Genomic DNA, 53,004 nt, shown 5'->3' on the forward strand with positions numbered 1-53,004 from the left:
AAAAAGATCATGATCAAACCTTTTGAACATTTTTTCCCAACTCGTAAAATGCATGCTTTATGCTGGGAAGGAACTTCCCTTTGACGCAGTGTAACCATGGGAAGGAGGGATTGTTCTCACATTTCTGTTTCATGGAAAACACCCTGCTGTTTGATTTTTGAAGTTAAAGGATTAAGTTGCAGGGGTAAAAAATGCTGCTAAATGCAACACACTCTAAGTTAAATACAGCCTCAGTCGGATATGAAACTCTGACTTTAAAAATAGCTGTTCCTGTCCAAATACGCCAGTGAAAATAAATATGAATGTATTGTAGGCATTAAAAGATAAATGTGTCAAGAATAAGAACAAGTACTACTTTTAAGGTAATTCAGGAAAAAAAAAAAAGAAAACAAAAAAAACCAATATATGAAAGCAAAGAAACAGCCACAAATCTGAATTTATAGCAACAGATAGTAGGAAGGAAGTTCTGAAAATCCATGGGAATTCTCCTACCTTACCAGGCACTTGTACAGTTCTGTGGGCATTTTCTTTTTGTCTTTTGTTGTTCTTGATTCCTACCTTACAGTTCCAACTTCAGGGCATACAACAAGTAATCACAATCAAAACTATTAGGTCATCAAAATTGCCTTTACTGTTTAAAAACAAAACATATACACAAAATATTGCAACAGCTTGTGGAATCCCACTCAGAAAGCCCAACGTTTTTAGACCTCTTCTCATGTTTGCATCACCATAATTTTTGCAAAACAGCGAGAGGCAACCCAGGCCATTTTAGGAATGACATGTTATTCATTGCAATCCCTCAATTACAGCTGACCACAAAAAGGAACGAATAGAGTAGTACTGTAGGGACAGTACTGGTATATTTTTCAGCTTGCCTCTGATGTGCTCTGACTTCTGTTGGAGAGTGATGTGGTGATTTCTTAGACTTGCCTCCATTATTCCTCCCAAAACAATTCAGAGGGACATAAGGCTTTAAGCAGTTTAAACACTGATTTCAAATTGGATTCAATGGTTTCAATGACCTTTTCGTCAAAACCAAGCTCCAGAACTCTACCCCTTTACAGCCTGACAGGACCTGCCCCCTTGGAGATGTGCTGGGCTCCATCTTAATGGGTGGCAACTCATCTTCAGCCCAAAAAACTACAGGCAGATAAATACATGGAGAGTTTTTACTTCTAAAATACGAAGATCTTTGCTGTTACCAGGACAGAACTGAACACCAAAAACACCTACAAGCAATGCACTGAAATCAAGAAAACAAGAATTAAAAGTCCTTAAATTATAGACTATAAAGCTCCTGAGTGCCGGCTGCATGTATGCACATTTAAATGATCCAGAGAACTGCCTGGAAATACGCATTTACCACAAAATCTGTAAGCATAGTTGGGACCTGACTTCCAGTCAGGTTTGTAATTTCATTTAAGACTGAGATTACTTCATATAAATTGACTTATTTCTGTGTGTACAGTATAGTTTAACTCACAAATATATTTCCTTGAGGTTAACCATTAGAATTGAGTATTTGCTATTATAAAGTTCCTGAAGCATGAATTTTAAGTACAAGGATTCATAATCAGCTTCCATGTACCCATCTGGGATGATATGGAATAAACACATTTCTAGTAATGAAAATAAGGGTTAGTATGGTTAAAAAAAATCCCTAACAAACCCAATTAATAAACCTTTGAAGTGATACATCAGTTGAATTAGTTTAGCAAGACAGTGTAAAAACAATTTGGTAAGGTAGTTAATGTTTTTCATAGCTTTGTAGAGTTGAGCTTCAATATTTATCATTATCAGAAAGTTCAATAATTCCTTGTTTTGATGCCAAAGTAAAAATTGTCCATAAAGTGGAAGGGTCTTCACAATTATGATGACTCTGCCAATGATTACAAAGATCCTCTTTTCTTCCAAATAACTGTTGGCATAAAATGCAGCTATAGCCTGCTTTAGACCAAAATTCTACTTTTTCCCTTGGTGTACCAAACCCCACATTTTGCATCTCCTTAGAGGCTTCATTACTTCCTGACTGAGTCAGTTCACTTTTAGGTAGAATATTGACATTATTTTGATGGTGCAAGTATATCTGTCTCTTTGGTTTTGGAACAGTACACAGCTCCTCCTGACGGGCACTGCACTTCTCTAAATGTCTTCTCTCATTGTGCTGTTTCCACGTGTGGGTTGTATGTTTGACCAGTTCCCCCTTTGCTCCTCTGCTTCCTTGCAAAACCCCTTCCTTCACTCTTCCCTGAATTTCTTCTCCATGACAGCACAGTAAATGAAACTTCATTTCACCAAAAGACTCTGCAATAAACTGACATCGACCACATTTGACCTGTAATTTCACTCCTCCCGGGTTATGGAATAGGTCCTCAAAATTGCAGTTATTTCCCCTGTTAAAAAAAGGAAATACAAACTATTTAATTATTAGCCATGCAGAGAAGAGGGATGGCAATTTCTGTCCTTACAAGTTCCAAGAAGAGATGACAGTCATGAAACACTTTTAATTAAAAACGGGAATTGTTTTTACAGCATATAAATAATAGCAAGGCTGATTAGGAAAAAACTGAAACTGAATGACACTTCTGAGTTTCAGAATTGCCTCCAAAATTAGCCTTGGTAGAAATAACTTTTTAACAACACCAGCCTTTAATGAAAGGGTGATAACTTCCGTTAAAGTTCCTGATTCAGTGAGATCAATCCAAATACTTCTAGTGCTGTGCTAGAAAAGTGAAAGTGACTATTACCTGTAATATACAAGTAAGAGAAACCTATTTGTTTACAGTGAGCGATCTAGGTCAATTTGAGGCAAAACCACCTCCCTTTCCAAGATGGAAACTATGAAATTTCAGTTTCTTGCTTCCCCCCCCCCCCCCCCCCAGTAGGTAACATGGTTTAGAAAAGTTTAAACACCTAATTGGCAATTGGACAGTCCCTCTGCCTGATTCAGAACAGCTCTGCAGTATAAAGGATACACAGGCAGTCCCTGTTTAAGGCAATCAAAACAAGATCTCCTCAGACATCTTCTCATAACATCTACAAGAAGGACCTCATAATACTGTGTGTTTATACATATTAGACAAATTACCCAACAAAAGAGATAAACTGAATGATTCACTGTATGATAGCAGTAAGACTGACAGAAAAGAACTAATGTTTCTTAGTCCCAAGACCGTAAAAGTTTCTGACTGATGCTCCAGAGAGTGAAGCTATGAAAAGTAAAAGGAGTAAAATGGAACTGCAGTGTTGCAGTGAGGAGTTACATTGAAGCCCTGAGTGTTCTTCTGTGAAAATAAATGCACAGTGGAACAAACAAAAAAGGCAATATTTATACTGTGTCAAGAGGTTTCACCTCAAAATCATAATACAGAGGTAAAAGCATGTTCTATCCATCTTAGTACAATGCATGTTAACTTTTCTACTTGGGTGAGTGATCGCAAAAGCAGCAGGAAACTCGGGACAGGGTAGTTCACAGCACCTCCTAAAAGGAAGTGGGATGATAATTAACAGGGAAAACAAATTACAAGTTAATACTAAAATATTGTTTCTCGCTTACTGTAATTGGTTCCCTTATCTTCTAGGGAAAATCCCAAAGTGGGTAGGAGAGAAGACTAAAGCACTAACCATGACAAACCAACTGACTCAAAATATGGTAGTATATCTGGTGTTACTAGAATATATGCAAAATTATTTTGGATATTCAAGTGTCAATAATAATTTATAGTTAATAAATCAGCTAAAATATACTGATTGGCCTAATGGATTGACTAGTTTCAAATGGAATATTTAAACCATTAGAAATCTCACTTGAGGGAAAAAAGCAACAATTTTCATAATGATGACGTTTATAAATTTCCACTGACAACCTGAAATCCAGCTTTCATTAGCACTTAATTAGTGAAAACTCTCACCTCTCTGTAGCTTCTTCTGCCTCTTTCATATTCCTATCTCTCTTCTTCAAAGTATCTTGCATCTGTTGCTCGCTAGTGGAGGGCTCTGTGCTGATAACAACCCTGTGGACTTCTCTGAGGTGGCCAAAGTACACTTTCGCATGGCCAAAAACTTTAGCACAGAATTCACAGCACACCAGCTTTTTGGGTTTGCCTTCGCTGTGATGAAGCTTCATATGGGTGCTCAGCCTCCCAGAATAGATATATGCCTTCCTGCAGATCCTGCAGCTGTAGGGCCGCCTGCTCGTGTGCGTGTTCACGTGGTCCTGGAGATGGTGCTTGGACTGGAACGTATGGTTACAAACATGACATCTGTATACTGGCTTAGGGACGGCTGAACATGCATTTCTACTTGGATCAGTTGATTTAGCACTACTGTGCTTGGAACTTAAACATTTATTGGTGAGTGAACCATTTAAAAGTAAGTCTTGCTCATGAGACAGCGTCTCTACAATTGGTGCAGGAGCCAGCGGGGCGAGCCCCTGCACAACTACCACTGGTTTTGGTCTGATACTGCGGTATTTTTTCACTGCTTCTGCTTTATTGTCTTCAGGTGTCTGAGTATCAACCTTTGCCCTCTCTCTTCCTTCTCGAAACTTATTAATGATGCATTTCCTTCGCTTGGCCTGAAAAGCCAGTAAATCTTCTGTGGCTCTTTTTTTCCTGCCTCTTCTTTTAAAGGTTGCATTGTTCAATTTTTTAAGACTGTCACCATCATCCACTTTGCTGGATGGAGAGAAGGTATTTTCTTGAATGGTTTGTTTGGGAACTTGTGTAAATGATACACCTAATTGCTTATCTAAGGCTTTAGTTTTAATCAAAGATGGTATCTTTTCACATTCAGATTTTAGTGAATGACCAGGTATGTCCATAACATTAATATTCTGCTTAGATTTACAGAACACTGTGTTTTTCATTCTCAAGTAAGGCAAAATAGGGAGTTTTCCTTTTGGTGCTGATGGAGTCATCTGAATTGTACTGCCAAAAACCGCTGGTGACAAGACAGCAACAGGATTTGCAGAATTTGTGGGTTTTTCCTTTAGTTTCTCAGATGTCAGGAGTGACTCTTTTGTGGTTTCCGATGCTGTCTTCACAGAGTGTAGACTTAGGTTCATGGGATTAGTTGTACTTGCTGGCTTGGATAGAGAGTCTTCAACTACAGATGGTCCAGAAATATTATTGCTAGCAATTTCAGTTTTGTTCATTAAAAGAGATCCAGATTCCACACAATTGTTTTTATTTACTAATGTGGCAACTCCAATTTCAGCTGAGTCACAGTCTGCTATCATCCCTTGCTCAGCTGAATCTGAACTAGAATGAGCTTCAGGACAGTCTTCAGGAAGAGCAGTCATGGGGGAAATCCGTGATGCAATAAATGCTTTGGCAGGAATCTTGTTACATGCACTCAAACCAGGGATTTGTGCCAGTTTTTTGTCACTCAGTAATTTATTTCTTACAGATTGGTACCTGGGGATGGGCAGCTTTAGGTTTTCAGAGGGGGCCACAGTTGACTGCTGAACTTGCTGTGTTAGGGGAGGTGCAACACACGGCACAGCCAAGAGGGAAAACATGCCCTTGTGAGCAGGCACCTGCATGACAGCATAATTCTGAGCTGGCATCACCAGGGGCTTAGAACCTGAAGCTGAAATTGGTGTCATTGGCTCAGGCAAAGATGACTGAAGGCAAGAAACCACTCCAGATGTTAGAATTTTTGGCACCATTTTTGGAGCAATGGTCCTAAACTGACTTTTCTTCTGAAAACTTTGTATTATATCCGGAGGGGATTTCTGTTTATCTGTAAGAATAACATAGCAAAGATGTAATATGATACATAGTATTTTTTAAAAATTACTCTCCAAAAAATAAAACAGCTTATAAAGGATACTATTACACACAGGCTTATTAAAAATATTTAGGCATTTAAACGACCACCAAATTAAATCTAGAATTGCAAAAGTTTCATAGACAAAAGCACTGTCTGAAGCAACATGCTTGGACACAAATTTGCAAAAAAATCTCCTCTCAAAAAAATCTTAATTAGATGTTTCATTCTAGGTTAGGAACTAGATGACATTTCAGAACAAATAAACCCACAAGCCTCTTCAGCCTTGGAAAAGCTGCAAGAAGATGCTGGCAATATTCTGCTGGAAAAACAGGGACAGGATTTAAGCTCCATGACACAGAACTTCTCTGAGCACCAGCTCGGATCATGTATCTCAAACAGAATCATGCTGTCTTTCAGACATTCTCTATTTTTTAGAATTTGTGGGTTTTATCAGATACAGACCAAATTTTGCCTGATGAAGTCTTAGAAAAATTACTGCTACAAAACATGCAAATAATGTATAACAAAATCAAAGTGGACTTGAAAAAATATGTGAATATGAACTACTGTTAAATACTCAATCACAAAAATCACTCATGTACCACTAACACACAACAGAACTACTGTAGTAAGTTAACCATTTTCTTGAAAGATGCAATTTATCAAGGTTATAGAACAATTTCTTCCTGTTTCTATTTGTGTCTGTAAAAGTTGCAAATGTTTTTAGTAAAGGAGAATGTGAGGATAGTTAAAAGAAACAAAAGGAAAACAATAAAATTCATATGACATAATATGCATTAGGCAGCAAAGACACCTGCTGACCTTTCAGACTCCACAGAAAAGGAGTTGATACATAGTTAATTGTACCACTACAATTTCATCTATCAGTCTCATCACCCGCTCCCAAATTCAATTATTGATGCTTTCAGTTCTCAAAACCTGGAATAGGTTTCCTGGAAAAATGGAAATTGCAACCACTAAAAATTAAGCTACAAAGATCCCAGGCAGAAAGGCAATTTGGACATAAGCAAAAGTCATTTGAGAGAAGAAGCACATTTGACTAGAACACGTGAACGTAAACACTGCAACCTTGAAATACTGTAGTAAGATAATTCCATAGGAAAGTTTCCACTCCTTGCCACTTTAAAGCCTTGTATTACAAAGGCATTTATAGGTGATTCTGGACTTAAAAAGGTAACTGTGAATTACTACCAACACTGGAAACTCCAGTAAATTTATCTTAATCCTGGATGTTCTTCTCAGATCTCACACACTTTGCAACAAGCACTGCAAGCTACAGATTTATCACATTTCATGACCAGAACTCCTGGACAGATATATATGTATATCGATGGTATGCACATGTGCAGTAAAGCCACTGCCTTCAGGACATGCTGGATTCTCTGAGCAATCACATATAAACTGTACAGTTCATATTTAGTGGATCTGGTGTTTTCAAAACTCTCTGATCAGCAGATTCATAGAGCAATAACTATGCAGAGCATAAGCCTTTGATCCTTTTATTGCCATCTACTGCATCAAACCACAAGTCCATTATGCACTTTCTTATACTCCAGTTAAGTGGAAATACTGGGCATCACCATAACTTTCTTTTTGCTCAGTGTCTGTAGAGATGTTCTGAATTTCTAGACATTCTGTGCAGACTGGGTTACCGTACACCTGGAAGTCCTACACAAATAATGAGATCCCCACACACAGGGATAAGTCCAGGTTTGTGCAACCTGGAAAAAGCATGAAAATTGTTTCCCTACAGCACTTTTTAGTATCATTTTTTTTTTTTAATCTAGTCACTAAATATATAGAAATCTTTACATTTTCAGCTGCTAAGATTTCTGTTAGATGATGATTTGCTTCTTACAAGGTATCTTCCTGTTGCTTTTGAGTAAACAATATAAGTACTTCTGAGAAGAATAATAATTTATGTAAAATATTGTCACCACTAACCAAACTAGTCCTGAACTTCAATGATACTTACAGGTCAAACCATATAGCAGATGGTTATATACAGCAGATGACAGAATAAGGGTACTTACCTTTTAGGGGACAGAACCATCCAGATAATGCTTGTCATACACTGACAATAAAGACTTTCTCCAAATCAGCAGCTATTTACCTTGCCACAATATTCAACATTAAGCTGTTTACATTCTCTCTCATTTCTCTTGTTCCTGTCCCTTTTTATTTCAAAATTTCATTCACTGATTTGCATAAAACTTTAAGAAAACCAGCATTTCAGCAGACTACTATCTGTGCTATTCCAAGTTATAAGGCACTCACTCTTCAACCAATGGTAACAGGAAAAGGTAGAAGTTTTGCTGTTTGTACCTCTACAAATGGGAGCCATAAAAACAAGGTTAATTTGAAGTTAGGAGGAAATATTTGTAGAAATAACGTGTGGAATTAGCTTTAAAAAGAACCATATGTTTCTCAAATTCATTGACTTGCCTAACACAAAATTAAGCAGTAAAATCACTTTTCTATAAAGAAAGTATCTCCGCATTCCACAGAACAGTGTTGCTCTAAAAGCCAAGACCTTCATCAATATCAAACACAAGATGCTTTTTGAAACAAGATCTGTTTAGATCAATACCCTTATTACACAGGTAACACAATACTAAGAATCGATATACTGTTTGAGAAGGGATTTTTATACCAACACTTTTTCCAACTAGTGCAATTTTACTATAAGTTTTCCAGGCAAGCTATGTTTGGTACCAACCTTCAGAACATATCTTTTTTTTTTTTTTTCTTCCCCAAGTTTACATTAGACATTTTAGTGCACAAATATCCATTGCATTGCTTCTGGTAAGCAAAGGAATACTCAACTCTGCATTTCCCTCCCGTCCAACACAGCTACTGTAGTTAAGCTGCTTAGCCAGGGCCTAAATATAGAGAAGGTGCAGACTAGCTGCCTGATGATGCTTCAGGCTCTGTTAACATTTTGTGTGCAGACTGGGAAAGCTAATTGGAAGAATTGGTGGAAGACTACTTAGGGTCTTGGATCAGGAGAAAGCAGCCAGTCAATTCACAGACTGGAGGTTCTACTGACCCCACCCAGAGCATGCAAGTATCATCAGTGACCAAAATTCTATTTTCTATTTATACTTGGTGAAAAGTTTCAACAACTTCCTTTGCACCCAGACAGAGCTATAGTAATTCATGTCTTCACCACACTGAAGGACTTGGATTTGCTCTTGCTGTCTAGCTTGTGCAAAGGCAGCTTGGAAACCTCATATGCATCTCTCAGGGGCATTCCATTTCTTCCAAATTATTTCTCTCTGATTCAAAGGACTCATTTTGACTTGTCATCTGTGACCTGAGAAGTCTTTGTGCCTATGCAAACCCATTAAAATTTTCACCTAAGAAGGGGAAGTTCCAGTTAAGGGAGGCTCTGCGATGGCATTTGTGAGGATGGCCCTTTGTTTTAGACAACATTCTTTCTACAAGTAAGTCTGAAGATCTTTCACTGGAAGGCAACAATTTTTATACTTCCTTTAAAGTTTTCATTAATAACAAAGGAAATAAACGAAAATATTAGACGTAGTATCTGAAGGATGTGAAGCTCATTTTTAACTGCTGTGCCCTCAGTCTTTCAGATGAGAGTGGAGTTGGAGCAACAGGTAGACACTTTCAAGTAATTACACACAAAGCTAAACCAAATGCAGTTCAACGTATTTACTTTCAAAGTCTCTGTTAAAAGATTAATGGTTACCATGCTAGGACCTGCAAGTATCAAATCCCTCAAATACTTGCAGGATGTCATAAGCTTTCATCCCTTCTAAATAACCTCAAAATTGTATAGAAGTGGACAGTGACACACCTACACAAAAATCAATGATGCATTAAATTCTCTGATAGAGCCATGCTGGGAAGAGGCCTCTGGAGGAAACTGAGTTTTCACAGGTTGCTGCTTCTTCATGGTTCCCCTGCCTTCCCAAGTCATCCAAGTCTGGTCTGCTCCAGCCTGATGTGCCTTATTTTTGTATTTCCTTTAGTTTGTTCCCTATGTAAAGCACACAACATTGCTGAACTCAAGATGCCGTAGACAGAATCAGAAAAAAATTTATTTTCAGTACTATCTGGTCTATTTTGAAAATAACCACCAAAGGGCCACCACAGAAACCACTGAGTAATAGTGTTCATTTTTAAAATAATCCTTGTAGGTCCACCTCAGTTGTGCATGTATGTATTTCATTTGTGTATGAATTAACATATGAGAGAAAATAACACCAAAAAAAGAAACATCTTGTTTTGAAGGAAAAGACAGAATACAGAGGAAGATTAATGAATATTCAATGCAGATTAACACTACTGAGTTTTTTGCTGACTTTGAAAGGAAGAGTATCTGTTCTGTGAGAAAGAAAGAAAAAATGCACAACTGTCTAACACAGAACATTAGATCTTTTTCTGCTAATGATAGTTAATAATGCATTTTGCCAAATCTCCATACACACTAAATACCTGTGGATACTGTCTTTCCAGCACAAGTTTCTTGCTTTTGCTGACCCAGCATACTTTGTTGGACACAATGTTTCTCTGCAGGATTAGCATGCAAAAAAACACCACCTGCAAAAGTGCTTCAGTTATAAATAGATCCCAGGACAAAAAACCCAAAACAACCAAATGCCCAAAACCAACAAAACCCAGAAAAAGGCAATATAAAACATTAACTTCCAGTTAACGCATTAAGAAAACTACTACTTTTTGCTCTTTGCCATTTTTCTCTCCTCAAAATACACTTTCAAATCTAAAATATTACATGCCAAATGCAAGGTGATAGCATAATATAATTGAGTAAAGCCGGTTAATGTGGCAAACAGATGGGATGGTTTAGCTTCAGTGTCATGGCAGACAGTCAACAGCAGCAAAACAAAATGCTTCAAAAAACTGAAGATTCAGTAGCCTTATTGAGTAGTTTTAATACAGGGGCTAAATTCTATGCTCATTTACACTTTCCATAATACTCTGTATATAAACTGCAGATATTATATAAAACAGAATTTGGACTTTTTTATTCAAAACCAGTTTAGCCATACACCTATACAAAGTAAGATTAGTATTAAAGTCTACAAACTGTGAGTGTCCAGCTCTATACATTACAGCAATTAATTTGCAGTTGTTTCTACCTTGGCTAATAATAACTACCTGGGTGTAATGTTCTGTTCTGGGTATTTGCATCAGATAATTTTCTAAAATTAATTTCAACAGAAAATACCAGCTGTTATTAGTATGTCTGAATTAAAAAGAAAAAAAAATAATCTAGTGACACATCTGTGCATCTGTGTATCAGGTGAAGACCTTCATATGCGACATAGCAGTGTCTCTTTGATCTGTGAAAAGCTGCCCAAGTTAGGCAAAGCTGTAGACTCTAGGCATTTGTTCAGTAGATACTTCAATCAGCTAACTTTTCCAGTGATTACATTCTATTGAATGTTCTCCTGCTTCAGGCTGGGCCGGATTTTCCCGGAACTATGGCTTGAGGTCCAAGCACCCAAGCTGGAACAAGGACATGGCCTCTCCTTATCTCTGAACTGCAGAGCTGACAGTGTGGAAGAGAAACAGGAGAATACACAGGGCAAGCAGAAAAAGGACTAGAAATGAGACTTGAAAAGTGTCCAGGCCAAAGAGTCAGGGTGGGATATGGGAATTAAATGCAGACTTAAGACAGGTAACCAACATTACATGTGACGTGGAAAGGAGAAGCATTTAAGCCAAAAGCATCTCACAATTCTTACCTTTTTGGTACTTGATTTTTTAAAGAGTATTATAACTATGTTTACATAAGAGTTGCTTTTGTGCAATTTAAACTAGCTTAGAAAAATAAAAAATATAACAGAGTAGTTTAATGCAAGACTGGAAAATCTCTGTAGATCATTCACACAAACACTAAGATACAGAATGTGCAAATACACTTAGAAAATTTATTCTGGTATTCCATAGGAGGAATAAGATCAAAATAATTCCTTAAAATTCTAGAAGCTTGAAGCTGTATCTTTGAAGCTACATATAATTTAACCTGATTTGAGCATAAATGTGATTTGCTAGTTGTGCAATAAGCATTTTATAATTTAGAAGAGTCTTCTTTACAGTCTGTGCAAATTTATTATTTTAAGGGACTAGGATTATAGGGCATTTCAAGAAATTCTCTGAGCAGTGGTATGCTTTCTGAATTCCTTAAATGAATTCTCCAAAAGACTCTCCTTAGCAGAAGAGCACTTTAAATAACAAAGGTACACTTTTTTGTTTTTAACATTAATTGGACTCCATTAAAGATGATGTCCAACATTAAAATTTCTAGTGGCATTTTTCTGTTTGGGAATAAGCTAAAACTATTTCTAGTATAAACTGTCACCTTGCAGAAATAAGTCATACAGTAATCCAAGATCATGGGTATATAGTTTGTACTTAAGAAGTTCTCCAGTTTCCTCTCTAATTCAGCCTTTTGTTTTTGCCTGAAACATCCTTTCTGCACTATTAACCATATATTGATATACAGCAAAGTTTATACAGATCTAACATAACTTAAGAAAAAAACAAATTAGACGACGCCACTTTCTCAACTTCCAGAATTACTTTCCTCTGTTGTTTGAAAGTGTACATAGGAGAGGCCTTTCACGTGGTCTTCATCAACACCCTTTTCTCTAAATTGGAGGGCTACTGACTCGATTGATAGAGGGACTATTGGATGGATAAGGAATTGGCTGGATGGTAATGGTGAACAGCTCAATGCCCACATGGAGACGGGTGACAAGTGGCGTCCCTCGGGTCCGTACTGGAACCAGTGCTGTTTCATATCTCCATCAGTGACACAGACAATGGGATTGAATGCACCCTCAGCAAGTTTGCAGGCAAAACCAAGCTGAGAGGTGCAGCTGACACACCTGGAGGATGGGATGCCTGAGGGACCGGAACAACATCAAGAAGTGGTCCCATGGGAACCTCATGAGTTCCTGCACATGGGTCAGGACAGTCCCTGGCATCAACACAGGCAGGGCTAAAGTGATTCAGAGCAGCTCTGCCAAGAAGAACTTGGGGGTACTGATGGATGAAAAACTGACTGTGAGCTGCAAATGTGCACTTGCAGCCCAGAAACCCAAGTGTCCTGGGCTGCATCCAAAGCACCGTGGGCAGCAGGGGAGGGAGGGGATTCTGCCCCTCTGTTCTGCTCTGGTGAGACCCACCTGGAGCACTGAATCAGGTCTTGGCCCTCAGCAGAGGGAAGACATGGACCTGTTGGAGCAAGTCCAGAGTAGGGCCACAAAAATGATGAGAAGGATGGAATACTTCTTTTATGAGGAAAGGCTGAAAGAGAGATGGGGTAATATAGTCTGGGGAAGGCTCCAAGAAGACCTAATTGGGGCCTTACAATACCTGAAAGGAGCTAAAAGCATAATAGTTTTAAACTATAAGAAAGTAGATTTAGACTAGGATACAAGGAAGAATGTTCTACCTGCCCATCACTCTCACCAGCATCTTAGCTTCAGTATCTCTGTCTCCAGAGAACAGCATAACATAAAAATAATATCCACACTAAAGCAGACTTGTTAAACACAAGCTAACACATTGAGAAATTTAGTCACTATATTAGCAGCATTAGCAACAGTAATAATTAAGACATAATTTTTGATTTCTCATAGATTTAGATTTCATAGATTTCTGTATTTTCCCACCACAAATAACTTCTAAAATATGTATGAAATACTATTTCTGCAGGGAAAAACAAGTGGCCAACAGCTTTGAGGCAACCTTTTTGAGTCGCAACATGAAATGTATTAGCCACACACAGGTAAATCACTATTCAAAAGCAGCTTCCTATAAATAATGTGGGCAATCCATGGCTTAACACAACCTCCTATTATAAAAAGCCTTTTTTGTGCTACTGTATAAAGGAAGAAAGTCTTCAAAGTCCTTTCTAAGAGTCAGAATACATATACACAAGAGATTTTTAGACACTTTTGCAGTGAATTTAAAATTCATTTATTACCAGATCTACATGCTTTTTTAGCACCTCTCATACAGTGTTTGTGAACTTTAAAAGCTTTCCATTTTTTTTGAAGGCACAGTCTTTCAAGTTATAAGCTACTCATTTTGTATTAAGGTCAACAAAATTAATAGGTCTTAAGCAGATCAAAATATTTTCATATCAAGAAATGAAAACTGGCATCAAGAAAGCTAGACATAAAGCATCTGTAATTACTAATAACCTTTTCCACCTTTACAGCTGAAGAAATTACACACAGACTTTTCTCACTATGGCAGTATAAGAACTAAGGGCTCAAAATAGTGCCTGGCCTCTGCAACCACACAAATAGTGATTGAATTTAATTTCCATTTAAGCAGAGAACTTTTTGAGAAACACTTAGATACAACATCAAAGACTGTTTCAGCTTCTTTATGCCTCCGCTAGTTTCAGCAACCAACTGTGTCAGCCTGCAAGTGGGCATTATCTAGAAAACTTGGTGATCTGACAGGATGCAATTGAGTAGAATGGAAATTATTTTGCTACCCCTTCAAGTCCAGTGGTTATCTTTGTTGGTTTTGTCCAGTCATTCTGTTCCAGAGAGGACATCATCCCTGAAGATTTGCAAAGCAAGGCTGCAGTAATGCAGCCACTTGGGGGAACTAATTGTTCAGAAAATAGTTAAAGGAGGTGATGGAAGCATTGATCATAAACTAGTAATTCATAACCCCCAACAGCATTACAAATATAAATTAGATACTTTAGAAAGTGGAGAAAAACACCTGTAATTGGATTTTTAAAAAATCCTGGGAGAATTGCCAGTGGAAATTTCTTTCAGTGAGCTTCGGGAAAGATATGGACCAAAACAGTAATTCATCCACTGTAAAGCCAATGTAAAATTATTTTTAAAGAGGCTATCAAGATCAAATCAACATGACCAAAATTTCAACATGCCTAATGTAAGTAGTAATTAATGGACTTATTTTCTCTTAAGTACAGAAAACAGTAACTACCAAGATGCTAAAAAAATGAAGGCAAAACTCTTCAAAAACTATACAGCACCAACAGATCAAGTAGAATCATTTTATGAATAAAATCATAAAATAGTCTCCGGTGAGATTTTTGCTCTTCTTTCAAAAAAGAGAACATACCTACATCTTACTGAGAGTTCAACCCTCTTTGGGACAGAAAACATGTATGTCACACTTCAGTAAGGGAATTAGGCCTTTTACTCCCAAAATTTAATTTTTTTGCAAATACTGGTGTGCAAAAAGAGAACGCAACAAAAAAGCAAAAGTTTTATTCCTGCTAAAGAGTACTTTTTTTTTTTTTTTTTGAGAATCAGTGCACTTTTTTCTAAAGAAAGACTGTATGCAGAGAAAACAATTAATTTGCCACTTTGGCTCAATATAACAACCATATTTTACTTGAGGCATTGGAAACATCTGCGCGGGTGACTTCTATAATACAAACCTCAAAAATGTTCCCTCATGAACAGAGGGTCAAAAGACTGCCCGTCTTGGCTTGGCCTATTTTGAGTCTTCTGTTATAAACTATACACAAAATTTATCACTCCCCCAAAAAACAGCCAGAACAATTGTTAAAACATAGCGGATAGTTGGAGAGTATCTTCTGGGGGATTTTGTTAATAGGTAATTTCATTGAAAATTACCTAAGTGGTCTGAGTTTTAAATGGGGAATCCCTATCTAAGGCTTTTGTTTGCTCTAGTTTTGCTGCCTTTTCTTTCATAAGGCAGATTTTCTCCATCTCTTGCTGAGATTTGCAAAATGTTGGTACCTGTAGCTAATTCCACTAGAGATTAAAACAAAAACAAAGATTAACGGATCTCCGCAGCGCTTCAAATAGGTATGTCTATTTTTTCAAAGACAGACATGGATCTGTATAGCATAGGAAAAGTAAAACATCTTCTGAAATACTATGGTCCTGGCTAGGCAAATATTAGTTTTCATAACATAAAAAATTATCACTTGCTGCTGAACTTGAACACAGCTAGACCTTACTGGCAGTAGGATGCAGCAGAAAACAAATTACAGTATCTGACTGGTTTTCCTCCCCCAGTGCATAATTACAATCATTTGCAGTGCTTATTGGCATTGCTAGCTGGCCCGTGCTAGTCACCATGCAGTTTAAAGGCAGCGCTGGTTCTCAAGAGGTGCTGGATGTGCTGTAAAGGAACTGTGGAATACACTGCTGAGAGGTGATAATGGATCAGCAAAGCCTGGCAGCGGTGCCAGCAAACCAGGGGATGGAAACAGGAACGCAGCCACCAGGAATGCAGGCCAGAGATGATGCCCTTAGCCCGCCGTGCGCCGCAGCCCCAGCCCGGAGCTGATGAGCTGCCGTGTCCGTGGCGGTGCGGCGGACAAAGGGCCCGGAGCGGAGCCGGCAGAGGGAGTCGGTGCCCGTCCCGCCGCCCGGGCCCGCAGGACGCGCCGGCAGCGCCCGCTCCGCAGGTGCCCGCCCGGCTCAGAGCCGCGGCTCACGGCCACCGCCCCACTGTCAGCTTCAAACAACACACAGGCTGTTCGGTTTGCCTAATAATTCTGTAATGCTAAATACGGCGTGTCCTGAAAAATTCCCCCAAGTCGCAGAATCAGGTACAGCACCGCACCAAACCTCCGAACAACTTTGTGGTAAGTTAGTGTAGTATTTCAAAACATTGTAGTCCTGCAAACTCTTTGGTCAATTCAATGTTTTGTATAACTTGAGAACATCTTAAAGCAAAGCAGTTGAGCCTTCCCGTTTGAAAGTAATTTCTTCTATTAAACTATTTAACATCTTATATAACTGCAGTTACTGTGCCTGAGATTAAAAAAAAAAAAAAATTCATTACTGATCTTGTGTTAATCTAGGCAGTGCCCAAAATGGCACATCCACGTTAATAGAACCACCAGTATTTACACTAGATGTTCTTCTTTCAGTAGACATATGAAAACAAAGCACTGTTACCAACATTATTTTCCCATCCCAAGGAATACCCTGAAATCCTTGTCAAACTTTCTCACTTTCATCATTGCTCAGCTCATCACACAAACCATCTGCATAAATAAAGATGTAAGCATCTGCTGTATGGCAAATGGTCTCAGGGGCAGATGTTTTTATCCTTGCATTCATGTCACTGGCTTGGATACATTATTTGAACAGATGTACACAATCTGAAAGTGTCGTGTCCCACAGTGAAACGTCTCCAACTGCTTTCTATCAAAGTACATAAATGCTATTTGCACCTGCATTTATGTTAATGATATAAAGGCAGCAGGGGTTCCAGCAAAGTGAGAGCTGATGCTAAGAAACACATTTACAAGGCTAATGGAAGTTTGAGATCTCCCAGCATCAAACAATCATACTAACATGGATACAAAATGTACAGAACCATACTTGACCTATGATTCTAAAAAAATTAAACACATTCAAAGAGCAAAACTACTGCTTTAGCACATGATACCCTTTTCCAATGTATATTTAAAAAAAGACAAAATCTATTAGATAAATAAACCGGGACAGCCTTCTATTGTGCAAAATATTCGCCTAAGATAACACAATTCTTTCATGTTGGAGTCATTTAACAAAAACATTTTATAAATCTGATAATGGTATCTACCATTATCAATCTACCAATGCCAATGGTATTTCAGTTCACTAAGGCACAGTGGTATTGTATGCCATTATGGAGCCTTATAAAAAATACCAGCACTTGCTCAACAGTAAATATTTAACATGAATGTCAATAGTCAAATATAATGCTTCAGTGATTGCTGTCATGTCATGTTGTCATTTGAATGAAATGATAATTTCATAAACCTGAGGAAGAAATAAAATTTGACAAGTTAGCTACTTATCATTGTTCAGAAAACTGCATCTAGTTGAACATGGTGTTACAATTGCTTGCTACATAAAAGATAGTCACCCTTCTTATAAAAAAATATTTCAAAACTGAGAAAATACAGATGTCTTGAAGGAGTACAGATCAAATTACAGAGCACCTGCTATTACATGACAAATGGCAGCAGTAAAGGGTTTAGCTCTCACTCAAAGAATTTGTACTAATCATTACTTCCATACTTAACTGAAAAACAATGAGCACACTCAAAGTACAAAAACACTGACAAATATGCCACACTGAATGAAACTGATGGATAGGTTCCATTTCCAATATAAGCTATCTTCCAAAGTTTTATTTTTAAGAAACATACCAGCATTAGAGTTGTACATAAATCATCACAAATAACTAATTCCCTCCAAATTTCCAAAGTGCTACATTTCAGAGACAAGTAGTACTTGATATAAAGACAAAAAACTATCATAGAAAAAAAATTTACAGAGACTAGTATATTTGTAGAATATCATTATTTCACACTGATATAGCTCCTTGGCACGATCTAGGGAGGCTCCGCAGAGAGATCTCAACAAATTAGGGGCCAGGGCAATCACCAGCCACATGAAGTTCAGCAAGGCAAAGTGCTGGACTGTTCCTGGACAACCCTGACTGTAGAGACTGGGCAACGAGAGGCTGGAGAGCTGTGCCACAGAAAGAGACCCGGGGGTCCTGGTCCACGGCAAGTTGAACTTGAGCCAGCAGTCCCCTGGCAGCCAGGAGGGCCAACCCTGTCCTGGGGGACGTCAGACACAGGCGGGCAAGGGAGGGGATTGTCCTGCTCTGCTCTGTGCTGGGGAGGCCTGACCTCGAGTGCTGGGGGCAGTTTTGGATGCCACAATATAAGAAAGATACAGAAGGGTTAGAAAGCATAAAAAGGAGAGACACAAAGATGGTGAAGGGCCCTGAGGGGAAGCCGTGTGGAGAGCAGCTGAGATGCCTTGGTCTGTTCAGCCTGCGGAGGAGGAGACTGAGGGGAGACCTCACTGCAGTTACAGCTTCCTTGTGAGGGGAAGAGGAGGGACCAGGCACTGATCTCTTCTCTGGTGACCAGTGACAGGACATGAGGGAATGGCCTGAAGTTATGTCAAGGGAGGTTTAGACTGGGTATCCAGAAAAGGTTTTTCACCCAGAAGGTGGTTGGTCACTGGGACAGGCTCCCCAGGGAAGTGGTCACAGTACCAAGCCTGATGGAATTCAAGAAGCATTAAGGCAATGCTCTTATGCACATGGTGTGACTCTTGGGGGTGGTGCTGTGCAGGGCCAGCAGTTGGACTCTGTCATCCTTGTGGGTCCCTTCCAACTCAGCTTATTCTGTGACTTCTAGCACGGAAGTTCACTTCCAAATTTACCATTCCCTCTGAGTACAAGTTAGTAGAGGATACTGACTGTAATGGATTTTGGTTTAGAGGAAAAAAGAAAAAGCCTTCAAAAAAAAAAATCTCAAAGCAAATGCTGAATCAATTTTAAGTTTGCAAACAGTTTCACAGTCTATATTCTCCCACTGCGATTCAGAAACGGCTTTAATGTAAGATCATAACCAGGGTCAAATTCCTGTTACTTAGAGGAAAAACTAAATAATGCTTAAAATATTAAGATTGAGTACTTCAGTCACAAACATGGGAAGGCAGAGCACTCTCTGGAGTGGACAGCTTTACCCTATAGTATGTACTGTCTTCCTTGAAAGTATAGTCCCAAGAGACCAAACTCATCAAGTAAGATCAATTAGAATGACATGCTTCTGGAACAGCGTCCTCAGAATTATTACGCTATCATAAAAATACTCATTCTTCACAAAACAGGTAAAGTATAAACTTACATGACAGTAAAAGCTCAAGGCTTCAAATTAAGTAATAGATAGTGCTCTTCTTAATCAACATAAGTACTAACAATGGAAACTTAACTGACAACCAGCAATGGTTCTGAAAGGTCCATTAGAGCTGATGTCATATCCATCAAACGTTCACTCACGTTTAAGTGTCATTAAAATGACATTCATGTTAAAAATCATATTTAAACATTAGCATTGAGACACAGATCAAAAGAGAAAAGAAACTGAAGTTACAGCTACACATTTAGAGACTTGAGAATACACAAATACCCTTACTAATAACAGAGGGGAAAATTAAGACATCAACCCTAGTGAAAACTAAATCAAATGAAAGACAACTTTTGAAGAGACCACACAGAAGAAAGAATTAAACACAGAAAAAATTAGTAAGGACAGGAATGCTGAAGAAAAGACATTTTAAAAAAATCTAAGTGAATGTTTATTTTCCTGTTTCTGCTAATTGTGTAGCACAATTTGCAGATAGATTTGACCCCATTTAACATGGGGATCAAATATAGCAGGGATTTTCAAACATATGAGGATTTAAAAATATTTAATAAAACCTGAATACTTAATTCTGCTGAATCAAAAAAGAAGCAGATTTATGCACTTCAAGTTTCAGCTACAGGTGTTAACAGTAATTAACAACGCCCTAAAGAAGAATACAATTTTAGCTATTGTAATTGTTTAAAGTGATGAATGCTGCAGTAATGGCTTTTTTTTTTCAAAACATACCACAGCAGAATACTAGACACAAGTAACACAGTGATTATTAATGATGAGATTTCTTCCACAACTTGAATCACAAGCATCTAATTTCTAAATAAAATATAGAAAGCATACTATACCTGCAGAAACTGTTAACGGATTCTGCATTATGCCCTTTAACAGTTACGACAATGTTCCTAGAAAGAAATACAGATACTTAGAAGCTCTGATAATTTCTTACAAACTAACAAAAAATGAACAGGACAATGGCAATAATTTCCAGACTTGTATTTCAGAATGGATCCCAATATTTCCATAGCTCTCAAGAAAACACCACCAGAGATTTAAACCAAGCATTTCGTTGGACCCCTCTATGTGCTCTCCGTATTTCAACACTGTGTACTACTAACTTAGGCTTCTTGTAATTAAACAACCTTCTTAAATCCAGGAAAGAGGACAGTTGTGAATCCAAATGTGACAATGCATTCTGAAGAATCACAGACAATAGGCTATCATTTCCCTTCAAACATGTGGACCTGTTGGGGAGGATCCAGAGGAGAGCCCCTATGTTGATCACAGGTCTGAAGCACCTCTTTATGAAGACAGAGCTCAGGCTGATCAGCCTGAAGAATCAAAGGCTCCAAGGAGACCTTACAGCACTCTCCAGTACCTAAAGGCAGTACACAGGAAAGCTGGAGTGGCCTTTTTACACGTGCATCTACAGATTGGACAAAGGGTATGGACATTAAACTGAAAGACGACAGGTTTTCATTAGATACTAGGAAGAAATTCTTTAAGAGTGGTGAGGCACTGGAACAGTTTTCCTAGAGAAGCTGTGAATGCCTCATCAAGACCAAGCTGGATGCAGGTTTGAGCAACCTGATCTCCTGGAAGGTTCCCTGCCCAGGTAGGGCTGTCAGAACAAGGTGGCCTTTAAGGTCCCTTCCTACCCAAACCATTGTGATTCTATGTGACTGCATGGATCCCACATAACTTTCTTACCAGCAGAATTTCCCATGGACGCTACAATGAAGATATTACCTTGCTCTTGTGAACCAGACATTACACTGCCATCTGTCCTGAATGTGCTGTTGGTCATTACAACAAGAAGTGACAAAACAGCTTTACATTAAATGGCCACCCAGTAAATTAAAAGTTGGCTACTTCTTTCCCGTGCAGTTGAGTGTGCTATCCAAGCTCTGGTGAAGCGGGACTCAACAGTCAGGTAAAGAGAGACACAGGATAATAGAATGACAATATAAAACTGTTATTATCCATTTATGTTTCATAATATAGCCTAGCTTTCGGAATGGCTGCATAATAGTTTGGTTCAACTGCACAGCACTAACATGTTAGACATCACAAAGGGTATAAAGCTCTTGTTCTCTTGATGCAGCTGGAGGCTTTGGGAAGGTAACAGGTAAGTCCATTGACTGACACAGATGGAACTGGAACTTCTTGGAGGTTTACTCAGATCTAGGCTTTCATATCAGTGCACATCTACAACATTCATACAAAGTCAGCTGCACAGATGTGGAGACTGCTGACTTTCCTGACCAATTTTACAGCCAGAAGAACCTTACATAAAGAACATGTAAGACATGCACTCAAGACCCATCTTCTGAGTACATGGAGTACCAAAGACTAGTTTTGGTTAAATACAGAAATAAATTGGACAAATACTGATGCAAATACCCAACAAAATAAGAAGAACAGGATGTTGAAGAAGAACATTGAGCATGGCTGCTGTGAAGAAACCTCTCACACAGCAAACAGGTGAAGCTCTTTGGTACCTGTATCTTCTGTTCTGAGCCACACGTAACCAGCAGCTCTGGTACATGTACCAGCACCTCCTGACAGCAGTTTGCTGATGCCAATCATCAGATCTCCGACAGCCTCAAAGAGCCTCTGTCCGTGGTACTTAGGCAGCCAAGCCCTGAGCTGTCACACCCAGCACTCAAACACACACTGGCTCATCTAAATGCAGTTTAATGTCGTGGGAACATACACACAACTCCCTCTGCACATCCAACAGTGGAACAGGCCACACTGATGTAATTTCGGAACACCGAGACACTTCCAGAAACCAGTGTGGGTTTCCAACTTACTGTCACCCACATTGTAAGGCATTCTTCTTTAAAGCCATATTGATCAGTAACAGCTTTTCAGAGAATCAGTCTGAAGTTTTCCTTCCCCCTTAGTATTTACGGCACTTCAAAACATACTGAAACATTTAAAGCAACCCATATGGTTGTAAAAACAATTTGAGAAATGATGTTCAAATAAAGCTCCTCAAAATTATTATTCCAAAGCCACATTTTTTTTTAGGTTTCCACAGTCTTTCCCTGTGTATGGGAGCATTAAATCATGTTAAGAGGGTGCCCCATTTATAGTTACTATCTACTTTTACAATTATAACAAACCGGACTTCAGGATACAGATCAACAATACTTAGAATACCATGTGGAAACAGAAGCCCCAGACACTCTTCCAATGTTCATCCCAGACATATTCACAAACCCTAACACTACAACACAAAATTGGATAATATAAGCCCTAACATTTTGTAGAGGCGTCTCTGATTTAAATTCAACTCTAAGTGCAGCAAGGTAATAGTATTAACCTAGAAAATCCAGTGCTTATTTGACAAAGACATTGATCACCTGCTTTTAATAATAATCACAATAATTTTAAAAGAGTATAATTTCTCCAATTAACCATGATAATTTCTTTTAGCAATTAATGAATAGTATTTTTATTGTTGTTATGTGAAAACCTTTCACCACACTTTATATTTGGAGATACCTAACCAAGTAACCTCCCTTTTTGGAAAAACTGAAGAGCTCAAGATTCTGAAAATCAGGAGAAATTCTTATCATCCCTGCAATTTTTTCTATCCATCCTTATACATATAGCTGTGTTAAAGCATGTTTTCTATGACTGTACATATACAGTTTACAAAGCAAACTGTAAGCATTGTGCACTTGACCTGTGTTTTACACTGCTTTCAAATACATCAACTGTGATCCTGTCTTTTCAATCCTTCCTCTGATAGTTTCTGACACTTTTCTGCTAGGCTGTAGTATGTTTAACAGATATTTCTTATCTACACACATTTTATACATGTCCTAAACATAATATACAGTCTTATCAAAAAGTTCTGTACAGTGCATTGATTCAAACTTCTAGAATTAGAAGGTTATAACATCCACAAAACTACTTGTGCCTGCCCTGTGCAGGTTTGAGGTTTTTTTCCCTCCATTTCCCTATAAATCTGGCTTGGTTTGACTACTTCCATTAAAAAAAACATGCTGATGTTAAAAAAAAAACAAAACAAAACAAAACTAAGCTTAGAACTAAAATTATTTATTCAATTTTGCACCTTTTTTACACTTTTACAGCCAGAAAAAATTTTAGGCTGATCACCAACTAATAATTCAGTGAGTCTTGTTGTTTTTATTGAATACTGAAGAGTCAACTGTTCTTTCACTCTTCCCTGGTTATATTTGAGTCCAATACGGGCTCTTTCCAAATACAGGAGATGATATGGATTATTTCTATCTGGCAATGTCACAAATTCTTCTCCACCTGAGAGCTTATCAAAATGATAAAAAATTTTAAATTCTTTATAATCTTAAAATTTGTTTTGCTCAGTTTGTAACTCTACCATAAGACACTAAATAAAGTCATTCAAGTCACAGTACTCCAGAACTCAAATTAGTTCTCTAGAAATCTGCTGATGACTACTCAGAGATGAAAAGAAATCTATTACAAGAATTTCAAGTGAAGTGGAGTTGAAGCTGGACAGAATTAGAAAGTAAAATCTCTCTTAATGCTATAAAATAAGCTCTATCATGCCTGTACTATTCCTTATGTTACCAGAGAATGAAAGGATAAATTTCATTATCCCTTAAGAGGCAAAAATAGCAAGCAAACTGGAAAAAAAAAAATCCCATACTGTAGCTCAGTCTTTAACAACCAAAGGAAGCAGAGCATATACATGTAATAATTTAAAAGCAATTTTCACAGGAAGATACCCACAGGTCTTTTATATGAAACAGGTGTCCTGATAGACACACTGAATATGAATATCAGTTGAACCCAATTAACCTAATTCGATGCTTGTCCATACTAAGACATTTATTTTAGATGTTACACAAAATCCTTTAGGATATTACAGAGAAAGCAATAAATAGGCTGTAAAGGTTATGACATTAATTTTACTGTCATCCTCATGCTTTAAGCAGACATCAAAACTAAAAACCTCATCCTCTGGGAAGGAAGAACTATCTGAAAGTAATTATAGGACTTATTATCATAACAGTATTAAACTAGACCACTATGACCCTAACCAAATTTATTTTTGGTACCTTTTGTTAAAAGAACAAAGCTTCTCAATGACGACTGCACCTTCTAATGCAGTGAATGTTAGTTCAGGCAGTGGAAGAAAGCATTAAATCAAATCTTGTAGTTTCATATTAAGCTTAATTATGAATTTTAATTTAAAACTAAGCATGTAAAGAAGTGTTAGTCAAATATTATGTAATTTAATTTCAGGAGGAAAACATCCAGCTAAAAAGAAAAATTAAATACTTAGTACAGTTTAGAAAAGACATTCTCCTGACAGAAGCTCATGAAATGCCCATTTGTACTTCAAAAGAAATTTTATTCACTTCATTTTTCACACCTGTTCTTTCACATACCATGCCATCTTGTAAATGAGTGCCATGCAAACAGTATTTCCCATAATTTAGAAACTTTTCAACTGAAATCAAGTTCCCCAAGAAGCCTGAATGCATTGAATCAGCACAGCTTCCAGGAAATTTGGCAAAATCCACTGTTATATAAAGGCCAAGTTAGACTTGAAATAAAAGAATAAAATATTGAAACTACGAAAAAGTAGAGAGGAAGATAAAAATGACAGAAACAATGACTGACTGGTGTAATACACAAAAGCATTTGTTCAAGCAAATGTATTTGCCAAAACCCTGCAGTGCTTGGCTACTTTATAAAATCAAGCACAAGGCATTAAGCCAATTTGTTTTAAAAATAAAAACCCCTCCAAAATCGTAAACCCCAATAACCAAGCAATAGCTGATTTGCATTTCTCAAAACGTGTAAAAACATTCTGCATTTCACTATGCGCATCTTCAGTCTCAAATGTCTGATTTACTCCATGTTTTCTATTTTACATATTTTTACATCAGAAGTTAATCCTGTATCAGATCCTAGTCTTCCAATTCTATATCCAAAGAGATATGCATGCAGTCACAAACAACGGTGTGTGAAATTGCTCACTGCTTATGTTTCCATACTTAGATAATTCATCGCGGAGAAATGTGTGTCCATGGCAGAATTCTTTTGGCTGAACCTGTTAGATGACTTCAGCAGAACCACAAAAAGCAACAGAACAGTACAAACCCAGCAGAACCTAAAACCCAGGCTATTTTTAAACTTTTGGTCATCGTGTGAGATGGACCGGTCCAAGCGCATTTCCTGAACTTCAAGCCTTACATGTACTGAATGCCACAGTGGCAATCCTGGACAAAAATGCTTCCCTTCATACTCTGCTGGGTGATGTGGGGAATGGTTGGCTGGCAAGCCTACACCCTGCCCATCTGTCAGAGTGGAACTGTGCCTACACGACAGGTTCTATGCCACTTTCAGTAACATGTTGCTGAGAATAAAAGCTTATTTTTGAAACAACATAGGGCAACATCAACGTTCAACTTAAAATAGCAGGCAAATGAAAAATGATTGCATTTCATGAGGAGATAAGCCTTTTGAAATCAGCTTGAAGGTTTTGCACATGTATGAATAAAGACTAGCACATACGCTGCAAGACATGAGGCTGTTTCACACATTTTCTACTATTGTGGACAAACTAGCACACAGCCTCACTAATTATTATTTTACAACTATAACTATCTCCAAAAAAGCAAATTCAAGGACCTGTGACAAAATGTATGAAAGTGAAATTTCTCAAAAAGGCACCAGGAGAAGGCTAAAGAAGGTGCAATATTAATTCTTCATTATATGAAACGTATGTCTATTAAAATAAAGTGGACTTGAACAGTTTTTTATGACTGTAAATAACCCCAACTATTTTCTATTTAAGAAAACAATTCCATTCAAAAAAAAAATTCCAAAGTGCATGGTCACTATTATGCCCAATATTAGACAGTTCATTGAATGTCAAAAAATAACACCTCTTCTTCCAAATTTCCAATTTAAAAAGACAGATTGTCATATTATGTTTTCTTCAGTAAGTCCCTCCTTGGTAGGAGTGCTCTGAATGCCACAAACTCGAGACTCGCATAAGTTTCATGTCTGGGTTAGACATTTTTGCCATTACTTAGCATTAAAAAGGTCAAAGCTTCTGATCTAAAATACAGTCTTGGTTATTACTGGTGTGAAAGTAACTGTGAAATGATGAATCAATAGAAATTGATAGATTTTGTTCTTGATTCATAGGACAGCTAGAAACAATAGTTCTGGGAAATACAAATTTCATTTTTATAACATACTACATGAAATCTATGCTCTCGATAGTTCTTACAATTTAAATTCAAATAACTTAGTATTTGAAACAAAACAAGAAACAGAAACATGTACCATTCTTAGTGGGTAATGACTTATGTAGAATTCACTTTGAGATTCAAACAGCACAGTTCCTTCTACTCATGTTCCTCCACACTACCACGTTATCCTGGTTCTTAATTAAACATTCATTTATTGCTTGGGTCCAAACTGCTTAGAAGATTTGCTGGGATTCTCAACAAGGCAGTTTCATAAGACACAATCGATGTATCTTACACTTCTCTTAGTAATATGTTACATCATTCATTGTAGAATTGCAACACACTACTATGGTCTTCAGTTTGCAATACCTGATTAAATTGTGAGACTTTTTCACTTTTGTTCATAATTAATTACTGTTTTGATCTGATAAGATCAGACTACGTTTTTATCTCTCACTGTGTACCCGCGGCTGTACATTAGCTCTCTTTTCAGATAAACAATATCACAAACACTAAACAGCAATTTCAGTGGAGTTTCACTAAAACTCCACAGAACCAGACAAGCATCTATGATTGTGTACACAGCTACTCACAAAATCATTCAGGTTGGCAGAAACTGCACAAGGTCATCCTGTCCAACTCCCCTGCTCATAACAGGGTCAACACTGGCCTTACAGCTTTGTCTGGATGAGTCTTGAAAACATCAACAAATGCCTTTCAGAAATCAAATTGTATTTATTAACCGACAGCAAAGGGTAGCTTGAAAATGACAGCAAACTTTGGTCTACATACGTAGGACAGATTGTTCCATTGATTCCTATGGCAATGCTCTTACCATACTTCAGAATTACCCAAACCTCCCATATTTCATATTTAATCCATCAGTTATGCTGATGGATTAAAATGAACTTCAGTGATTGGCAGAGAATAAAGATATTTTGTAATAAAATGCCACATATACTTTTTATTTACCTAATGAAGAACCTGTTTTTACACTACGAAACACCAGGTTATTTCAACGAGCAGAACGAGGTTAACATACAAAGGTACCAACCAAAATAATTAGACAACTAAAGGAAAAGACCAAAAAAACCCATTAGTTGTATTTTACTTGGGTTTTTTTTACCTTTCTCGACTTCAATATTTGAAGACTAAGTTATTACTAGTAGTGTTCCAACTTTCAGTGAAAGCTTTAGGATTCTGTTAATTTTAGACTACAGAAAGAACAAGTCAGGTCTGCAATGCTGAAAGGAGAGCAAGTTCTGTTTAATTTAGTTTTCTAACATATTTTGAAGCAACTTGATACCTCAAAACATAACCACACATATAAAAAAATTATTTGAATGTGTCAGATAACACAGCCCTAAAAATTCCATCAATAATTAAAGGATTAGGAGCTACATTCACCGCACAATTTGACTGATTTAAGTTTGAAATGTGATGCTGAATTCTTCACAGAATCACAGATGGCCCTTAAGTTTTGTAGAGACTAAACAAGAAATAGTCAACCACTTCTTCTATTTTGACTGAAGTATTTTTGGCTACTTCAACACTAATCTGCATCCCTCTGATAAAACTTCCTGTGTCATTCAGGAAGGATTTTGTACAGCATTTCATTATTTTCATAAAGTCTGGGTATATTGTTACTGTTCTACTTAGAAGAAAAACCAACAGCTGACAAAAGCAAAAAAACACTCCAGACTTTGCAAGGTGAATTGCTTTTGAAATTCTGACTAAAACAATGGAAAAATTTCTGATTTCACTGCTGCAAAATTGAACACAGTACTCAATTTTGCCATGGTACCAAATAAGAGCATCATCTACAGTTGTTTATATAAGAATTTCCATTACAAGTTTCTTAAAACATCAAGAAAGCCACACTGTGGCATATATATATGCCACACACTATACTTTATAAAATGCAGTGTGTTTCTTAAGTTTATAAAATGCAGTGTGTTTCTTCATTGTACTCACAGACCCAAGCAAAACAAGCATCCAAGAACTAACAAATAAAAATAAAAATTAAAAATAAAAAATAGCAGCCATTTACTATGACTGTGCCCAAACAAGCAATAAATGACCTAGGCCAAAATGGGATGTACTTCCAACATGTTAAAATTCAAACTGCCTACCAATTGACAACTTTCTGTTTAAATTCCCTCTCAAAAGGGCTCACCTCTAACATGCATTCAAACTCCTAAGACAAAAGTTAAAGAAACAAAGAACAGGAAAATGGTAATAGGGCCAAAAACTAACACTGCCACATGCCTAAAACCATTACAGCAAACTAAATTCTAAGGCCTAATTCCTCTCAAACAAAAAAAGCTCTTAATTTGAATTATACACTGAAAAATTTAGTGACTTATGTCAAAGGAAAAAGCCTGTTTTCTTCAGCTGAACTCAAAAGTAACTTCTAAGTTCTACTGAAGACGTAGAATTCATTTGAGCATGTGTAACTGTTGTGAGGCACAGCTGGCTCTTGCAGATAACCCTGTAGTAAAGAATATTCCAGGTAACAAATCAGATGTTTTGGTGCTACACTGATTCTGCCCCCAAACTCTGCCTCTAACACTGTAGCCTAGACTGTTTCAGGGCTAAGGATGGGGTTTTTCTGGATACTTGAGTGTCCAGTACACTTCAGGAACACATCAGACACTTTTAAAACCAAAAATGCAAACAACAATAGATTTTTTTAACAATACCCAAAAATCAAAACCTTGCTCAACTATTAGCCATATCTCGTGTTTCCCAAACACGATCCTCAGAAAGAATCCGAAAGGAATTTGTGCTTAACGAATTTACTTACTGGTTTAACTCGCCAGAAAGGAATATGTGTTTAACAGGTCACACCTAAAAACCCTGTTAAAACCTAATGACTAGGATAAGCAACTTCCATCTTACGCAACTTCTATCCACCTTTACTGCCTCCCAAGCATATAAAAAACTGTTCTACATTTGAAGAATCATCAAACAGCAAGTTGACAAATTAGAACATAACCTCCCTCACTGAAGCACCCTCATAAAACCCAGAGTTCCAAATTTAGTGGAAAAATTAAAAGGTCACATTTTATATAAGTTCTGTCACAGTAGGGGCCTTAAGTGTTAAAGAATATTGCGTAAATTTTATACTTGTAGATAAAAAGAATTCCCAACAGGCAACCAATGCACTCAAAATTATCTTGCATAATTAAGGGCAGTTCAACATCCACAGCCGAAGATGTGAACTACAGCTCTAGAACCCTCGTGAGAGCTGCAGCCAGGCAAGTGACAGCCCAGCTGAGAGCTGAGCACAGGCAGCAGAGGCAGCATCTGCCCTCCCTGTTGCTGCTGTGTCCAGACTAATTCATACAGACCCCAGCAGAGAAGTTCAGCTGTTCGCCTGCATTCTTTGCTCGGTCACATCCCTCTCATTTTCTGGGAAAGGACTGACACCACTTTGATGGATTCTCCTGCATGTAATGTCCCAGCTCTGTGGTTGGGAGCTTCCAGAGCTCTGACCCAACTGAAAAAGCAACTGTTGGGCTGAAGTGACTAATGTGTCATTTATTTTAAAAACAATCAGAACATAACAGAGTGTATTTTCTGGTCAATCTGGTATAAATATATGTTTAAATACAAATAGTAGAATTTAAATAGACACAAATATTCCACAGGCATAGCTAGTTTTGGTGACACATTTTATTGATCAGCCTCAAGAAGCACATAGAATATCAGCTGTTGTTCAAACTGGTACACCTTTCCTAGAAAATACACACGACAACATATTCTATGATTTATTTAAATGAATCTCTTTCTTGCAGTCTATTATTGTCTATCAGCACTGTTACTGATTGACTATACTTTAAAAACTTTCACACAGTTAAAAATACAAAAAAGAAAAAATTAAAATCTAACCTGTCCTAGTTTACTGCCTTCACTCACTTAGCTTGTGTTGTTCTCATTGTGCAAATAGTCCTTACCAAAATAATTTTCATTTTTAAAATCCAGCAGCCTGTTTGTTGTTTGAAAAACGTTAAAGGCACAGAGCTTCAAAGACTATCAGACATTTTTAATGAAGTGTCTTTAAAACATGTTCATGGAGAAAAAATGTGAAATAAACATGTCAAAATTATTCCTGGATGCTGTCCAGCAACCAGCTGTGGTGTGCAGTCTATGCTAACCCTGGGAACATTCTTCTTTCTCTATGGCCTCCAGCTTTGTCTTCTGTTCCTACAGACATTTGTATTCCAAATGCATTCAGTTAAATCTCAAACTAAGCACGACCAAACTGAATTACTGCTTCAAGAGGCAAAAAATTAAGCATGACCAAGCTTTTAAAACAACTAGGTTTTTTTGGTTTGACACACAGTACCTTTTCATTAATCTACCATAAAAACCATGCTGTGGGACACCTACACTGCTTGAGTCATGTCAAGCCTTCAAATTGTAACACTGAAGTTCTGCTCACTTAGGGCAATTAAATAACCAAACATCTATTTTTTGAACAGCAGCACTAATTCCTACTTTATGTCCAAAAGCAAACTTTGCTAGTCATGCTCAGTGTCTATGGATTACAGCAGAGTTCTAATTGTTAAGACACTGCTCAAGCATGCACATACAGAGTTAAGAAAGGCAAAGGTCACAAAAGAAGGGCTAAGGAAAAACTGGGCCTAATGCTTAGGAGAGGTGAACAAAACCATGGAAGAGGCTGAGGCACTGATACAATGTTACCAACAGCAGATGAAGATGCAGTTCAAATCCACAGGATCAGAAGGATGCATTCACTAGTGCTGAGTGAGCTGATCAGTGTCACCACAAGGATGCACTGTCATCTTTTAAAAGTCATGGCACCAAAGGAGATTGCCAAAGACTGGAAAATGGTACATAGGCACCTTCAAGAAAGGCAAGGGAGAGGATCTGGGGAACTATAGGCCAGTCAACCTAATACCAGTTTACAGAAAGGAGTAACCCCATGCAGCAGTACAATGTAGTTCTGACTTGCCCATTCTCATCAGCATTAATTATACAACTCTCCTTTAAATCTTCACTGACAGCATACTACTATCTGCCTTTTCAAGGTGCACTTATTATACTTTCTAAATTTGGGCACATTAGTTCCCCTTCACCTCCAGCCTTCTAAAATTTCTCCACTGTTCCATGATTTGTTAAAACTCAAAATGAATAATTCATACAGCTTCTAAGCTTTTTTTTGTTTTTAGTATCTGTAGGTGTCAGTGCAGCAGATTTAAAAACATTTAACATTAATAGTTGCTGGTACAGTGATAATACATTCTTCCCATCACTAATGATGGAGGTGGTAAGATGTAAAAGCATCATCCAGCCTCTTTCTGAATACAGAACAAAATATTTATTGAATATTTATGCCTTTCTCTGCACAGCAGAAATTTATCATCCTTGCCCAGTATTGGACTTCAATCATTACTAAGCTTTTGTACCCTTCAAGAACATCCTCTATATTTAAAGAACTCCATTGTACTCTACTGCCCACAGATTTTTATTAATAACTTTACCTCCTTAATCTCCTGTCTCCAAGCCATGCAGTGCTTGCCATCATCAGCTCCCCATTCTTTAAAACTGTATTGCTTCACTCCCTTCTTTACCTTGTTTCAACCAAACAAACCATGTTTCCTAAGAGAAGAATTGTTCTGGGAGTAACTAAATGAACTAGTAGGTGTCAAGCAAGTCACATTTTTATGCTCAAGCACTCCTTGTTTTTTAAGTCAGCTCTTCTTTTAAATATTAAAGTTGGAGATTTGTGCATGCAGAACTTGTTTTTGGCTCCCAACCTGCAAAATTACATCACCGTTCTAACAGACCTACTGTATTTATTCTACATGCCTCAGAAAGAAAAATCTGTACAGAAGACAACAGAGTAGTTTTTATTTGTCTGAAAACTGTCAGATAGATATAAAGAAGTCTTTTTGAAGCTTTAGAAATTGATTAGTGGCCAAATGATTTATCAGCACAAGCTCCCAATACCTGCAGCTGGCTGAATTCTCATAATTTTTCTTTACTGAATATAAAATGACTTTTAAGAAACTACTCATCTTTCTAGGAAGTGAATTACATTGACAAAAAATCTCCAATGTATCTTTTTCAGATAAAAAACACTGGCACAGTACTATTCTACTTGTCTTCTGAATGGTGAGAACTGTTCAAGCAGGCAACATAACATTTAATATACAAGACCACAGAAAAGTCTCTAAGGTTTTGCTGTGATATTTCACTTTTTAGAGAGATTCTCTAGTGAACACTCATTAAACATGTTTTAACATACAAATTCTTTCAGTCTGCTATAATTTTCTTTACACAGTTGTGATCTGGTTTTTTAATCTAACATTTTGTTTTATCTCAAAAACTTGCACTAAATAGCAAAATATACAAGCCTGGACAAAGAACACTGTATCCTTTAAGATTTAGATAAGGGTTTTAATATAGAGAGAACATTACCGAACATATTTCTGTTAAAAAAAAAAAAAATCAATGCTTCCCTTGCAGCAAAGCAGAAAACCCTGCATATTATTTCTACCACATTCACTTCAGCTCTTCAAAGTCATTCACCTTTCACTAGTCCTGAAATAATGTAAGATCTGTGTTGCAAACTTTGTAGTTTTGAGATGTGCACTGGATGCATGCCAACACTCGGCATCATCCTCAGTAGCAAACATTCATTGATCCAGATCAAGTACTTCTTTTTAGGGCTATGGAAGGGAGGAGGGGAGATTAAAAATAATGGTGATAACTGCCAAAGACATTTTGGACTTTTATTCTAAGCTATTTCTGATCTGTGTGAATTCACTTGCTGCATGCAGGCCTCATGGTCCATACTATGTAAATGTCAATGACCATGCTACAAGTTAGAACTGAATTAACCTTAAAAATGAAACACAAAATTGCAGTAACAAAAAGTTCCCTTCAAATCCAGTCCTGTGATGAATCTAAAAATAAGTACTTCCATTGATGACAGTTACCTTCAAAGATAAATAAGTAATTTATTTTTTTTCAGTACTTCTGGCTACATACATATTTAATTTGCAAGTATCTTTAAAACTGCTGACTGCAATAGCTGAAACACCTACTGTATTTAAGTATCATAAAAATTTACAGACTGGAAGCCGAATTTATTTTATATAGATGGAAGAACTGAGTTTAAGTTTCTGAAATGTGAAGTTTTGGATATGAACTTTAGAAAAAGCTTCCAATAAGTAAAAAATTTAGACAATATGTAATACATTTAGCAGATGACAAAACACAAAATTACTTTGAGCATCAGAGCAGATGATAAGAAGAGAACTCTTTCTATACAGGAGAAACACAGGTATAACAGGGATACAGTGTATTCTGTTTCCTAACATCTTTCAAATTGCTAAATACCTTGTAAGGTTCTCTGTTTTCATGACGGCTCATCCAAAACCATAAAATTAAAAAGCCTTAAAAATACAGAAAAACAGAATAAGCTGAGTTGGAAGAGACGCGCAAGGATGACAGAGTCCAACACCCAGCCCCGCACTGCACCACCCCCAAGAGTCACACCAGGTGCATAAGAGCATTGCCTTAATGCTTCTTGAATTCCATCAGGCTTGGTACTGTGACCACTTCCCTGGGGAGCCTGTCCCGGTGACCAACCACCTTCTGGGTGAAAAACCTTTTCTGGATACCCAGTCTAAACCTCCCTTGACACAACTTCAGGCCATTCCCTCATGTCCTGTCACTGGTCACCAGAGAAGAGATCAGTGCCTGGTCCCTCCTCTTCCCCTCACAAGACTGCAGTGAGGTCTCCCCTCAGTCTCCTCCTCCGCAGGCTGAACAGACCAAGGCATCTCAGCTGCTCTCCACACGGCTTCCCCTCAGGGCCCTTCACCATCTTTGTGTCTCTCCTTTTTATGCTTTCTAACCCTTCTGTATCTTTCTTATATTGTGGCATCCAAAACTGCCCCCAGCACTCGAGGTGAGGCCTCCCCAGCACAGAGCAGAGCAGGACAATCCCCTCCCTTGCCCGCCTGTGTCTGATGTCCCCCAGGACAGGGTTGGCCCTCCTGGCTGCCAGGGCACTGCTGGCTCATGTTCAACTTGCCGTGGACCAGGACCCCCGGGTCCCTTTCTGTGGCACAGCTCTCCAGCCTCTCGTTGCCCAGTCTCTACAGTCAGGGTTGTCCAGGAACAGTCCAGCACTTTGCCTTGCTGAACTTCATGTGGCTGGTGATTGCCCAGGCCCCTAATTTGTTGAGATCTCTCTGCGGGGCCTCCCTGGTGCATCAGGCATAGAGGGGATTCTCCCACTCTGCTCTGCATGGGCACAGCCTCTTCTTGAGGCCTGTGTGCAGTTTTGGGCACCACAATATAAGAAATAAAGCTGATAGAAAGTGTAAAAAGGAGAGCAACGAAAATACTGATGGGCCTTGAGGGAAAGCCGTATGAGGAGTGGCTGAGGTCACTTGGTCTGGACAAGACTGAGGGGAGTTCTCATTCCAGTCTACAGCTTCCTCATGAGGGAAGAGGAGAGGCAGACACTGACCTCTGTGGTGACCAGTGGCAGGATCCAAGGGAATGGCCTGAAGTTGTGTAGGTTGAATATTAGGAAAAGGTTCTTCACCCAGAGGGTGGCTGGGCACTGGAATAGGCTCTCCAGGGAAGTTGTCACAGCACCGAGCCTGACAGAGGTCAAGAAGTGTTCAGACACTAAGGGACAGGTGTGACTCTTGGGGCTGCCCTGTGAAGGCCCAGGAGCTGGACTTTGATGATCCTTGTGGGTCTCTTCCAACTCAGGATATTCTATGATTCTTCTTGTGCACCAATCGCAAACAACATAATTCATCAACATTTTAGCAGTACTTAAAGACTATCATATATACAGTTCAAGTCAAGAAAGCCATGGAGATAAGAACTGCCCTTAAAAATGTAGTCAAGAGGCACTCTGTGACTAAGCAGCTTCAGGGTGAACACTAAAAGTGAGAAACCACTGCACTTGAAAACAAAGTGCCCTCAGTTCTACCAAATGTGCTATTAACTGGATGTGTGCTAAGTTTGTTTACATTTTACTTTTTATAGCCAGTTTCAAACTGAGGCACCTAATCTTTCCTTAGATAAGCAAAATGAATTAATTACTATCAAATCCTAGACACATCTATGCATTTTGTCACAACAGTAATTTACTTATCCTCCCTAAGAGAGAACTTGCACAACTCTGAATATAAAAATACAGTTGACTACATTGTCTGAAAGCTTAAAAGCTCCCCTAATTCAAAAAATTCCTTATTTCTACAGAAGCTTGTTAAAGCCAAAGATTTTTTTTCTCTGCACTAAATACATTTAAGATTAGATCCAATTCTTCCCTGCATCACAGCTATAGGCATCACCTTGCCTCTAGTACATTACAGACATCTAAGTCCACAAGAGTTTTAAGTTAAATCACTAGAAGATCAACATGCGCACACACACACAGAGAATAAACAGAACCAGCTTAGATCCCGTAACATGACTTCTATACAAAAAGCAAGGGGCAATTCACGTAGACTCTGAAACCACAAATTTCTCATGGAAGAAAATTCATTACCACTCATGGTACTTTCCACCACAAAGGTGAAATTCATAATGGAGAGTCTGGTCCGCTACATTTTAAGTATGTTATAAAATAAACTCAAAATAGGTTACCTTTAATTACAAAATAGTGAGTAATTCTCTTCCTCCATTGTTGTATTTCTCTGGGGAATGGTTTTTCCCCCCAAAATCCCTAATGCCTGTAACCATATGGTTGGACCTTTCCTTCCTTTCTTGACCTAACTGGCTGAGTGCCAGCCATCCTCCCAGAGTGGGAGACTAGATAAGACCCCTGTACTTCCTTGTTCTTTCTCTTGCCCCTGGAACCCTTCAAGAATAAACGCCTTGAAATGATTCTGGGGTAAGAGCCTCTTTTGGAATCTTTTGTCCTGTCCCTCTGAGATATCCCTCCAAAGCCTCTCAAGAGCTAGTCCCGGGGGGGGGGGAGGGGGCTGTGGGGGGATATTGTCACTCCATCTAAGCAGAAGCAAAATTAAACAGGTAAAGAGAATGGCAAGATGAACTATACATCCTATTAGATGGAAAACAGTCTTTGGGAGAATCTGCCTCTCAACTAGTTCTAAATTCATCAGCATTTTCATAATATATAGTCGAAAGCAAGCTGTTTTGGAAAAAAAAAAAAATCTTTACCCAAAGTATTACCCTGCTGCACAGGAAGCCTATCACACTTGCAACATATTCAACGCATACCCAAGTGGATACGCAAAGGTAAACCCTCTTCATATGAAGCATCCTAACAAACCTCAGGCCACAATAAAATGACAGTGTAATTGGAAATTACAAGCAGCATCTTTTTCTGTCCAGTTACACTCACCTAGTGCTTCATGGGGGTTTTTTAAGATAACTATTGTACAACTACTTTATGCCAGGACTGGATTTCTCTGTTGAATAATACCCCGTAAGAACATCTGGGTTCAGCAACAAAAATAGAACTGACAGCCATGCTCCCAGTTACATGATGGAATACGCAATTAAGAACTGGGCAGCATACTGATTGCATTCCAATTATAACTAAGGCATCAAATTCAAGACTTCCTGAAAAGATTAGAGACATTTTCATTAAAATATATTTTTCCTGTCATTCACCAGCATAGCATAGCAGCACTGTCAACAACACACATGCCAACTGTTTTAATTTCTATTTATATAGTAAAGCAGCGGCATTGGAGTGCATGAGAATTAAACAAAGAAAAGGGCTCAGACTGATACAATTTATCACCTACAAACCATTTTCTTCCAGGTATAATCATATAATCCCATCGGGCTCACAGTTACACATTCACAAGACTTCAGTCAGTTACTGGGAAGACTTTTGAGTATCTGTGCTGCAAGTACAATAATACAGCTAAACAAAATAGAATTACTTGCAGCCTGAGAATTTCACAAAGCAGCCAATTAAATGCACAAGTTAGTAAGACCAGGATTATGACAAAAAAAGTTACCTATAACAGGATAGTAAGATACAATAGGATAATGAGATTGCTTGTAACTGAAGTACCAAAATTCAGGCTACTTCTCGAACCAACAGAGCACAGAACGTCCAACTACTTTCTCTGACAGTAGCAAAAAAATTTTTTTACTGACTACATTGTCAGTAACAAAAAAAAAAACCAAGCCAAAACAAAAAACAACCCAACACTCACCAGTGTCAATGTATCAGCACATTACAACTCCTCATACCCTAAAAAAACCCTGCCATCACAACCTTTCATCTTTCTTGGCACTGTGAGAAAACAGCATAAAGGTCATGGAAAACAAACTTCACTCGCATTCTTACAGGTGTCTCCTGCACATTAAAGCTGAAGAGCAGCACAGAAAACCTTCTGGTGTCTTTGCAGAACAGAACACTTCAGTTTCCACACCTCTGAGGTCAACATTTTTCAGTAGTATACAGTCACTTCTATTTAAAAACAAAATAATGCCTTGTGTTTATTGTTTATAAATCAAAACTGAAAACCAGAAGAAATACAGGATAACTAAACTATGTAGGAAATACAGAATTGAGTAAGATTTGGGGTTTTTTCCCTTTTATTTTTTTTTTTTTAAGATATGCAGCTACTGCAAAGAATTCAAAAGAAGAAAGAATCCTGAAGGCTCAGCTAAGTAGTTCTACATTCAAACAAGCTTAAAAAGATTTGCCAATTATATGGTCAAAGGTAAGAAGCTACAGTCAAAATCTTTTTTATATCATAACCTCTTTTCCAAACGTATTAAGAAAAAATAATCTTCAATGTGAACTCACAGTCACTCAACCAAGATTCAGCAAATTCTAAACCCACACACTTGATTTGTCATGTATTTTGGCTGCTAAGTCTGACTCTAAAAGAGTGATGTGCTACCTTAATATTATTTTTTTAAAGATTTCTCTTGGGATTGCACAGCAAAGGAATGAGTATGCAGGCTATCTTACACAGGAAGGAGAGATTTTTATCCTTAAAAACAGGAGGTTCGCCCACATGATCACCTGGGACAAACTTGGCCAGTACAAGCAGGCTAGAAGGTTATAGGAGCCTGGGAATGTTTAACATCAAGAAAGTAATTACAGCCCAGCAAGATCAGAAGGAATTACACAGGAAATGTGAACAGTAACCCTTTCATGCCAAAAAAAATAGTGAAAAAGTGAACTCTTAGCTGCCAGACTATAAGGCTGTACAAACCAATTGCAAAATGCAGGAATGGAAAAAACACTATATATTACTAGGCTATAAATTCCCAACGATGTGATAAAGCTACACCTCCATGAAAAGAACAAACCCCCTGCTCTTTCTTCTTGCCATATATATGCAATATAATTAAAGCCCAGAAGAAACATGAAAAAGTTGCAAGCACCACACAAGAATGGTCAGTTGTCTCCTCTGGACTTTTTCTCTTAAATTTATGCTGACCAGTGTTCCCTCTAGAAGATAGTCAAATATCTTGTTCTTATTTCGTCATGGAAAATCTCTGTCCAAAATATGTAGGGCATTACTCAAGCAAGAATGCTAACTCTCTCAGTTACCTATTTCATAAAAATGAATCTTCCAAATTCTGAAATAAACCCCGTAACTCAGGAGAATGGGCTCAAAGTACTCAATGTATTTGCTGGTGAAACAATTTCTGTTCTCTAGGGACATGGGGGAACTTGAGTGATCTGGCTGTAGTTCAGTCTAGTTAGAAAGCCTTCAGGTGTGAATCTGGAAAGTGAACAGTGATCCCATACATGCCTGTCCTTCACACAGAACTGGGATCCATTTTAGTGAGACAAGAGATTTTTTTCCTAAGTTCTTCATAAAGGAAAATAGCATTCCTTTAAATCTACCAGGACCTAATGCTGCACATAACCACAATCAGAAAATAGATGAGCAATAAAGCAACCAAACACTAGCGTTTTTATTAATTTATTTATTAAAATTACTATGAATACATCCTCATTAAATGAAAATAAGCTCCCCTGAAATGAGTCCTAGTGTATATCTGCTCTACTGAAAAATAAGCTTAAAAGATACTTTTACAATTTAAAAAAAAGGAATCAGTGAATTATCTTATTTAAGCAACACACTTCTTAAGCTGTTCCTAAAATTACAAATCAGAACAGCATCATCACACATTGCAGTGCCAAAACCAGCGTATGACTTCAGCTTCTTTTCTTCCAACCTTGTGACTCAGGCGTTCCACTCTACCTTCCTTTGCTACCCAAGTCTTTCTTTTCTCATCTCTTCTGTTGGATTCTGTTTTGTTTCCTCTTCCTTGCCTTCACATCTATGCTGGGTGGGATTTCTGTGAATTCTGCCATCACTAAAGCCACTTGCACAACCAATTCCTGCATGGCTGAAGTCTACTCAGCTACTTGCTCAGTGAAGTCTCTAAATATATAAAATCAAGGAGCAAAAAAAAGAAAATACAAAAGCAGCACATGAGAATTTCAAACACAGGCATGAAAATAGGGCAGAGAGTGCAGTAAAGAAGCAACAAGGACAAGAAGTAATTGCTGACATTATGGCCTGCACAAGTAACCATAACTCCCATTCTTCAGGAGATAAAACTGAAACATGAAACAATTATATTTTCTATTATTTTACTGAGATGAAGGCTGAAAAGAGACAAGCACTGTGACCTCACTCTGGAGACAAAGTTCCATTTTCTCCTGCACTAAACTTAATCCCACTTCTAAGAGTTGGTGATTTGCAAAAATAAACTGAACTAGCTTTCCCAGTCAATACATGTTCTTCAAAGATTAAAGTCACTTCTCCTAAATTTGTCTGTCTCCACAGCAGATTAAAGACTCAGCGGTACAATATTCATACAAGATGTTAACCAAAAAAACTGTAATAGTGGATGAACCACTAATTTTTCAACAGCTATAAATGCAACACAAACCTATCCATAGCATATAACACTGTTCGTCCATAGGTCAGAAAAAAAAAATTCTGTATTGTTGCAAGATAGTCTGCTTTCAAACAACTTGTATATGTAGAGCCAAAACACTCCCAGTGATACTGCATGCTTTTTTTGAGCTTAATGTGCCTAAAACCACAGCCTATTTTCAGCCAGGTGAATTAACTGAAGTCTGTCAGAAACCAGGAGCTACCTTCAAGGGCTATTACTATGCAGATGAGTTGGTGGCAACAGCCATGGGAAGGGTTCCCTGAACCTCCCCAGTGTAGGCAGCACATCAGAAACTGAGCATTCCTTTCAACACATGAATTTGTAACTGACTCATCTGCTGCACCCTGAAGCAGCACTGTGGCTCACAACAGTGGGCATTGCACAGGATTCCTCTGCAAATCAACATTTTCCACCTGGCCATATCTGCTCTTTGTAAAACTTCTGTAGAATTCGTATCTGAAAACTTGGAAGAGTTGAACTCAGTGATCCTTGTGGGCCCCTTCCAACTCAGGATATTCCATGATTCTAGCGTACCACTACAAGTAATGCTCTTTAATTGGGAGGTTACTGGCATTCAGTTTATGTCTAGAAAGAAATGTAATTAACTTTAAAAACCTTAAAGTAAAAAATGTCATATTTTGGGCCTGGGAAACCACTTTATAATGAAAAAGTGAATTCCAAAGATACTAATTTTGAAAATTACTCTGCTTCTAAATACAGTTATTTGTAATATGACTAATTTCAATAGAAATTTAAAACTTCCTCTTTTGAGGACATCTACAATCAGTCAACCTAACACCAGTTAATATTCCCATCCAGTGCCTTCCTCACTGCAAGTATACACATCAAACACCTTCTCCTTCCCAACCCAGAGGAGCTTTCTAAAAATAATTGCCAATGACTGAATTATCAGGTAACTACACTATTGACACACGAGTCTTGGGGAGGGAGAGGGGCCAGTAAAGAAAACCTGAAACCATTCTCTGTGAATATCTTCCATTAGGCAAGCATGGCTATTCTTTCTCAACCATTACTAACATCTATGAATTCTTTGGGTTTACCTTTTAATTTTGCAATTATTAATAAGTATTTTGGAAATGGTCTTTATAGTGTTTCATGTTTGAAATGTTATGAAGAGACAATTCAAATAAATCGTTTCCATTATTAAACAGCAAACACTTTAAAACATAATTACACTTTGACAAAAAAAGGCTCACATGCCCAAGTTAATTACATCTCTCATCACTGAAATCCGTCAGAGTTAAATAAGACTCAGGATACTTAGCCTGTCCTATTGCCCTGATGGGACACTTGCAATAGTCTACAGGTAAAGTCCACTTTACAAATTATTTTTTTATTTTTTGTTTTCTAGGGGGAAGATGTTTTACAAATTCTTAGATATTACCATCAATTCATTATTTTTTTTCCTTGACTTGCATTTTTGATGATGGTCAAATTAACACCCATTATTCCACAACTTGTATAACCAAGACTTCATAGTTTTTGATTTTTTTGCTTTTCCAAAATGAACAGCTTCCTGGAACAGGAAGAGAATTATCCAGAAGAAACCAGTTCTATATTCAGGAGTTTCCATCAATTTCGTTAGTGTTATTCCTAATCTAAGGAATTTTTATGCTTCTCAAAAGCTGATCAGCTAAATCTTTCAAAGGTATCTGCATTTCTGTAAGTGCAGAATAATTTTAAAATTGAAAAAGAAAAGTAGAGTTTGGTCTGCTTTAATCGTGAACATGAACAAAGCTTCCTTTCAAAATTAAACAGAAATTTCACTTTCCAATGAACACCATATTTTATACCAAATATCTGAAAATTTTTAGATGCAAAAAACACCATCAAAAAGGTTTCAAAACTTTTACAGTGAGTTAGATCAATTATACCTTAATAACACCCTAGATCAGCTTTCCTCACAATACCCAGCTATCTTCAGAGCATGTTAGTACATAAATGTAGGTTTGATACTTGCAAGAAATCATTAAAAAATAAATAAAACAGGTACAACCTTGATCTAGCCTAAACAGACTCTACAGTTTCATGCTTCTTTTGAAGCAAACTCTTATCATGTAAAAGAAATCTTACAAATACTTAATTACTTAAATGAGCTAGAACACAGTCTTTAAATACAGAGTCCACAACATAGCCATTTTTCTAACTTTTTTATGTGGTCACAAAGCCTTTCTGAGACAACAAAGAAACTTGACAGCCAAGTGAAACATGTCTGTAAGAAATTAAGTTCAGGGCAAACTGAACTAACTAAATGACGCTAATCAAACACACCAATACTGTTAGTTTCACCAGTTCACCTTAGGTCGAACATGCTCTAAACTGGCCAGAGGTGAAAAATCCTGCTCTGGACTTGACTAACTCAGTGTCTGAATAACCATCCCAGAAGCTGTTGATCAAATCTGGCTTCCTTATCATTTTAAAATACAAAAGACTTCACTCAATCCTCTTGGAGCATCTCTGACCACAATTATCTCCAGGCCTGTCACTTCCAAGTCACTGAAATTACCCGTCTAACCAAGGAACTCAACATGCTACAGCCAATAGACAAGTTAGTCCTGTGTTCTTTTAGCAGTGCACTGACATTGTTCATCAGCAAGACACATGGGAAGATTTGTTCTCAAACCTGAGCAGCAGCACACTCCACTCAGGACTCTGTAGAGAAGAACAGAGCATGTACATTATTTACCTTACACGTATGATGCTTTTGTCAAGTGACCCCACTACACTAATTGCTTTTCTAAAAAAAGTCAGACTCCATATTCTTATAAATGCACAATAACATACATTCCTTTTATTTCAAATCCCATCTCCCCAGCAAATGATAAGAGCTACTACCAAACCCAGACAAGAGTCCAGCTTCACCACCAGAATAGAAGACTCAAAGCAGGAGTCAACGTGGTTTACTAGAACATTAATACAAGATCAGTGAGAACTATCTCAAAGGAAAGTAGATTTATTACTGTCCTCCCCTCCAGATCACTGTGTAAATAAAACTTTTTCATCACAGAAAAGAAGCCCTCCAGAAATTATCAAGTACATCATTCTACACATACAATAACAGAGAATTTTCAAATACAGCAACCTACAATCAAAATTATGTAAATGCAAATACGATGCAAATTACATTGCATTCATGTTTCTATAAACTATACTGTGGCTATACATACTCTTGTAGTGCAAGTAGATGATGAATGAAAAACAAAGATGTGAGAAAGAAAGAGAAACAAACAAGCAATCAGGCTGCTAACTAATGCACTACACCAGATGTTTTCAGAAATGGCCCTTAATAAGGTAAGATTTAAAGAAGAAGGAAGCTACCACTGACTTTCGGAGCATTGTGTTCATTTACAAAAGTGAAAAGAAATAATCCAAAGCAAGAAACTTCTCCAGGATTTCACAAACACCCAGGACCCACCTGATTATGCAAAGACTGGCAACATGTAATGGTGGCTTTTAAATGCATATTTTTCAAATAGTGACAATCCCAAATAGCAAGGCTTACTTTTCAAATGTTCCAATCGTAAATAATGTTTAAAAGTTGACTATTATTCTAGACTTATCATCCCTGGCAGAGTACCTCTCAGTTACTGAAGTTTTTTCTGCCTTGACAGTAGAATTCCATTTCTAGGATTCACACAGAGAAAATGTTTCAGTATAAATCGTGGCTATTCTAAGCCAGGAAAATGTCCCACGGATTGCTAAGTTACCATCTTTCAGGCAAGTTCTCTGTAATTAAGGTATCAATTATAATTTCACGGGCATGTTTTATTTTATAAATAAACTCTGTTTCCACAATTTGAGCTGTGGGAAAGAATGTCTGCGTCAACGCATCAAGCCTTGCAGCATGGCAAGTTTTGAACTGAATGCCAGCTCTTAATGTTATAATACGGATTCAAGCATGGAAAAAATAGGAGGAAGACTTCCCTCTCACCCCCAAATTCCCACAAGCCTGCTGAATTTTTTTATTCCTGTCACGGCACCTCCCTGACATCTGCTCTTTGCTGCTCTAGAGCCAAATATAACAAATTTAACTCAATCTGCTGCTAAACACAACGAAAGTAAAAACTGCAGCCTGCACTAAGAGAGAAAAGGACATTTAAGTGGGAATGAGAAAAAGCCGATTCTGTAGTCTTTTCCTGTTGAACACTGCTTCTGATGCTTTTATCACAGAGTTTTATATTTGAGTTTGATAGAGACTGAAAGCAAACAGTTTCTAGGACTTGAACCATGCCAAGAGAAAAGACTGGCAGAGCAACAAGCATGCTCATTTAATTAAGATACCCCCACTGCTATTTTTATGACTTTTTACATACTTGCTGGGAGTTGGCAAGGTGACACAGAAGGCCAGCGTTAGCTCATTTCATCCTCCCAAAATATTCCATCACTCTAGGTACAGAACAAACTTGTGTACTGACTTGAGTTAAATTACCGCAGGAACACCACCTTAATGCACAAGCCCAGGCAATAGAAAAATCAAAGCTGAACAGAACAGTGTCTCACAAGTAGCAAGTTGCAAAACCAACTGGCCTACATAAATCCTCTCCAGTTTCATGAGGACCCTGATGTTAATCCCCAAAATCTGTTCTCCAATATCCACATCTACAAGAGAAACAAAGCAAATCAGTGCATCCTACCAAGGGAACTAGACATACTAGGGGGCATCTCATCTAGATATAACCCAATACGGAGAAAGGGGACAAACAAATTAGTGAGATGCTGTAACTCTTTCTCCCATAAACAAAGTAGGGATAGACTTAATTCCTTTACTCACATCATCAGCACATGGTGTGTAGATGAGCTTTATTAAAAATCATGATGGAAAAAATAATTTTGCAAGTGACAAAAAGATAAGGGATTATATTCTTTCAGGAGAAAAGGTAACCTGAGCCTGTGTAAATATACCTGCACTCTAACTTATCCAATTTCTATTAGAATTTTTCTAAATTAGAATTATCCCTAGACTGCAGAGCTCAGTCTTACCAGTTTATTAAGAAATATATCCTTTCTCAAGTTTCCTTTCTCACTTTGCCACCCTAATTTCACTGAATGTCCCCTTATTCTTATAGCATGAACCAACAAAACGAAAGCTTTTGAGTTACTTCTCTCAAACAATTCATCATTCTGTGTACTTGTGTTATACTTCTCCATATTCACTGCCTTTCAAACGTTAAACAATCTCTTTTTTTACCAATTTCTCTTTATAACAGCAAATTTCCTTCCCCACAGATTCCTCTTTTAGACTCTTCCCTGATACCCTTCTTCTCTACATCCTTTTTAGAGGCATCCAGCACCACATCCCCTGTGAGGGTATGCTGTATGACAGCAAGACACTGATTTTTACTGTATCATTTTATACACCACCACACTTTGTCTACTTTGATTGTAAGTATGAACACAGGTATCAGAAGTTAAGAGAAGAAACAAGGCTTTTAACACACCGTCCCCTACTTTGAGTATGTGGCACTACTAACATGTCAAGACATCATTTGGGGCCAGGTAGTCTTTGCATTTTTGTCCTTCAGCATAATTTCTTCTTTGTACCTCACCCATTACAGTCTGCCAATCTTTGTCATTTGCCAGTTAGGGTACCTTCCCAGAAAGAAAATTACTGGTTTACAGGAGAACACCAACACACACTAAGCAAAGGTAACTGCCCAGGACTTCAAGACTTTTAGGTCTTCAATCAGGCACTAAGCGTGCTTTGGCACAAAAAACAAGTCAGTAAAAAATACAGCAGACCTACCCTTTGAAAAATGAAGACTAATAAAAAAGATAACTCATACTATGTGGATTACAAGAATATTCTGCATCCTACTTATTCTACTATGGAAACTATGTAACACTATGGAAACTATGGAAACTATATAACATCTCTGAATTAACTTACTAAATATCATAAAATATAATAGATTGCCCCTTACAAAGTACAATCCAGACAAAACTAGAAAAAACTTTCCAAAAAACACAATGCATTACATTTATAATTTGAAGATTTGAAATCACTATCCCTCTTTTTCTCTGGAAACTAAAAAAAACCTAAGAGAATCTGTAAGACTTTTTTTTCTCTCAATGATGAACAATATTGTAAAGTTTGCTTAATACTGCCATTTAGGATAAAACATAATAGAGTGATTGACCCAACTCTCTGTTCTTAAACACTCTGCTAAGAGAACAAACAATTCGTGAAAATAACAAAAACCAGCTGAAGGCGTTTGGGTGGTCTCAGTTCGAGTCCTGTAATATAGAACAGCTCCTTTTTTCTAAATCCAATACTATTTGTTTTCCTGCTTCAGTAAAGCCTTAAAATCTGTTGATGACAAAAGCAACAAAATCCACTGAATATCCATATTGTTTTTTGGGCAGGGTAACTTCCAAGTGCTTGATTCATCACACACAGAGTACTGCATTTACAGATACAACAGGACTATGCAGGTTTCTATAGACTGATCCTTTTTAATTCTCTAACAGTATTTTGGGGGATCATATAGTTTTATCTTTAGGACACTGCACATAATCAGCAGAGACCAAAGCTGGGTAGTTCAGCTTTACTGCCCTACTTCCTAAAAACATGGATCTACCTTATTTCTTCACCAGCAGTTCTGTTTTGATTGAGCTGAGGAAGAGCAACAACTGTCAGAACTTCATGTCTCGGTGTACATAGCACTCTTTGAAAGGACAGCCTGATATAAATCTGAGATTACACCCCCTCACAAGCAGCAGACAATAGTCTCCCCTAGGGTAGCTAACCAGTCATGGCCAAAAAGATCCACCAAAATTAAGTTGTGCGTCATTCAGTAGAAGACTGAAGTGTGCTCAAAACTATAAAAATCAGTAACTTTTTTGTAAAATCCCTATTTTCTACAGTTCATCCTAAATAACCACAAACATACGTATAAGAGAAGGGGAAAAAAAGCACAGGTACAATAGCAATGACATCAGTCTAAACTGTAATTTGTCATCATACACCATTTTCATAGTGGTGACCCAAGAGAAAGATTCTTTGGAGATACAGTCTTTTGCAATTGTCCTTAACAGCTGAATAATTCACCAAAAATTAAGGCAATGCACCTTTGAGGGTTTTTTTGGTTTGGTTTCTGCTTTGGCGCCACATAACACAAATAATTCCTACAGACATTTAGGCATTCAGCTACTGGTAACAGAGGGCTTCTGAAAAAGACAGTATGGAAACAGCTCTGACTGCTCTGCCACCCACACTTGAACAGCAAAAATTTTCCCTGGAATGGTAACTTACAACCAACATAATATCCCAAACCAATTTCATTGATAGATCCTAGTAAGTCTGCCAGAAGTAGCTTCTTTCCCCCATGACTCCTTTACCTATCAAACAAATTTTCCAAGCTGCTTTTCCATCTCTTTAGCACCTGCTCCTCCTGGCAAATACCCAAGTGAGCCATAAGAATACTCCTGCCTCTCCAGTCACTTGCTGCAACAGAGGCTCTTCAACAGGGCTGAGATAGTCCAGCTCTGGAGCTCATCACATAACCCCTTCCTGGCATTAACCATGACATTTCTTCTAAACCAACAATCCTGAGTCTAGACTGCCTGAAAAACAATAAACTGCTAACCCACAGAATGAAACATGATGAATACACAGAAATTAACATCCTATAGCAGCCTCTAAAAGTAAAAGTCACACTTCAAACAAAAAAAGCATGTTTATGATTCAATACTCCATAATTTTACTTTTTACGATTACCTGAAAAAAAAAATCTCATCATTCTGCAAAAAATTAAAGTTTAACCACAAATTAAGTGACCACAATGCATTACAATTCTGAAAGATGTACTGAACTACTGATTATACTGTTTCCCTTCCATTTGTACAACAATTCAAGGTGTACTGGCAGCTCAGTACTAAACCTCTTCTGGTATGAGAACACCAGCCAGCCTCCCTTCAAGCAAGGCTTTCAGTACTGTATGGCTTTCAAAAAGATGAAAGAAAAGAACCAAAGAGAAAAAGAACAGTTCACAGTTTAGGTGAGGAAAACATTCTTTCCTAAAATGGTAAAAGACTGAAGTGACAAAGCAAAGATAGTCTCACCTTAATGGATACCCTTTCACATCCTTGTTCAATACACAGTTCTACCACCAGTTAGGTTTATGGTGTTTTGATTGTGTTCTTGATATTAACTGGAAGATTACAATTACTGCTACACAAACCATGCTAATACTCCCTATAACATTCAATTACAATACCCATGAAATCGATCCTTTAAAAAAGTTGTGCTGGAATACTACTGACACTAAGTTTAATCAGCCAGTTAGGGACAAACCAATACAGCAAATACAACACTATAATACAGTAAGTCAAAGACACACTTAATTAGCAAATATCCCACTTTGCGATATTTAATAGGATGGTTTCTACCCAGTTGTTCTGTGGTTTCATGAGATGACAAGACCAACACTGATAGAGCAAATACAATACAAAGACAACAGCATTCCCCAAATGCCATTTTAAGCTGGCAGTAAGAATTGTCATTACACTAATATAAGAAAGAACGAAATTATAAAAAAAATCCACAACTTTTTATTTTTGAAATTAAAAAATAAAAGATAAAAAATAAAAATAAAGATATCTGTCATAACTTAATGTGAGTTACATTGTGAAGAAGTCTGTAATTCATTTAACTTTGACAACATGCAAATAATACTCTATGAGAAAGGGCTCAATTATTACTCAAGCAGCACTGTTTCTCTTATTTGCCACTATTAGTCTTGTAAAATATAAGGTCATGTTTTAGATTTGTTTTTAAAAAATCTTTTTAAGTAAAAGCATGTTCTGGATTTTTGTAAGTGAATTAAAACACCAACATGAAGTATTAAGCCTTAGAAAACAAGGCCAATGTCTTGACTGCTAATAAGGATGAACATCAAAACATACTTTCCTGCTGCTGAACCACTAATATCTTTTATGGAAATTATGAAAACAATTAGTTTCCCTGGAGTACAAGCCCAATGGAGTACACCCTTATTGACCTTAAAGAATTTTAAATGAGCAAATAAACAGCAACTCAAACACAGAGGCAAAATCTGTCTTTGTGCTCAGATGGATACAGAATCAAAAATCAAAATACTCTGCAAAGATATTAACTGTAATCTTTAAACATACCCACCTTATAAGTCCTGTTGCTGCTATGACCAATGAAACATTTCATCCATCTTAATTCCTATTTCAAGGAAATAAAAAACAAACAAGCAAGAACAACAGAAAGTTCCAATATCTCAGGAAATATATTTAGCAAAGGACAGTAAATCAGATTTAATAGAAGAGAAACATTTTAGGAAGGGGTAAATAAACAAGAATTCTACTAAAACACGTTTACCTCCAATACAACAGCATCTCCTCTGAGGCATAACATACGTTAACCAGACTTTAGACTAGAGATTACAATAATAAATATCTGAATAAATATTGCTGAAATAACTGATAAAAGTTCTTACATTTCTGATTTTACCATGCACTTTTAAAATACCAAAGTTTCTTTAATTGCAGCTGCAGTAGTATTTCCAGTCAGCTTCCAATCCAAGTTCTACATTCAACATTTGGCTATTTCACTTTGACCTGACATCATCTACCTCCTTAGGTGCAAGTAAATACATAAAACCATCACAAGTTTAATAAAGACATTTAAAACATTAAACCACTTCTATAAATGTTTTACCTGTGCACATAAAAATGCTTGAAACAGTCCAAGTCACTGATGAAGAACACTCCTCTCATCTAGTATAACATAATCCTTGAACCTGTACATCAAAAACATATGTGTGACAATCACTAAAAATTTCTAAGGCTTCATGTGAGAAAGTCAGAAATCTCTCATCTATCCTCTCCCCGTCATTGCTAGTTCTGATATTCTCACTCACAAATGAGATGCAGGAAACACAAGAAATTTTCTTGGTTAAATGCTTTGAAAAAACACTTCAATTACAACTTTAGCTACCACACACTTTCTATTTCTTTAACAGCCTGCCCAAAAGCTAAAACCATGTGCATAGCACTGGTTTTCTTCTGATCATCGTTCCCCAAGAATATCTTTATAATTAAATAGTAAGAACATTAGATTATTACGAAAAATATTTTAAACATATGACTTATCATACACTTTCTTTCTTCCTCTTCCTGTCTTTTGACAAACTCTAACTTGGAAAAAATCCAACTCTTCTAGCTACTGGAGCAGAAAAATTATGCACTCATCCCTGATGTATTTTGCTTTACACAAAAATAGCTTTGAAAAAGATTAAGTTAAATTATTACTAAGAATAACTAGCTACAATCAGGGTATTGAAAAAACAAACAAACAAAAGAACAGCAGCTCAATATTTTGATTGCTGAATAGTTCTAGGGGGGAAAAAAACTGTACATAAACTACTGTGATCCAAGGGAGCTGTGCATTTACCCTGTTATCCTCCTTTTTCCTTTTTATTAAGGAATAACATGAAAGACCACTTTTAATGGCGTATTACAGGTTCAAATAAATCAGTACAAGAAAATTCAAGACTATAATTAGCTTAACTATACAGCATTTAAGGGGTAGGCTGTTGACTGAGACTTTATTACATATTAGAAAGCTTTACTGAAAGTTAACTCAGAGAAGAAAGGAATTGAGCACAAGACGCACCACATCAATCTTAATTTAGGTACAGAACTAGGTAAGTCTTTCAATAGAGCGTGACTTTAGGGAAAAAACAATTGAAACAAGCCAATCTTTCATACTGTTTCAAATCTGCCATGCTGCACTCATTTGCAAAGTCTTTTGAAAACTCTCCTACGTGGCTTTAGAATGCTTCCCTCTTTTTATATTATCTATGCCAGACACATGTGATCACTTGGAATCTGGGATACGTTCCTAATGTCATTATTAAAAGTTCCAATGGATTCATAAGCCGACAGGTTAGTTGTACACAAACACTATACCCATTCACTGCATCCATTTCTGCAGCCACAAGACAAAACCCCTTCGGCTGTCAGTTCCTTCCAAACCGTAAGGAGCCCGAGAGGACTGCGCATCGTATTTGTACTTTTATGGAAGCAGCAGCAAGGTTACGAAACATCGCCCAGGTCTCGGAGTCGAGAGCTCGGCGCACAGCTCTGACTCACGCTGGCAGGGACCGCACAGGAGCCAAATGCTGCCACGGCCCAGAGCCACAGAACCTGGAGGCACCCACTGCCACCCCTCACAGCGGTCACGCTCTAAGGCCACCGCTGAAAACAGCGTGAGCTGTACAAACAGCGGTCGTGACTTGTAGGAGTCGGTCATTCGCGGCCTTTCTGAAGGTCTTTATTACAACATCAGAACCGGCAACGGCAGTCACGCCCTCTCGCAGTTTCCGCACTGGCGGGGTGACACCCCCGCGCCGGGCCCCGGGTGACCGCTCTGGCTCCGAGCTCGCACGGCGCCCCCGGCCGAGCGCCGCAGGCCCCGCACCGCCGCTCCCGGGCTCCGGCGGCGGAGCCGGGCAGGGCCCGCACACACCCCGGCGGCCCGGGGGACGCTGCCGAGCCCTCCGCGCCGCCCGGCACCTCGGCCGAACCGCGGGTCCGGCTGCGCCGTAACGGGGCGAGCGAAGGGCCCCGCAGGCGCGGAGCTCCGGCCGCAGCGCCCGGCGGGGAACCCCTCGGGCTCGCCAAGTGAGGGCCGGAGGAGGCGCCCGGCCCGCCGGGAGCCGCCAGCCCTCCCTCCTGCTTCCCGGCCCCGGGCCGCCAGCCGGCTCCGCAGGCGGGGAGAGAGCGGGGCAGCCGCGCCCCGGCGCCGCCCGCCCCCAGCCCGGGCCACGGCCCCACCGCCGCGGGGGGAAGGAACTTACGAACGCCCGCCGTGCCCGGGTCCCGCCTCCGCGGCGCGGGGCGGCGGCGTCACCCCCGCGGGAAGGCGCAGGGGCGGGGCCCCGGCGGGCGGGGGCCGTCCGAGGGAAAGGGGCGGTGGGGCCGCGGCTTGTTCTGCGCCTGGCGTTTGGCGGCGCTGATCCGCGGGTGTCGGGCTCCGGCCTCGGGCACCGCTGTGCCGAGTGAGGCCTTCCCTCCCCGTCCCAACCATCAACTGGCGGGAGGGCGGGGGAGCTGCGCTCCCAGCCGGTCCCCCGAAACTGATGGTTGTCAGTTGGATGGGGGGTTTTGAGGGGCAGGTCAGAAAAAGGAATCTGAAAGTACAGGAATCGTGCTGGAAAATAAGCGTAAGGGACTCGAAAGCACTGGGTCAGAGGGAGTGCTGATGGCTGAACGTGAGCCTACTTGAGGGCCAGTGGCATCCAGGCCTGTATCAGCAATAGTGTGGCCAGCAGGATGAGGACAGTGATTGTGCTCCTGTACTTGGCAGTGGTGAGG

At 38.3% G+C, this 53,004-nt stretch overlaps 1 protein-coding gene across 4 annotated transcripts; it reads right to left on the reverse strand.

The window, feature by feature from the left end:
- Window positions 1-608: 608 nt before the first annotated feature.
- Window positions 609-52,535, reverse strand: ZNF438 (zinc finger protein 438). Of its 4 annotated transcripts, none has more exons than XM_066199819.1 (7): window positions 52,488-52,535; window positions 50,345-50,426; window positions 49,796-49,849; window positions 20,335-20,391; window positions 10,261-10,365; window positions 3,915-5,748; window positions 609-2,396 (listed from the first exon to the last, which is right to left on the reverse strand). In XM_066199819.1, exons 4-7 carry the CDS (start codon window positions 20,360-20,362, stop codon window positions 1,784-1,786), a joined length of 2,580 nt encoding a protein of 859 aa, XP_066055916.1. In that variant the 5' UTR covers window positions 20,363-20,391; window positions 49,796-49,849; window positions 50,345-50,426; window positions 52,488-52,535; the 3' UTR covers window positions 609-1,783. The 4 variants fall into 4 exon arrangements, with proteins under 4 accessions (XP_066055916.1, XP_066055923.1, XP_066055931.1 ...); XM_066199826.1 differs by lacking the exon at window positions 52,488-52,535 and adding an exon at window positions 51,598-52,098; XM_066199834.1 differs by lacking the exon at window positions 10,261-10,365.
- Window positions 52,536-53,004: the final 469 nt, after the last annotated feature.

This window comes from Chamaea fasciata, unplaced genomic scaffold (genome assembly GCF_029207755.1).
Source record: "Chamaea fasciata isolate MVZ Bird 193981 ecotype frontalis unplaced genomic scaffold, bChaFas1.0.hap1 SCAF_1, whole genome shotgun sequence".
NCBI lineage: Eukaryota > Metazoa > Chordata > Aves > Passeriformes > Sylviidae > Chamaea > Chamaea fasciata.

What these genes read in the sequence shown, in the direction of transcription:
- ZNF438 (XM_066199819.1), bottom strand. Translation starts at nt 20,362, where the DNA reads ATGCAGAATCCGTTAACAGTTTCTGCAG. An exon ending in TCCGTTAACAGTTTCTGCAG is followed by an intron (nt 10,366 to 20,334) that starts GTATAGTATGCT and finishes GCACTTTTGCAG; the next exon opens with GTGGTGTTTTTTTGCATGCT. An exon ending in TGGAAAGACAGTATCCACAG is followed by an intron (nt 5,749 to 10,260) that starts GTATTTAGTGTG and finishes TTATTCTTACAG; the next exon opens with ATAAACAGAAATCCCCTCCG.